This window comes from Hibiscus syriacus, unplaced genomic scaffold, assembly GCF_006381635.1.
Source record: "Hibiscus syriacus cultivar Baekdansim isolate YM2019G1 unplaced genomic scaffold, ASM638163v2 tig00110435_pilon, whole genome shotgun sequence".
Lineage (NCBI taxonomy): Eukaryota > Viridiplantae > Streptophyta > Magnoliopsida > Malvales > Malvaceae > Hibiscus > Hibiscus syriacus.
In genome coordinates this window covers 84,756-156,844 of record NW_024062736.1, presented here as the reverse complement: position 1 = coordinate 156,844, position 72,089 = coordinate 84,756, and the positions used below count along the sequence as shown (strand labels likewise).

The 72,089-nt window shown below is 33.0% G+C and overlaps 3 protein-coding genes and 4 pseudogenes across 4 annotated transcripts in view; 3 read left to right on the top strand and 4 right to left on the bottom strand.

Moving 5' to 3' along the window:
- The window catches only part of LOC120125638 (malate dehydrogenase, glyoxysomal-like), a 3,192-nt gene extending 2,611 nt beyond the window's left edge, over nucleotides 1-581 (top strand). The window contains exons 6-8 of one of the 2 annotated variants that reach the window (XM_039144018.1): nucleotides 1-65; nucleotides 181-275; nucleotides 390-581. The exon at nucleotides 1-65 is cut by the window's left edge and continues 25 nt beyond it. In XM_039144018.1, the coding sequence (XP_038999949.1) occupies nucleotides 1-65; nucleotides 181-275; nucleotides 390-462 (233 nt within the window). In that variant the 3' untranslated portion in view covers nucleotides 463-581. Of the gene's footprint in view, nucleotides 66-180; nucleotides 276-389 lie in introns of those variants that run through there. The other variant, XR_005516380.1, reaches the window with a different exon arrangement.
- A 19,787-nt stretch (nucleotides 582-20,368) lies between these two features.
- Nucleotides 20,369-24,016, bottom strand: LOC120125636 (leucine-rich repeat receptor-like serine/threonine-protein kinase BAM1). Its single transcript, XM_039144017.1, has 2 exons — nucleotides 21,371-24,016; nucleotides 20,369-21,063 (listed from the first exon to the last, which is right to left on the bottom strand). Exons 1-2 carry the CDS (start codon nucleotides 23,964-23,966, stop codon nucleotides 20,615-20,617), a joined length of 3,045 nt encoding a protein of 1,014 aa, XP_038999948.1. The 5' UTR covers nucleotides 23,967-24,016; the 3' UTR covers nucleotides 20,369-20,614.
- A 5,681-nt stretch (nucleotides 24,017-29,697) lies between these two features.
- Nucleotides 29,698-33,655, bottom strand: LOC120125655 (annotated as a pseudogene).
- A 5,060-nt stretch (nucleotides 33,656-38,715) lies between these two features.
- On the top strand, nucleotides 38,716-44,122 carry LOC120125632 (annotated as a pseudogene).
- An 882-nt stretch (nucleotides 44,123-45,004) lies between these two features.
- LOC120125633 lies at nucleotides 45,005-53,402 on the bottom strand (annotated as a pseudogene).
- Nucleotides 53,403-63,216: 9,814 nt separating this feature from the next.
- Nucleotides 63,217-63,969, top strand: LOC120125634 (uncharacterized protein At5g65660-like). The gene is made up of 2 exons (XM_039144014.1): nucleotides 63,217-63,564; nucleotides 63,650-63,969. The coding sequence occupies exons 1-2, from the start codon at nucleotides 63,337-63,339 to the stop codon at nucleotides 63,821-63,823; spliced, it is 402 nt and encodes a 133-aa protein (XP_038999945.1). The 5' UTR covers nucleotides 63,217-63,336; the 3' UTR covers nucleotides 63,824-63,969.
- Nucleotides 63,970-72,023: 8,054 nt separating this feature from the next.
- LOC120125594 overlaps nucleotides 72,024-72,089 on the bottom strand; it is a 1,794-nt pseudogene continuing 1,728 nt past the window's right edge.

Here is a 72,089-nt window from a genome sequence, read left to right as displayed (position 1 = left end):
ATGCATGTCTCAGAGGCTTAAGAGGAGATGCTGGAATTGTGGAATGTGCATATGTGGCATCTCATGTATGTTATACGGGTCATCCTTCACATGAACATCTCTCTCTGTTTCTTCCTCCCCCTCTGTTTTCCCAATTTTCTCTTTCTAGGTTCGTAACAACTAACACATTTCCATTTGTAGGTAACTGAATTACCCTTCTTTGCATCCAAGGTAAGAATTGGTCGTACTGGAGTTGAGGAAATATACCCTCTCGGCCCACTCAACGAGTATGAGAGGTATGTACCAGTAACCATTTTTGCTAGATATAATTTGAATGTAAATCAAAGATCTCATTGCCCCGCGATTTATTTATAAATCTCACCATGGAAGTCCTAATGATTGATCAACAGGGTTGGCTTGGAGAAGGCAAAGAAAGAACTTGCAGCTAGCATTCAAAAGGGGATTTCATTTGTTAACAAGTAAAAATGGGGGTAGCTGATAGCTTGGTTTCCCCTAAGAAACGCTATTTATATGAGTTTGTAGGAATAAGAAAGTAAAACCCCTTTGCTATGGTTTCCTAGATGTGAACCAACATGGAAAAAGTGGGGCATATGTTAAATTAAGAACAATAATTTCATCCATATTTTTTTATTGATATCAATCTATTATTTTGTGCCTCCGCATGATAGGCTATCCATCCGAGTCTATAAGTAGAAAAGTCACTAGAAACTCATCATTTATAGCTGTGAATTCTACAATATCTTGATACGACTAGGGATGGGTAATTGATTCAAACTTACGAGTATGATCTCATTCGATCTTATAGGATCAGATAACCTTTTTTTTTAAAAAACAAATCGGCTTTAAGTTGAGTCGAGTTTTTTTTTGGAGAATGAGATCGAGTCAAGTTTGGATTTAAGATGAAAAATATCTTACTCGATATAGAAATAATGATATAACTAATATTTATATATTAGATATAATTGTTACAATACTTTGTATATATATATTTTTGGATTAATATAAAAATAAGTGTCTAAAATTAACTTTAAATGTTTAAAGAATTTTTCGTTCCAAATAAATGTTTGGCCTTTTTTCTTACACTTTTAGGTGTAAATGCATTAATTCTACTATTAATTGACATGTTTTGCTCTTGCATTTTGTTGAATTTTTTTATTTTAAAAAAAATTAAAATTAAAACTATTATCATCTTTTTTTGAAAAATTAAATATTTTAAAAATATAAAAAAATACCTTAAGATTCTTTAATCCAAATCATCATTGTTGTGGGTTGCATACCTATCGATCGTCTGACTCAATTACTGGCCAATCCTTTGTTGTCACCCTTAAATCGATCGTCAGTCAAAGGTAATTAGAAATCGATCATATTTCTTTTGATAATCTTGAAAGGAAAACGATGGGTGAGTTTCATTGGATTTTGAGTTATGGATGATTGGTAGTAAGTTCCGTCATTGGTGGGTGGGGCTCGTCGAAATTTGAATTAGGAATTTGGAGGTATATAGGGTCTTATGATTTCAGTGTTTTGTGAAAAATAAGAAAATATAGGGATTTTTTTATAATAATAATAATAATTTTTCTACTTTAAAAAAATTCAAAAAGAATGAGGGTGACACATGTCACCTAACGACAGAATTTAACGGTTGTTACGACATAAACATCTAAAAGTGTAACAGAGAAAACGTTAAGACATTTATTTTAAACGAAAAATTCTTTAAGCATCTATTATTAACAAGGGGTGTAGTTTGGGTACTTGTATATCTATTAAACCATATTTCTTTTTCAATTAAGTTTGATCTTATTTAGTAAAAGAAATAATATATATATAATATATATTTATTTATTTATTTAATTGTGTTAGGTTGGATTGGATCGGGTGTAGAATTTTACCTTAAAATTAGATTATACTTTTTTCTAAATTTAAGGTGAAATGACGAAGGAAAAGGTGTTAAAATTTAATTAGATTGAAGTGCGCCAAAAAATTGAGCCATGTCCATCCATAGATACACCTTACCTTATACAGTTGGTTAATTATAGGCACTAAACTATTGTGTTTGGAGTTTGGAGCCGTGTAACGACTGTATGGACTAATGTATAGGATAATTGGAGCATTTTTGGTCTATAGGAGATTAAAAACTTTATAAGCCTGTAACATATTTGGGCAAAAACCAACCCTAACCCATTCGCTGTTTCACATATTGGGCTGACTTTGTTATTTTTGTTAATATTAAAATCATGATAATTTGAAGAGTGATCATGTAAAAGCCTTTTTTTCATTTGGGAAAAAGAAAGACAAATAGAAAATATAATTATGATTGCAAACATGTGTGTGTGCAGAAATTGGTCTGGCGTTTGGGTATAGACTATAAAGATCACATGGTGTCAACTCTGGGCATCTGCTTCCTTATATCCTATCCTTTGACTCTTAGTCCCTACCCTTCTTCTTTATGTTATATGTATTTTAGAACCAAAATGATACCTGTTTTATTAAATTCATGTCCCTACTGGTTTTTCCATAATCATCAGATAACACTATAATGTTATTTTATGTATTGAATTGCCCATTTGCAATTCTTTTCTACTTTTGAAAAGTGCAGACTGCAGAGGGTATTAAGGATAGGACTTTGGTATAAAGGATGCTTTATTGTTGTACATGAATGATGTTGGACCCCCAGCTCTCCCACGTAATTAGTCCCACACTTTCATTACTCGTGTTCAACTTTGTTGCTAAAATTGCTGGGAAAATTTAGAGATGAAATCCAATTTGGTGTAGTCTTTGCTTGTCAGGCTGCAATTTTTTTGTTGTTCAAAATCTCAAAAGTTCTGAAATGAATGGCCTAAATGTCATATCAATATCATTTTCTTTTGCTTTTTCCTAGCTGCATCAATCTCAGATGTCTCCCACACTTCAACTGTATGCAATTTGCATCGAAACAGTTGTATTTTTATTGATTAATCAAAAGCTGCATGCACTGATTTCTGTGGCTTTGACTGTTTTGGAATCAAGCAATCCATGTTTTGAGACCTGAAAAATTCAACTCTTTTGCTATTAGTCATGTACATGATAGTCATCCTAGGTGGACCTAGCTAGTCCTTTGAGTTCTCATGCCTATGAATCAACCCTACAACTCCAATCAATTTGATGCTCTTAAGTTCGTACAATTCATGGGAAAGTGCAATCCTTTTTATAAGTTCCATTCGGCGGTAGGATAATATACCAACAGTGTTAAATCAAGGATCGAATCAAAATAGTAAAACTCAAATTGACCTTTATGTTTATTATTAAAGCTTTTGGTGAATTAAACAGTTGTGTCCCCACTAGTGCCTTTCCAACAACTCCAATGCTTTTTCTCCTGAATTTTGGATCATCAGGTCTCTCGACTTTATTCGCTCTCTTTCTTACCATTGTTTTTGTTTTCCTTTCATTATTTTGTACAATTTTCTTCTTAGTCTAACTATTTCGATGAGATAACGTTGAATTGACCTTTATGTTTATTATTAAAGCTTTTGGTGAATTAAACAGTTGTGTCCCCACTAGTGCCTTTCCAACAACTCCAATGCTTTTTCTCCTGAATTTTGGATCATCAGGTCTCTCGACTTTATTCGCTCTCTTTCTTACCATTGTTTTTGTTTCCTTCTCATTATTTTGTACAATCCTTTTCTTCTTAGTCTAACTATTTCGATGAGATAACGTTGCCCCCTACAACCTAGGCATTTTCCAACATTAAAAAAACAGATGAAGTAAATGCAATCAGTATCTGCCCATTGAAATGCCGGAAGCAATATGACTAGTTGAATCATCACCTGGTTTTCTTTATCCTGACATTATGAATTGCAGTCAATCCTCTAACATTTATTAATTTATCATATCAATGTATATATATTTATTTTATTTGAACAATAGATAAGTATGATGTACTTAATTGGGAAGGTGTCTGAAAACACAATAAATGAAGGCATGTGGTGTGAGAATGGCACCTTACAAAAAAAGAATGAAAATTTGGGGATTGTTCATAAATGAAGTTGACGAGTGGTCCAAAAATTCTAACTCACAAATGAAAGTTCTTCACCTACATAAATTGTGAACTCTGGCCTTTTTCTACCCTACTTTCAACTTTTATAAAAAGACATAGGACTTCTGTTTTGGTCATGTGCTTTGTTTCTCGAGTATGTTAGATTCTGATAAAGTGGTAAAGTGATCATAAAATTTTAATCTTTATGCTTCTTTCTAACATTCGAGTGAATTTCAAGGTTTTATCGTTTATTATTTTCAAAATGGTTAAAAATTAGAAGTTGCAGAGCTAAGACCGAGTGTAAAGAAGATCAATGTAAGAAAATAAAAACATTATTTAAAAAAATGAAATATCAAAGTGAAGTCCCACTCAAAAGAAATATCAAAGTGAAGTCCCACTCAAAAGAAATATGAAACACGTTCTGTTCTCTTTTTTCTCCCACCTTAGTACAGTAATTTACCTCATCTCCTTGCCCTTCATTCTTATTATTTTTTTTTCAAATTGGATGTAGCAATGGTCTTATGAATAAAACTAATCATTAGTCATTACAGTTGCTAATGGTGATAAGCTCTATTATACAGCAAAAAGTAAACAATTGAGTTGGGAAATGCAAGACTTCATTTTTATTCATGACTTCAGGGTGTTAAACCTTGGAGGTAGTGATATGGTATTGGGAGTTGACTGGATGAAAAAATACAGTCCAATTTTGATGGATTTTAACAGTATGACTCTCAGCTTTAAGATGAGTGATCAAGACATTATGTTTAAAGGAGGGTTAAACAATGTTGCAATGAAGATAATTTCAAGCAATAAGATGCAGAAGTTGATGAATAGAAATCCTGATTTGGTAGGGGAAATGTATATGCTAAATGCTGAAGTTGGTGGCAATGTAATTCCTCCTACAATACAAGCTGTAATAGCTGAATATAAGGATGTGTTTGAAGAACCTACTGGAATGCCTCCAATAAGGAAGCATGATCATTCTATTACCCTTAAGTCAGGTACTGAAACAGTCAATGTAAGACCATACAGGATGCCTTATCATCAGAAAATAGAAGTTGAGAAACAAGTGGCTGAGATGTTAGCTGGCCTCAATTATTCAAACTAGCAAAAACCCTTTTGCTTCTCCTTGTTTATTGGTAAAAAAGAAAATGGAAGTTGGAGGATGTGCATTGATTATAGACAGTTAAATGCCCTAACTGTTAAAAATAAGTTTCCTATTCATGTGGTGGATGATCTCTTGGATGAACTAGCTGGAGCTAATTTTTTTAAAGGGAGAGATGGTTATTGGCAGATTCGAATTAAACCTGAAGATATTCCTAAAACAGCATTCAGGACACATCATGGCCATTTTGAATTCAAGGTAATGCCCTTTGGTTTAACTAATGCACAAGCTACTTTCAATCTCTTATGAATGATTTATTTGGACCATACCTTAGGAAATTTGTTTTAGTTTTTTTGATGATATCTTAATCTACAGTCCTGATTTGCATAGTCATGCACAACAATTAAGAATTGTTTTGGAGATTTTAAGGAAAAACCAGCTTTTTGCTAAGATAACTAAATGTTTTTATGGCCAAGCTGAAGTGGAGTATCTTGGTCATACTATTTCACAATATGGAGTAGCTACAGATTCATCAAAAATTAAATCTATTCAGGGGTGGTCTATTCCAAAGAATTTGAAATCTTTGCGAGGGTTTTTGGTCTTACTGGTTATTACAGAAAGTTTATTAAGGGGTATGGTGAAATTAGTAAACCCCTCACTACAATGTTGAAGAAGGATCAGTTTATTTGGACTGATGAGGCTAGGAAGGCATTTATCAACCTTAAGAATACTATGTGTACTGCTCTAGTGCTAGATCTCCAGATTTCACAAAACAGTTTTGTTTGGAAACTGATGCTAGTTTCAAAGGCATAGGGGCAGTCCTATCTCAGGAGGGTAGACCAATTGCTTACCTCAGTAAGGCTTTGGGACCAACACAGGTTGATTTATCGAGTTATGAGAAAGATTATTTAGCTATTTTAATGGCTATTTTTGAATAGAGGCATTATTTTGAAGGCAATCCTTTTATAATTAAAACATATCATAAGTCCTTGAAGCATTTTGCTTGAACAGAAGCTAACTACTACAATTCAAAACAAGGGTCTTATAAAATTGCTATGATTGGATTATTCCATTCAGTTTCGTAAAGGTAAACACAACAGAGATGTTGATGCTTTATTGAGACAATTTGAAGATAATTATGAATTCCAACAACTATCTGCTACAGTAGTTATTCCTACTTGGGTTACTGAGGTGGAAAATAGTTATGAAACTGATTCTTTGGCTAAGGATTTAATTCTTAAATTACTATTTGATCCTAATGGCATGAATGACTTGTCCTACACTAAAGGGATTCTAAGATACAAAGGCAGAGTGTATATTGGTGACACAGGAGGATTAAGGAAAAAACTACTTTCTGTACTTCATGATTCACCACAAGGTGGCCATTATGGCATACAGACTACTTATCATCGACTGAAACTGTATTTTTATTGGAAGGGAATGAAGACACTGGTTAAACAGTATGTTCAACAGTGTGATATTTGTCAAAGAATTAAACAAGAACATGTCTTGCAACTACAACCATTGCCTATTCCACAGCAAGCTTAGGAGTTTATTACCATGGATTTTATTGAGGGTTTGCCTCCTTCTAATAGGTACAATTCTATTCTGGTGGTAATTGACAAGTTCACTAAATATGGTCATTTTCTACCACTGGTTCATCCTTTTACAGCTTTTGATGTTGCTAAAGTCTACTTAGAGTAGGTTTATAAACTTCATGGACAACCTAAAGTTGCTCTTTCTGATCGAGATAAGATTTTTACCAGTGTTTTTTGGAAGGAGTTATTGAAATTATTAGGACTACAACCCTATTTACAACTATTTATCATCCTCAAACGGATGGTCAGATAGAGAGACTTAATCAATGTCTCGAGCAGTACTTAAGAGGACTTTGTTTTTTAAAGCCTAGTTCATGGGCTAAGTGGATTTCTCATGCTGAATGGTGGTATAATACAAGTTTTCATACAACATTGGGTACTACTCCCTTTACTGCTTTATATGGTTATATACCACCAACTATGACTTGGACTACTGACTCACAAGTAGCTGATGTGCAACAGTTTATGAAGGACATAGACAATATCAATAGTATACTCCTTGATCAACTTACTAAAGAACATCATCGAATGAAATATTATGCAGATCAGAAAAGAAGTGATAGACAGTTTATGGAAGGTGATGAGGTTTACCTTAAGCTTCAACCTTATAAACAGACCTCTTTGGCTCTACGAAGAAACTTGAAGTTGTCTGCTCGTTATTATGACCCCTACAAAATCTGTAACATCATCAATACCGGGTTAGTGACCAAATTGTAAAGTTTTAGAAATTGGTGTTAAAGTAGGATAATTGAATAGTTCAATGATTTATTGAAAATATGATGAAGGTTATTTAGTAATTATTGAATGAATTAAAGGGTAAAATGGTAAATTGACAAGTAAGATTTTTTATATTCCTTTTATAAGAAAAGGAACCACGTGGGAAAGAAGAGAATTATCCAGAGTTTTCTTTCTTCTTCTTCCTCATCCCGTATCTCCAAGCTCAAAGGTGAGTTTCTTTGTTTGTGGATTAATTGTTGATTTTAAGGTTGGGTTTTGATTATTAGATGATAACTAAGCTTAAGGAAAGCTTAAGTTATCTTAAAACCAAAGTATGATAGAGTTAGGAGGGATTAAAGATTTGAGGTTCTTGGGTGAAATCTTGAAATAGAGTTCATAACTAGAGTTGAAAGTTAAATTTGACTTGTCAAGGGTCTAATTAAGAAGTTAGAAGCCATAGAATTGGAATTAAAACATATTGCAAAGTTGTTTTAATTCTTGAGTAATATATGAGGAATAAAATTTTGAAGTTAAAGATGATTTATATGGATATAAATTGGTTTAAGCATGTGTATATGAGTTGAGAACATGAAAGGGGATGAAAGATGAAGCATTTGAATTGATTTGAGTAGATTTTCGGGCTTAAAAATGAATTCTGGGCTATGTGCATCGATGCACATTCAATGTGCACCGATGCATCAAGGGTAAATTTACAGAATTGTTCAGTGTGTATCGATGCACAAGAAGTGCATCGATGCACCCATTAAAAATGGAAACATCGAATGCAATTAGTGCATCGATGCACCCATTAAAAATGGAAACATCGAATGCAATTAGTGCATCGATGCATATGAGTGCATCGATGCACCCCCTTAAAATAAAAACATCGAATGTGATTTGTGTATCGATGCATGGGTAGTGCATCGACATGCATCGATGCACTTCAAGGAAATAGAATTATACTTTTCATTTGGTCTAAGAAATGATATATTAGTGTATATCAATTGGATACTAATATGTATCAATGTATGATTATATAGATATCGAGCACGAACAAGTCCCGGAACGATTATCAAGTTATGATTCGATCGCAAGAGAGGAAATTATAAAAATGGATTGGAACTAAGTGAGGCCAAGGTGAGTGCGCATTATTTTATATATGATGTTTAATGGGAAATAAGACTTGCGACAAGTCTATTTTCTATAGTATTGTGCATGAAGCATGAACATGAACATGTGTTTGTTATGAGTGTCTGAGTAATATGTTATGGTATGTGTTGACATGTTATTGTATATGTATTTCATGGTAATGTGAATATATGCTTTGTTATGATGATATAAACTATATGATATGATAAGAAATTATATGAATATAAAAGAGAAGTTATATGATAAGACACAAAAATAAGATATAAGCAATGTGACAAGGAAATGTGAAATAGTATGAAAAGTGGATATGAGCTATGTGATATGTGGAAGTGATTTACGTGTTTATACGTATATGTGATTCAACTTATGTGACATAATCTACGTGTTATGTGAAAGTGAACTACGTGTTTATGTGAAAATGTGAAACGGCATAAATGATGATGCCCATGTTATGTGTCATGAGAGCTAGGGTATAGTTGGCATGCCAAGAGTCGAGGGTCTACGCGGTCCTTCGGGACATATATGTATTCTTTGGAACATGTGTAAGGTCTTTTGAGCTAATACTTGATCCTTGGCATATGTATATGATTCTTAAGGAATTTTCTATGTGGTCCTTAGGGACAACTTTATATGGCATTTTGGTGCATTTCTACGCGGCACTACGGTGCAAATTCTACGTGGCACTTCGGTGCATTTATACGAGCTGTGGTGACAACATTAGTGCACAATCTCTATAGACTAACATATCTATAGTTCTCACATGTGTACATGGGCTAATAAGGAAATAACAATAAATATATTACATGTGACTTGTATGCTTTTGTGCTATGAATGGTATTATATGATTTATATGATGATATGTGAATTGTAGATTAAATGAGTCAAATGTTGGTTAAAATGCTAGGTATAAGAGGATATGTACTAAGTGATATAAACGATAATAATATTGATAATGAAATAAGGCTAATGATGGAAATGATGAGTGATGAATATATGTGTGTATATGTTCTTATATGTAATGATATATTGTATATGTGTTATAGGGATTTGTTACATGAATAAGGGTATGAGTGATAGTAGTAATTGTTCATGCATGATTACAAGCTATAGTTTATATTTTATGTTTATTGCCTCACTAAGTCATAGACTTAGCGTGCGATTGTTTCACACGTAGGTTACCGAAGTGAGAAGAGTAAAGAGTAATGTGGAGCAAGACAGGTCAGTTCTCCTTACCAAAGGTCAGATCAAAAGAAAGGTGAATAATATGTATTTTAATATATAAAGTTCTAGTTGGCATGTATTCAAAATAATATATTGTATAAGCTCTGAATAGTTCGGTAAGGTTTTGAATAAGTTATATGTAATAATAAATTTTAAATTACTCACTATTTTATACAAGTAAAGGTTTTGAAAAGTCAATGTGACACTTCGGACTCGGATCTGGGTAGGATACAGGTTGGGGGTGTTACAAAATCAAACGAAGAATTGGATCAGTCGTATATGAACTGGATTTACCAAATCATTCTTGACTTCATCCTGTTTTTCATATTAGTCTTTTGAAATGAAAAATTGGGGATAACAATGTTGCTACCAGAGACCCACCTGAACTCATTGTTGATGGTCAGCTTCGTGTTTATCCTGTGATTGTTTTGGATAAACGAGTCATTAAGCGAAACAATAAGTCAGTTACACAGTTATTGATTCAATAGTCAAATCTGGGTGTTGAAAATGCTACCTGGGAGGATTTCATCGTGCTGCGCTCTCAGTTCCCTGATTTTGATCCTTGGGGACAAGCATCGATTGCTGCCGGGGGTACTGTCATGATCCATAAAGCGAAATTGGAAGTTAATGAAGGAGAAAAGGGAAACATGGTGAATCTAGGGATTTCAATGGAAGCTAATGTGGAAGAAAGGGGAAACACGGGGAATTTAGGGATTTTAAATGAAAAAAGGAATTATAATTGATGAAGTGAATGGGAAGAAGAATTGGGTGAAGAATAACCTGACGAGCAGATGGACCAGGCATGGGAAATGGGTAAGGAAGCAAAGGATCAGATGGACGATGGGCAAGAGAATGAGATAAGCACAACAGCCTGAAATCACCAAAAGCAATAAACAATTAAGTAATCAAATTTGTTAGAAAAGAATACAGCTGGCAATCTGTTATGAGCCATTTTCTATAAAAAAAAATAGTTGTAACCATATGAAAATTTTATCAATGAAAATGCTATGATTCTGTTTTCTTCAACCTAAATTCTCTATTCCTTAAATCCTTTCTTATTTTCTTGAGCAGTTCATCACAGAATTCCATTATTCATCAATCATTGAGCAAGCATGCATTCATCTCCTATTCATTTTTCTCCTTCTGTTTAGGCCTCTATAATCAATCACACAACCTTGCAAATTTCTTATTATTTTTTATTTTCATCTAACTTTCATAGTTTCTTTAAACAATTGATCAATAAAGATTCAAGAATTTAATTGTCTTCATTCGCTTAGTATATTTTTAGAGATTATAGTTTGAATGTAATTATATTCGATTTATAAGTTTAGAAGAATTATGAGATAGATAATTTACACATCGTATAAAAAATATCTATATTTATTTATTATTCATAAACAAATTTTAATTACTCATGAACATGTTCAGTTATATACTAATAAACATGTTTGTTTAGTATAGGTGTAATTTGAGTAATTACTAGCAAATTAAGAAAATGCATATTTTTTGATGAATTAAGGAAATGCATATATTATCAAGTAAAGGGGTAGATTATGGCCAGATACCACCGAACTTGGAACAATTGATGGGAAGTTTATCAAATGTTAGGCATACTTTATTCATTAATGTGCCAAACCACAAATAATTGAGGAGAGAAACTACGTAGAGATGGAAGATAGACTACATAGAATGCCATATTATATATCTATATATATATATATGAAATAAGATTTATTTATATTATATAAAAAATTAAATTTATATTGATTCAAGATCATTGAACAAAAATGAATAGATGATAAAATCAAAATTTTAGGTATTCACGTTATCTATTTTTTAACGATAATAATCTTTTCATTTCAATTTCTAATCTCATCAATACAATTATATTCCTCCTGTAACTTTCTAAACCCAACCTATACGTTACAACTAGATCTAACAGATTATAACATAAATTTTGAAAATATTTTTTGTTAATTTAAATCCATAATATGAATAGACACCTTTAAAATATAGCTATCAATGATAAGATTAATTCGAGTAATATATAAAACCATAAATGACTGAGTAAAATAAAATCTTCCACAAATTAATATCAATGTAATTCTAACATCAGTAGCAAAAGCAATGTAAGTTGTAAAACAAGTATTTCAAAATATGGGTACATGTCACCGAAAAAGAAGGCAGTTCGAAAGATAAAAACATCACAACAAAATGTATTGTACGAAATTTGTCGATCCTCCAAGTGCCAAGCACGGGGTGCCTATCCAAAATATCTGAAATGGGGGAAAAGTTTGAAAATGTGAGCTAGGGAGCTCAGTGTGTTCCAACAGTGCAGAATAAAAACATACAGTTGAGTTTCAAAATCGATTCATTATCAAAGTTATGAAAACGACAGTGGAGTTGTAGTTTAAAATACATAATAACCCTCTAAACGTACACCATATGCAGTTCCTCAGAACTACATCCATAAGGACTTACCCTAGGCCCAAAAGGCATAGGAGCCAACCTAAGGGAGCACTTTGAGTCCATAAGGTCTTACCCTACCCGAAGCGTAGGTGCCCACTTGAAGGGTGTGTCCTCAGGCCCATAAGGACTTACCCAATGCTCAAAGCAAATGAGATACCCTAAAGGAGTACCTTAGGGTCCATAAGGTCTTACCACTAGGCCCAGGAGCCCACCCAAGGGTCGTCTTAGGTCCATAAAGAGTTACCAGCTTGATCAGAGCTGAACCTGTAGAAACTTCATACCAGAACCTAGAGTACCCTGAAAAAAATAATTTTCAGGCAGTAAACAGTGGTAGCAGAAACACATAGTTCAGACATATATTTATTTATTAGTAAAACAATAATCATAGAATATGCGTCAAGAAAGCATGATTTAAAATACAGTAAATCAGGAATCACTTAAATCAAATAAATCATATGGTAATCAAATCAGAGCAGACAATACAATACAATTCAAATCAAAGAAAATATTCATGTGTACATGATATTTCAATCATATATTTAAAACAAATATATGGCACACAAGGAATACACCTCGCAAAAAGGAATCAACCCAAAAATCTACCGAGCACGGCTTCACTACGTTCCTCGACGGTACGCAAACCTAGGTCATATAAGAACATAATTATTATCGAAGTAGTACACTAAACTGAGTATCTAACAGGTTAAAAAACTATACGAGTAATCACGGGCTCTCGCAGACGAGCGGATCGGGAGGAACCGGGCTGAGCAAACAAACGATCAGGAGAATCGCGGGTACCTTAAATATACAATAACTTAAATTAGTCATTGAACCTTAAATTAAATAAAATGAACTTAATTAAATCAATTAAATAATTTACTTAATTTGCATATGTATATTCAGGTTTACGGGTTAATTCGAAGTCTTTCGGGTTAAAATTTAGTAAAACGACTTCCCGAAAGACTTCGGATTCATACTCAAGACATCAAAAAAATAAAATATGACTTTTCAAAAATTTTGACTTTTTTGTCAAAGTCAACGATCAAACTGGTCAAAGATCAATGGGCAGGTCAACGGTTCGGGTCAAAGTCAAGGGGTCATACAGGTTCTGGTTGACTCGGGTTGTTTGGGTTGACTCGGTTCGATCCAAGTAAACTCAGACTGGTTCGAGTTGACTTGAACCGGTTCTAGGATGTTCCATGATCAAGGGGAGCCCCACGATCACGTGACGGCGATGACGGTGTCGGGGGTAGCAGCCAATTACTCTATGAGCATCCAAACACCATGACAAAGCCACGTTAACTCATAAATCAACAAAAATCCAACCAAAGAATGCAAAATATATGGATTTAGTGATCGAAACTTACCCACATCGGTGATAGAGGAAAACGACGACGATGAGGTGACCCAAGGGTTGGGTCTTGAGTGCACGGTGAAAGGGAGGCTAACGGCGTAAGCGGTACAGTGAACCAACGTATAGATTGGTCGGAATCGGGGAAAAATAGCAGTGGTGCTAGGGTTTCGACGAACTTTGGCAAGCTCCACATGGCGAACGACGACTTAGTACCGATTGGCCATAGAGGTTTTGGTTGGGCTTCGACGACGCTTCTATTGAGGTCGACGGTGACGACAAAAGGTGATCGATGAACGAGATTGATAGTGGGGCAAGTAGAATAGCTTCCTCACTTCGTCATGTTGAACGACGATCGCTTCGGGTAAATTAGGGGTCTAAATCGGGTTACCAAATGACACTGGTTCCAATGGTGGTGTTGGTGAATACCGGACGACCAGAGTGGTGGTGGACGGTCAACATGGTCGATAGTTTAGGATTGAGACGGTTTGGGAGGATTTATGATAAATGGTTTTGGGATTAAAACCGAGGCTGAAACATCAAAAAATATTTTTAATTAAATTACTCATAAATAATGACGTAGACTAAATAGCTGAGGCATGGGCATATCTACCCATAGGATATGGGTTCAAGGAACCACACATTTCATTTTATTTTTTTGTAAGCTGATATATATATTTGTTTAGGTATGAAGGAAATATTACGGGGCTAGTCCCTGAAGCATCCTTGGTTTACAGATTTACCTAAAATCATTAATAAAATGTCAATTAAATCCTCAAAATGTCAATTAATAAAATGTCAATTAAATCATTAACCCACAAATTTTGGGGTGTGCACCTCCAATAATTTTAAATAAGAATAATATATATATATATATTACATATTACATATTTGTAAGATGATGAATGAAGATTTCGGACTGAATTTTGTTTAATAACATATTTTAATTTTCAAGAGTAACTATACAAACTATTTGAACTAAATCAATACAAACTTTCTCTTCAAACTTTTTTATTTTTTCAGTTAAAATATATAAAAACATTATGTGGAAAAGAAGAACAAATATCAAACACAAAAAGGTGAAAGGCTCAAGCAGGCGGTACAAAATAAAGGTGAATTATTTTCTAAAATTAAAGAAATGTAAGAAAATGATAATAAAACGTCAGAATTATTTTCAGAAATTGTCTCTCAGAATGTACCATTCCGATTGGCATGCTCATAAACCTTTCTATTTATAAATTTCTTTTCCAGGTTAAAAGTAATATATAAAATAGCTCTTAACTATTCTATTTGTTAATATTAAACTTTTTTAATTAAAATTATATGATCATATCTCCAATTTTATTATAATAAAGGGGCTGAACTTACAATTTAACTAAAATTTTAACATAATGTATAACATAATAGTTTTTCTTTTCTTTTCCATTTTTTAAATAGAGTATAACACAATAATATTTTTTAATAATATGAGATGGTTACAAGGTATTATATGTTCATAATTTTTTTTAGTTATTGATAATGAGTGCGCACTCTGCAAATGTAACTGCTTAAACTCAAAATTTCAAGAGATAACAACATCATTTTAACTACCTAGGTTATTCAATAGGTTAAATATAGCACGATAGTTAAAAAATCATAAGAAAGTAATAAATTATGAAGAGTAAGCTAATAGTTATAAATTCTATCTTTTGTCAAAATTCGTGTGAGATGTTAAGTAGTTATACATTTACAAATATAATCATCATTGTATAGCACGTGGGTTTAAAATTACATTAATTTTATAAATTACCCTACAAACTTTAGATTATTAGATTGTGTGTCTCTATTATTTCAAATATAAATATTATAAATTATTGATAATGTAGTATTAAATTAACTTTAAAATATGATATACAGTATAGTAAGATAATATTTTTGTAATTAATTAATAAGATAGAGGTAAATATGAAAATATATAATTTATTATGCACTAGTAAAAAATATTTTGGATAAATAATAATAACATAAAAGAAACTGATGATCCAAGATAATAATAAAATTTATAATTATAATATTATCAGCTTTACCATATCTATTAAATAATATTTTATATTCAATTTTGTACCTATAAAAAATAATCTATTGTTAAATATATATATATATATATATATATATATATCAAATTATGTTATAAAATATATAACATGTCAATTTTAAATAATTTATTTACTTAAAATGATGTATTTCTTTCTTCTGATATTTCATTTTATTTTGTTGTTTATATTTATTTGTCTTTTAATTTTAAACTTAAGATTTTATATTAGTATAATCCAATGAGAATTATTTAACTAAATTTTTTTTATATAAAAATGATAAAATAATTAATCATATCATAAATGGATGATATTACGTAGCACATGTCACTAAAATAAGTATGCGTTGCATGTGAAATGAAGTTGCATGGCATGTGGCAGAAGACACAAATTGGGTCCAACTCGATAGGCCACCATTTGCCCCCGAAACCAAAAACGGATGAAACAGTAAAAACCCTAAGGGGGCGTTTGGATCATGGATTAGAAGATTATTGGTAGGAATATTTTTTCCCAGATTGTAATACCCACATTTGGATGGGAAAGATTCCCACTTGAGGGTATTATCTCATTGCCAACAGTAATTTTTTTAACCTCATTACTGGGAATGTCATTCCCACATATTCCATAGGTTTTGTTTACTCCTGGGCGTTTGGGCTAAAATACCCTTTCTCTTCTTTTCCCTGTGACCTCGCTTCTGTCCAGGCAAAAAAATTCAGTTTTTTCCAGTAAAATTTTCCTGGTAAGATTTCTCCTCCACTCCTTTTCTTTTATTTTACCAGTAATGTTACTTGATTTTCATATTTTGTGGTTTTGTTTATGTTAACGAAAACCTCTTGAATATTTTCTTCTGTGAAAATTTCATCCGTTATTTATTTATTTTTTTGTTTTTTATTTTCCTCTGTGAAAATTTCATCCGTTTTTTAAGGTTTTGGAGTTTGTTCAGAGCCGTCGATTGTAAACTGCGGTGATCTAATGCGATCAAGACAAGAAAGACGAGCAAACCGCCACATGATTAAACTGTTATTTTAAATGAAAATAAACAATGTTTGTGAATTTGATTCGTTTGATAAGAGTTAAGCATGTCGGCGTGAATCTTGACTTTTGAAGTATTTTCTGTTTCGAGCTTATTTTTGTTGCAAATGGCCTGAGAGATTGAAGAGCCTTTCAGCTTTAGTTTACTGGTATTTTCTTTTGTATCATCTCTCTCTCAATATATTTTCTACATAAGAAATGTTGTATCTGGTTTTTCATTTGATGATTGAAGTTTAAGCTTCTTAAACCAGTTTTACTTGTTATTTGGAGTTTCTGTTAGTCCATTGGTTGATTTGTTGTAGTTTGGTGATGATCATCATTTCCTTTTTTCAACATTAATTTGATGTATAAAAATGTTCACAAGATTTACTGAACGCCTTCCTCTGTTTTTGAGATCATTTCATTATCTGTTTGGTTCAATAAGTTTCTAGCGTTTTTGTTTTATGATTTGGAGTCAAGGCCGGCTACTACTAGTTTTATTTTACAACTATAAGTTATTGTATGAAATGGTAAATCGCTATAAATTCTTTCCATGTAGCAAATCGTCAATCGATCTGCCTTGGCACCATAGTTGCTATGTTCTAATATGTATAGTTATAAGTGTTCAATATGGATGATTTCAAAAATAAAAATAAAGAATACGAGTAATGTAGGTTGTCTTATGATCAGAATTGTTATTCTACATGGTACTTGAACACTAGGTTGAGTGTTGGATAAGATATGAGTCCAACACAAGTATGTTTCCTTTTTTAAATTAGTTTTTACCTGTATTGACGATTGATCTCTAAATATAGATAGTTTAGATAAAAAAAATGAATAGTTCAAGTAATTAATTTAGGTTGTTTTATGACTAGAATTATTATCTTCTATGTTACCTGGATTCTATGTTGAGTATGGCATACACACAACATATTGGTTTTCTCGTTTATAGGGGTAACATTATTTCATAGTTACCATTTAAACTTATGGGTACTAGACATTAATTTTCAACTCCACGCTCATTAAAAAAAAGAATATTGAGTTTATTGGGAAGTAACCTGGAGGAGCTAAAGGCAGAATGTAGAGAAGATGAAGTTGCCTATTTAGATTATGAACTGCTTGTTATCTTTAAGGCATTGTATATATTTTACCACTAGTTTCAACACTAACAAATAACTTTTTTCTATTATATCTGTTAATTCTGTTTTATATGTCAAATTGGCTATGGCACCAGTTTTGTGCCATTAGAAAGTTCTACTATATTATTTCTGAAATGTTGACAGTCTATAGAAGACTGACATTAACTGTAGTAGCTTACAGTATCCCAAGTTCTTCCCAAGTCCCACTTGCATTTCAAGCCCTGATACTCTTTCATGAGTTTCCTATAAGTGAATTGGCTCTGATAATTCAATTTACTTTATATTTCAGCTGGTGATTTTCATCAATTTAATGTATTTAACTCCATCATTTTTGAACTGGACAGGCAGAATCTGTGCATTGTGGTTATATATCATTTGGTAGATTTGTAAATGAACCCCTTAGTTTCCTCGTTTATGTTATTCTCTTCAGTACAACGGAAGATTGTTCTCGCGGCTGTAGTATCATAGAAAAGGATAATAAGGTAGAAGTTGAATAGATCTAGTTTGTTAGAAAAAGAGTAAATGAATTTCAAGTCTTCCCATTTACGATGCCTCAATATATACATCATGATAGGATTTTCATTTCCATGTATACATTGTCTAAGATAAATTCATCTATGATTATGCTTACATGATTATATGTAAAATTCTCAACTCAGTTTGTTATTGTTTTAGCAGTGCCTTAGACAAAAAAGCCACATTACTTCAATATACATACATACTCACATACAGACACATACATTTTGTGCTTTCTCATCTTATATTGTGGTTGTCTATTGGTACAGAATAGACTGGATGTCCTTCTGCATAGTGATGACAATTGTGCACTAAATATCTCACAACCTTCCAACTCCTACATTATACTTTGCCTTACTGAATTACATGATCATGAATTTTCAACTACCAAAGTTTGTTCATTATGCATGTTAAACTTGTGATACTGTGTATGATCTTACCTCATCCTACACTTGATTCATGCAGAAATTATACTTTCATATGAACCAAATTGTTAATCAAATAAAGTTCGTATACATTATGCATAAAACATAGCAGATTGCAGTTGCAATTCCCTAAGTTTTGGTTGCATTTAGTGTTGATTCATTGTTTCAAAATGTTACATATTCACTTTCATCATTAAGAGGTTTTTCTGTCAGAGTTTTGTCAACTAAATTGTTAATTGCCAATGGGTATACAAATTGTAAGTTGCCAATGGGACAAGTTTGAATGAATTGCTTACTTCAATTGGCATTTTTTGAAATTGAAGGTTTTCACTTTATTAAATATCTGATTTTTGTAAACAGAAGAATGCCCCTTTTGCAGAAGGGTTCGAGAAGCATTGTCAGAGCTGGATCTTTCTATAGAAGTGAGAACCGCAAGATGTCTTTTTAGAAAATTCATTGTCTATCACAATTGACATAAGTTTTATTAGTTTCTGTTCGGTTTGATGAAACATTTTATGTCTGATTCAAAACAGTTGATACAAACAAACAAGATTTTAGTTATAATTAGGGGGAAACAATATTTCACTGCAACCTATTGCAAGGTTGGATTGGATGGGTTCCACCAACTTTGAGATTTGTAATGGATGGTGAAATGCCTCCTTGTATGCTTGCAAAGGTTTTGATTTTGCATGAAAGATCGTAATATAAATTCATGGGATAAATAATAATGATAAAGTATGTAGAATTAAGTATAAATATAAAAGATAAAGAAATAAATTATTGTATATAGAAGATATAATAAATATTATATCTTAGATAACAAAAATAATTTATAACTTTTTATTATTATGAATATATATGATAAATTATTGTATATAGAAGAATGTAAACATTGTCGATTGAAAAATACAAGAAACCTCCTAGTGAATACGTCACGTATGAACCAAAGCTAATTTCCACAATGTAAACATTTAGTAAAATGTTGATGTAAAATTTTAATATATTTTTACATAAAGTATGTAAAATTTAATATTAATTAAAATTAAAATAATACATGATATATTTAAATACTCAAGTAATCAAATAATATATTATCAACAGATAAAATTTTTATATAAATAATTTTTATATAAATAATTTTTATTTAAATATTTAAAATTACACTTGTTAAAAAATATAGAATAATGACAATTTGGTAAAATATACATTTCAATAATCTTTTATTCTTTCAACCAAACAATGTAATCTTACATTCCTGCCAAACCAACCAAACACAGTAATGTAACATTCTTAGTAATCTTATTTTCTGGTAATATTTTATTCCATTAGTAATCTTACATTCTGTGAACCATACACACCCTCAAAGTTATGATCCCTCTAGTAGGCAAAACCCTATTAATGGCGAGATTAGACTCAGAAAACCAACTCAGTTTTTCAGTGACTTTCCTCTCCACCCAGAAAACCAACTCAGAAAGCCTATTGCACACTTCATCTATGTTTACGTGCCCTCTCAAAAATCAATTATGATTACTATTTATGAACCCTAATCATATTTTTCTCTTCATCCCCAAATAACTCTGCAATAATAAAAAGATAAGCAGCCAGTAGTACATCTTGATGAAGACAGTTTTACAAGGAAATAAATACCCCCACCAATCCTACTGTACAATAAAATGAAGAAAATTCATAAAATGAACACCTTAAAGTTAGGGTAACCCCCCCCCCCCCCAAAAAAAAAAAAGATAAAATTAAAACAACACAAAGTAGTAAACTAGCATAATTCATGGACTTTAGAGCACAAGCCAATCAATCCAGAACAATAAAAAGGTGCTTTATATGCTAAGAAGATCAGGTGTTGGTGATTGTGGTGTTGGGTTCTTTGTTGTGACATTATTAGGAGACTCTAAAGTTGAGGCTGGTGAACGCGAGGACTCTGTTATTGTGTAGTCTCCTTGCTTTGAGTTTGGTGGTTTCAGGGCTTCTGTTAGAATCTGAACCACTTCCCTCATTGTTGGCCTCTCTACAGCCTGTTCTTCGACACAGAGCATCGCGACGTAGAATACGTGCATCACCTCATGGAGGGGAACCGATGGGAGTCTCCTGTCGAGGATCTTGAGCACTCCTTCCTTGTTTGAATCTGTTGTTTTTCGAACCCATTGAACAATGTCCACACCGTCTCCGAATTCACCTACAGGTTTTCTTCCACTAACAAGTTCTAAAAGGACTACACCAAAGCTATACACATCACTCTTCTCATCCACCTTCAGCGTGTAAGCATACTCTGCAAAAGGTACAGGATAATGAAATTCTCAGTCAATTTTAGAAACAAGTCAAAATATGAACTTTAATGAATCAAACTTAACTAAGTTGATGCACAATCAAAATTACCTATACTGATTGAAATGAATAAAACATTAACTAAAAAGATTCACCAAGACAGATCAAAGTACACAGGAAACTTGTAGGTAGCTAAATAAATGCATGATATTAGCCGGATCATAACGAGTCAAAGAAGCTTGTTCAAGAAACATCAAATTCTTGCAGGAATAATAAATGATAGTTCATTAAGTACAGAGGTTGATGTATACCTGGAGCAATGTATCCGTATGAACCAGCTATAGCAGACATGCATTCAGATGTGCCCGAATCTTGCAGGAATTTGGCAAGACCAAAATCAGCAACATGTGCTTCAAAATCCGAGTCAAGTAAGATGTTGTTAGATTTCACATCTCGATGAACTATCAAAGGGGAACAATCATGATGAAGGTAGCAAAGTCCCTTAGCAGCCTCAACTGCAATCTTGTATCTCGTATCCCAATGCAAATGACCCCCTTTCTTCCCATGAAGAGCTTCTCCCAAACTTCCATTGGGCATGTACTCATAGACCAAAAGATTTGTCTCATGATTCGAGCAAAAACCCAACAATCTTACGATGTGTCTGTGTCTGATCTTGCCCAGCGTCTGTATTTCAGCATTGAATCCATGATCACGAGAAGACCCTCGGCTCATTGCTGGTAGCCTTTTAACAGCAACCTGATTACCATTAGGCATAACTCCCTTGTAAACAATCCCAGCACCTCCTTTGCCAATAATGTTATCTTCTTCCAGACAGTCCAAAACATCATCACATGTAAAATCCAAGCGTTGGAAAGCAGTTAACTTCCAAGCCCGAGAGTCACTTGCCTTTTTCAAGGATCTTGCTTTAATTATAGCCGCAACTGCAAACAATATCAAGCAGACAAGTAACCCGATGACAAGCAAAAGCTTCAAAGAAGCAGAGAGTCCACCTTTAACATGACCTTGATGGGTTCCTTTAGCAACCCCATCTTTACAAGGCCCCAAATAAGGGCCACAAAGTCCAGTGTTTCCCAAAAATGAAGTGTAGTTGAAGTAGCTAAACTGACCAGTGCTTGGAACCAGACCGGAAAGATTGTTATATGAGAAATCAACTGAAGTTAAACTTTGCATTGTGGATATTGGTGAAGGAATGCTACCAATAAGATGATTTCTTGATAGATTCAGGTAGTTTAATATCCGCATACCTGTAACTTCAGTTGGAATCTCACCGGAAAGCTCGTTTCGGCTAAGATCAACAAACGTTAACAGCTTGCACTTACTAATTTCCGGAGCAACTGGGCCTGAAAACTTATTGTTACTAAAATCCATCTTTGAAAGTTGTTGTATGTTGCCAATCTCAGCTGGGATTCGACCCGAAAACTTGTTTCCATCAAGAAGAAGCTTCTGAACGCCAGAAAAGTTACCGACACTAGCTGGTAACGGCCCCGAAAGCTGATTGTTTGATAAACTAATTTGCCCAAGATTCACCGAAATGGAAGAATCAGTAACTGGAAACTCCCCGGTTAAATAGTTATCTTGCAGCTCAACTTGAGTAAGCTTAGGTAACCCAAATAGGCCTTTTGGGATTGATCCGTTGAGGAAATTTTCTCCCATTCGAATCCGACTGAGCGACTCACATTTTCCCAACGATTCTGGGATTGAACCAAACAAGAAATTCCCCAAAGTGATTAACGTATGTAAAGTGTTGCCAGAACACATATCGGGCGGCAAAGTCCCCGTTAGCTTATTCGAGGAAAGGTCGAGAAGCTGAAGTTTTCTATTACTTCCCAACCTCTGAGGGATACTTCCCGTGAAGTTATTTTCCCATAACTGTAAAACCTCCAACTCGGGCAATTCACCTATGAACTCAGGAATCTGTCCGTGAAGTTTGTTTCTGAAAAGATTAAGAAGAGTCAAGTTCTTGAGGTCTGCGAAACTCTCTGGAATCTCTCCGGCCAGCATATTGTTCGATAAATCCATGGATTTCAAGCTTTTCAAGGTTCCCAGCTCGGGAGTCAAGGAACCAGAGAGTGCGTTGACTTGGAGAAACAACGTATCGAGCTTCTGCAACTTGCCAATTTCCGGTGGTATTTCGCCGGATAACATGCAGTTAGCAGCATCGAAACGAACAAGTTCCAACAAGTTTCCAATCTCTGGCGGCAAACCACCTTCAAAAGTGTTGTAGTAGCCTATGTACAACTGCTGCAACTTTTTTAAGTTACCGATGTCCGGTGGGATTCTACCGCCGAGTTCGTTACCAGAAACAGCTAAATATTCAAGATGCTCCCAACGGCCGTAACTCGACGGGATCTGACCGCTGAAAAAGTTTCCCCCCAAATGCAAGTGGCGCAAATTAGGTAGTTCCGTGACGAAAACCGGCAAGTCTCCCGTCATGTTGTTGTTGTACAAATCGAGGACTTCGAGGCTTTTGAGTTGGGAAAGTTGGGTGGGGAAAGAACCATTGAAAATATTGTTGGAAAGGTTGAGATAACGAAGAGCGGATAGGGCAGACATTTCCGTCGGAATCGGACCGGAAAGTTGGTTGGCGGCGGCAGAAAAGTTTTGGAGGAAACGGAGGCGGGAAAGCGACGGAGAAAGAGTTCCAGACAAGTTTAAGTAACTTAGGTCGATAGCTATAACATGAAGACCGAAGAAGTCGCACGTAACGCCGGTGAATGAGCAAAGCGGAGTAGTTTCATTCCAATTAGAGAGAAAAGATTGAGGGTCGTCGGTAATAGAGGATTTAACAGTCAGGAGCGCCTGAAACTCCGAGACAGCTCGTCCGGCGAAGGAACGGGAAATGTGTCGGAGAAGAAGGGTGAGGAGGATGAGGAGGAGCCACCTCATTGTTGCTTCTTTTCTTTTCCCGAAATGGATTTGGGAGAAAATGGAGGGAAGGGAAAGACGATGAGGAGAAGTGTGATTTTATTTGTTTGGTCGTGGGTAAATTAGTTCTTTTGAAGAAGAAAATAAAGATTTTTCAGAATTACAAAAAGGTTTCATTCATTTTTAAATTTAGATTTTTTTAAAAATATGTTTTTTAATATATTAATTGTATTCATTTTTAATATTTATATCACTGAACACTGGCAAATGTAGGAAAATAATATTGGCGCCAAAAAGGAATTGGGGAAATTAGGATTTTAGAAAATTTAATTTGAGATTTACAATAAACTCTACAGTGTTGTAACCTTAGGATATTTAAGAAATTATTTTTTTTAAATGTATACTGATTATATTTCATTTAAATATTTCTACTACTAAGTTATAATTTTAAAATTAACTGCATATTCTCATATGTAATAGGATAAGGGGGAAGTAGGGTAGTAGGCTACCCTCAACGCCAGGTTGAGAGCAGCTTCCGTGGAAGACCTCCGTTATGAATTAACCTCAGTGGGACTCGATCCCACGACCACAAGATTAAAAGCCTTGCGCTCTACCAACTGAGCTAGATGGGCAATTCTTGAATTATAATTTTAATAATGTGATAACATAAATGATTATTCTATTATTGTGATGACAAATGTCATTATTTTATTAGAAGAATTAAAAAAATATATAAAATGCACATAACAAGTTCAAACTAAAAATATTAAGAACATAGATGATAATTCTATTAGTAGGATAGAATAGTAACATATATCATCATCTTATTAGAGAAAGATATGAAATGTACAGTAAAATCAGCCTAATAATTCAAGCGGGTAAATTTTAGTTCAATAAGACGATTGAAAATTATTTTGGGATCTATAACATTTGTTACAGTGTTTGTGCAACTCATTACATCGGCGTGACCAGTTTTATAAAATATATTAAAAATTATAACTAGTCATATGATATGAAATAAATTTGTATAAAACTTATCACGTCGACGTGACGAGTTTTAATTTTTTAAAATATTTTATAAAACTCGTCACTCCGACGTGACGATTATTTTGTGAACTATAACAAAAGATGTAGATCTCAAAATAATTTTCGATTCACATTATTGGGCTAAATAATTTACCAGCTTAGATTATTGGGTTGATGTTGCCGAAATACACATAAATAGCTCAAATAAAAAAAATAGAAAGGAAAATCGACGTGATAACTTTAGATATTATTCTGATATTAATAAAAATAATAATATAAGGTATTATTTTATACACAAATTATTTTAAACATTATTTTACATAGTAGATTTATCATAATATATAACATTTTAAATATAAATGTCAATCAAAAACATAAAAACAAAATACAATATATGAATTATTGGGACAAACATAAATACAATAATATAAAAGTATTTAGTAATTGAATTGAATATATACATCCAAATTTGGACAAATGAGAAGCTCTTTTGAATGTCTATAATTTATGTTATGAAAATCTAGAGGGAATGAAAGATGGGATTGTTCCATGTGTTGGTTTTGTATGTATTTTTGTTTCATCATAATGGTTCTGTAGTTGTGGCATTAATGTAGAGTATACAAAATTTGGCAGTACTCGTAGACCAGTTTTTGTACTTGTAGTAGATGCAATCGCCCAACATATGAGCTACGGCTGTTGACCTTTTCTAAACCCTACATCGTTTAATTTCATCAACTAGTAATCTTTGGTCTCCTCTATGTTATACGCCAAAATTAAATCATCTTTATTTATTGTTATTTATAGATATACTAATAATTTTAATTTTATAATGTTTCTATTTCTTTTGTCACTATGATCTTCATTTATTTCTAGTTAAACTTTCATCTTCATTCTTGTATTAGATATTTATTAAATAAATAACCTTTTTTATGCATACATTGAAAGAAATTTGGTACTATGTTTTCCTGACATCTAGGGGTGAGCGTTCAATCGAGTCGATTCGTGTCAAAAATTCTCGAGTTATTCGAGTTGACGAGACATATTTTATAACTCAGAGTTTACTTGAAATTTTTTCGATTCGAGTTTATAAAATTCGAGTCTAGTGAAATTTTCGAGTTTTTATTTAAATTCAATTGTAAATTTTTACACTATTATGACATTAATTTATTTTAATATAAATGATATTTTATAATAATATACAATACATATATTTTTTTCGTATTTTTTTCATATGTGATTTACATATACTATACAAAGTCTCAAACTTGAAAATCAATCTACTAATTACTAAAAAATTAGAGTTATTCTAATTGTATTTTACAACTCAATTTGAACTTAATTTTTTTAATCGAGCCGAGTTTATAAAATTACAACTCGAAGTCAATTCGCGACGAGTCAAAAAAATCAATTTTTCGAGTTGAGTCAAGTTTTGCTCACCCCACTAACACCTATGACATAATATATATTATATGAGGCAACTGTTGGAATTAGTTAGAATGAAATTTTAGTATTTTTTAAAAAATAACTATGTAACGTGTTATATATGAATTTTGATCAATTATATATACATTTTGATATTATATTTTCCCGACACTTATAGCATGTTACATGTTACAAGGGGTAACTATTGGTGTCAAGTGAAGAGAATTTAAAAAAATATATGCAATTGTTGAAATCGAGTACATGTGAGGAAAATTAAAATAATCTCACGATGCCTAAAATTAATAATTTTTATTAAAAAATTGTGGTATCTCATTCGAAAAAAATAAAAATTCAAATTTAAAATTAAAATATGGTTCATTTAAATAAATATGCACGTTTCTTTTTACGATAATGAAACCTTAAACAGAAAATATATGTTAACAATAATAATAGCAACAACAACTAATAATAATAATATAATAATAAGTAATCATGTTGATGACTTAATTGAAAGCAACATGAATTGGAAGGGTTAAATTAAAAAATTATCATACAAAATTAGACGAAGTTACTCAATTGAAAACAAGGAAGGACTGCGACTGCAACTTAACAAAAAATGCTATAAAAAAAAAGTTGGATCTCGTGGCCGGGTCAGATCAAGTGCGAATCAGAGCATTTCCCGAAACGGGTCGTGGAACTCTACTTTCAATCTGTGGAGCAAAAAAAAACGTCAGAAATAAAGGACCAAGATGAAACAAAAGCGAACTTGCTTTCAGTGGTGGAAAATGACCAAACAATCCTTACAAGCCAAGGGAAAGGGACATTATAATACGGTGGGGGAAACAAGCGGTGGCCCCTTAGTTGATCTCTCGGTTGTGTCCCTTTCAGGTGACCAAAAGCCACGTGATCGGAAGGGCATTTCAATAATTCAACAGATACAGGTAGCAAATGTTATCCTTGTGGATTAAAGAGATTCAACATATTTGTAAAGTTGGATTTTTTAACTCCTAATTAATTCATATTCCGAAAGTTGGGTCATCATGTTGAAAATAACTTGATGAACCTGTCGATAAGAGAGGTTAAGTCTATTAATTTAACATTTTTTTCAACAACGTGATATGCTTACCCTCTACTAATCCCCCCAAATAACCATCCACAATATCTCTCTTTGTCTAGGGCAAAACCCTACTTCATTTCTTTTTCTTTTCTCGTAATATTTTTTTTCTAGGAATGTGAGTAGTGTAAACGACACGACATTGGATAATGTTAACATTCCAAAAATTATAATTTTTAATTAATTCCGATGCATTCTACAATTTTTTTTCTTTAAAAAACATGCATTTGTAAGTATATGAACAGAGGGAAAAATGGATAATGTTGTTTTGGTAATATAAACTAACAATTGGAATATCCAAGCTTATTACCTGTAGGGTTTGTTATCCAATGAATTCCAACTCAAAAGCTGCATCTCCATTGAGTGGTATTCATAACCTGCATCAAACTATTATTATCAACACAGCCTCTGTATTCAACTTAGGCAAATGTCATTAATGTTGTGGGAAATGGACAATGAAAAAGACAACACTGTTTTCTCGGATTTGTCTTCTAGTATTGCTCGACGTCAAGGTTAACACATACAGCATTTCTGGCCTTGTTTTGTTACCTTTTGCCCCCTCTAGTGAATTAAGTAAAACAATGAAACTTCAATACCACTTTGTCTGGTTTCTTCCTAGATTTGCATGCTGGACTAGTTTTTGACAGCTTCTCTTTTCAACAGATAATGATATATCAAAACATGCCTCTGTAACAGAAAGGCATGCTTGTCCTTTCTGTATGATGAGCCAAAAATCACTCACGAATTCATCTTTTAGCATCCAATACTTGGATTTCCCCAGATCTTTCAAGGTTACTGCCACACGTTTTATGTATTTCATTTCATTTTTAGCTTAAATCAGCCGAGAATCTCTGTTCGTCAACCAACACCTTATTACGCAGATGTCACTTCATAGGTAAACAGTTGTAGTTTGTACCCTGTGGAAGTGACAAGAGCCAAGAAAAACAACCTGCAGAAGATGCAAAAAAGAGCATTAAAGACACCAGGTGGATCTCTTCTTTTTCGCACGCTCGAGGACAGATGGTATAGAAAGCCCAATGATATGCAACTCACGAAGCTTTAAAACGCTCAATATGGGCCTTTCATTGGGCTTGGATAAATCTTGGTGCCATAGACGATGAAACTACATATTTCCAATTAATTTTAGGATTATTATTTAAATTTGTTAATGATTACTGATTGAGTGATATTATTATTGTTATAATAATTCGAATAATGTAAACTTTAGCATCTCTCAAACATGGAGAAACGAAAACCTTCTCTTCTTTCTTTGCTTCCCACGAATAAGAAGGATGGCAAAAATATCATTTTAATGCTTAATGGATAATTTCCCCCTCTTTCAATACAAAAGAAGAGAAAGCAAGAAATTAGATCAAGTGGCCATCAACCACGATCACCACCGCAATCATGGGTATTATCATACAACAGCAACCTAATCTCAACAAGTGGGTGTTAAAACGTTTGAGCATTAAACGATAAATTCCACAATATTTGAACCATGTCATTCATTATCATATTTCTTTCTAAAGACACATAATTGAACTTCAATTGGCAATCACATTTAAATAACTTAATAATATATAGAATCAACAATGATACACTCTATTTTTCTCATTCTGTTCGAGTGAAGATCAAGCCTCCTTACTATTATTCTCTATGATAATAGTTTTTATCTCTATCTCTCGTGTAACACTAACCTCTCATACACATCTCATAATTTCACATCTAAAATCAAGCAACATCCAATAATTTTTTTGATAAAACCCAATCGGTTATTCAATTAATTATTTAATGGATCATATTTAATCTAATTTTGATAAAATTTTAATCTACACTTTAAATTTTATATTAATCACCAATCAATCCGTATTAATTCAACACCTCTATTTTAACATTCATGTTTTCAAACTTTACAATTTAATCCAAATCTTAAATTTAACTTTTCTTCACCAGAAATATAGAATATCATACTTCATTTTTATAATATTATTATTTGAATTAATAACGCTTGGTGTTAGTTTGTTAGATATTAAAATAATATTTAATATAAAAATAAACTGAAATTTAATATTAGAATTTTGGGGACGTTGCACGTTGGTACAATAGGAATGTAGGCATTAAACGGTCCAAAAACTCAGTACGTACTTGGAGTACCAAAAGGTAATTTAACAATGAACTTTTTCAGTATCAAGTATCAACTATCAAAGGAGTTGCATAATAAGTAACAATTTTACATATGAATTTAAATCACTACATCTTTTCAAGTTACAAACAGAACCCATATTTCTCTCACGTTCCGTCGTTTTATTCTCACAGCCACTGGTTACTTAAAGTTTGGACCGGCTGCTAGGATCTCTTCGGTCAGCTTGTTGTCTTTGCCAATCTTGTAATTAGTGAAGGTCTCAAAGTTGTTCTTAAACAGACCAGCCAGTTTCAACAATGTGTTATTGTACGCCTGCTTGTCACCCCACTGCAATCCAAGAGTCTAATACATTAAAATCGAGCGATAATTCGAGAAACCCTGATAAAGAATCAGGTTGGACAACGTTAAGCTCTGCAATGTTGAAGAATGGATAGCTTACAGTGTTCTCTGGATGCAAGATTTCTGAAGGCACTCCCTCGATCGCGGTGGGGATCTCTAGCCCAAACACCTCAGTTCTCTCGTAGGTTGCACTCAAGAGGCTACCAGAGTGAATGGCATCGATGATTTTTCGGGTGTATGATAATTTGATACGCTCTCCATTGCCATAGCTGCCGAAAACTCGATAGTAATTGATTCAATATTTACAGGAAAAGTGTTGAATGTTATTCCGAACAAGGGGGCTTGTAATAACAATCAGTTACCTTCCACCAGACCAGCCAGTGTTGACAAGCCATCCCGTTGCCCCGTGCTTCTGCATTTTCTCAGCAAGCATGGCTGCATACTTTGTAGGATGCAACATGATAAATGCTGCGCCAAAGCAAGCTGAGAATGTTGCTGTTGGATCCTTAATACCATCTTCTGTGCCAGCCACCTACATGCAAGAATCCCAAACCAAACCTTGTATGGGCAATTAAATTAAGTAAAAAAAAGGCCTTGGATACCATTTTTAGTTGGACATGGAAACATACTAGGGCAGTGTAGCCACTAATGAAATGGTACATGGTTTGTGCCAGGCTCAGCTTGCTCACAGGCGGAAGGACACCAAAGGCATCGCATGCCAAGAGAATGACATTCTTAGGGTGCGGTCCAACGCATGGTATCTTGGCATTGGGAATGTATTCGATAGGGTAGGCTGCTCGTGTATTCTCTGCAAGCCAAGAAAATCATAGGATAGATCATGTTAGAAACAAATGCATATTGTTCTATCTTCCTCTACCACACTGTTGACATCATCGAATTTGGCACTGAAACCTTATTTATTCTCTACTTTTCTTCTAATGTATATATTGATAATATGTACCTGTAACTGATTTGTCCCATAATCAACCTCTCTTGTATATTCATCAAACACTATGTTTTCCAAAACTGCAGAAACAGAAATTTATAAAGATGAAACCGAGCACTATGATTGTATGGAGGTTAAAAATTGTTTAGAGGACAGAGAGAATATAGAATTTTCACCAGTGCCAAACTTAATTGCATTCCAGATATCAGGCTCCTTCTCCCTTGAAAGGTCAATGCACTTGGCATAGCAACCACCTTCAATGTTTGACACACCATTGTCACTCCAACAGTGCTCATCATCTCCAATCAGATACCGGTTGTGATCAGTAGACAGAGTAGTCTTGCCGGTACCTATTAACAATGATATTGAAGTAAACACATCAGAAAAAATGTAAAACCAAGGAAATACAAAGGACATAAATCCTTTCCCAAACAATTTTTTCAAGGCTCCAAGAACAAAAAAAGGGGACACGACTCATTTTGGGGACTAACACCACACCGACAACCTCGATCCGATGATACTATACCTGACAGTCCAAAGAAGAGGGCAACATCTCCATCTTTTCCCATATTACAGCCAGAATGCAAAGAGAGAATTTGACGCTTAGGCATGAGATAATGCATAACACCGAAAAGACCCTTCTTCATTTCCCCAGCGTATTGAGTGCCGAGGATGACCATTTCCCTCCTAGCAAGATTAAGGTCTATGCTAGTGGAGGATGTCATGTAGTGTGTATAACGATTACAAGGGAACTGTCCCGCATTGTATATAGTGAAGTCCGGAGTACCGAAATTCTCCAGCTCTTCAAGAGTGGGTCGGATACACCTGCCACCCACCCACAATTTATCCATTTGTACACTAAAGCTTTTTTACCGGTCTTTTTATTCTTAGTTCCTCCATGGAATTATATTGGGATGATAAAGCTCAACAAAACAAATGATACATATAATTATTAACATCATGCGTCGATAAAGAAACTTATCTGGGCTAGGCTAAGACCTGTGGAAACACAAACAAAACCAGCAGATAAAAGATAATTTTAAAATGGCTTAGCTTTTACTTACATGTTGTGCATGAACAGTGAATGATAAGCTCTAGCAGAGACAATCCGTACTTTAATTCTGTTCTGTGGATCCCAGTTCAAGAATTGATCGTTCACAAAAATCTGGAAAATCATTAGCAACCAATTACGAGGAACCCGATTTCATCTAAGATGTTGATCAATAAATACTGCATAGAGCATAGGTTGGTGGTTATTTAAGGGCCAAGTGAAATTCACCTTGTCTAGAGAATTCAAGTAATCAACAGCTCTTTCCCTGTTCACCATGAAGGTATGCTCGTCCATTTCAATGTTGGGTGATCCCCTACCAAGCCATTCCCCCAATTGTTAATTTAGCTTCCTACAATTGTACATAAAATGAATTTTACTATTAACTATTATTCACGCTTACTTTCCCCACCAAAGCTCATCTTTGGTGGTGTCATCGATGACGACCCTCTTATCTCTGGGAGAACGCCCGGTCTTGGCTCCTGACAGGGTGGCTAATGCACCAGACGAAGTTATAAAAGACCCTTTCTCATACTTTATAGCCTGTTCGTACAACTCTGCAATACAATACCCAGATATTCATATAAATTTTATGTTACTTGATCAGTTGATGTTAAAGGCTATACCTGCAGGGGAGAGGTTGTAGAGGACATGGGTGAATTTCAAAGAACTGTCACTGATGCTAATGGTAGGCGCCTCCACATGGTGGTGGTGCACCGCATTAGCAGCCGATTGAGTACTCTTCGCTGCTGGATCTCCTCTTACCAGCTTTGGCCCCGTCCCTCTCGTCAGCGACGCCAAAGATGCACTGTGTAAAATTTAATTAAAAAAACATCATTAATCACTATCTGCCAGATAAAAAATCTCAACTATGTTTTTTTTGTCATGCGAACTGACGTATATACCCTTGTTGAGACTATATAATTTTACAAACTACAAGGATAGTGTTGGATCATAGGATTCTGGAGGCAAAGCAACGGAGGAAGGAAGCACGTAAAAGGCTTCTGCATATCGCATTCGTTTCATGACACCGAACAGTGCGTCCCACATCAAAACGCAAAAAGATTGAGAAATTTTATTTGGAAATTGGAATTCCACTGTATGATCATCCCACAGCAAGTGTTCGTGAGTGATGAGTCCAGTTCTAACAACTATTATTATTATGATAGTCGTCATGTAATTCTTTTTGGACGATGATAATTCTTGTTTATTGTTTAATAATCTGAGCTGCACTTGCATGTGTACCTGATGGACTGTAGCTGCTGCCTCTGGCGTTCTTCCTCGGACAAGGTAGCGAAGGCACCTTGGGTCCCTTCCAGAGGCGTAGTTGGCGCAGATCTCTTCTTCTGCAAAGAGTGAAGCTCGTCGATTGTCTGGGCCTTAACGGATTTCCCACTGCCATCGTGACAGATCCCGTCTCCCTTCTTGTCCGTCAGAATCCTCGCCAACGGACTCCTCGGCATCGGCACTCCGGTTCCGTTTGCCGTCATATCTTCTCTCTAAGAAAACGACAATAAAGAAACAGAGTAAGCCACTGAGCATTCTATAACCAAATTTAATGTCGTGCAAAAAAATAAAATAATACCAGAGATATAGAGAGCTGGTAATTATAGAGAGCTGGTAATTAAAGAAAATAAAAAAAGGGGCTAATGGGAAGTGAATTGGAGCATTCAAAGTTGATGAGAAACGAAGCAGGGGAGGAGTCCAATTTAAAGGGTTCAGTGGTGGTAGGGTTAACTAGAGAATAGAGTTAAGAGTTAACCGTAGTTAAATCCCATCTCTCTTTCAAGTTTTAAGCATGAATTTAAATTGTATTTATGATAATTGTGAAAATCATAGTTACGTAATAACAACTTCAGATAGATCGTTATAATTATATAGAAAACTCAATTATATAGCAAGCTTTTTTTTAATTAATCATTGATATCCGTGATCTGTTGATCGATTAATTCAGATTGGATATATAATACAGAGACGAGAGTGATTCTTTCAATCCAGTTTGTTTATTTGTAAGCGTCAAGATTCGAACTCTTGACTTTACTTAAGATATCTTATCCCAATAGATCAATTGGTTGTTAGTATTATACAATAAGGTTTATTATAGTAGCATACTGATATTTAAATCTATGGTTTCAAGGCAAGGCTTTAAAAGTTGAACTTATCCAAAACTCCATTTCAAACGGGTTGAAAGTTACCGTAAAAGCAGGGAATTCAGCTGGTTCCTTTTCACACAAAGAGAAAGACCAGGTCACTGTGTTTGATAATATATATATATACATATAAATGCTTAATGCGTTACAAAACTGAGAAAAATCTTTATGAATAAATATTGAAAGATTAATTCCCAGTATATTAATGATCCTTATGTTGTTTCTTTGTTTGATTTTTTTAATATGAAATTCCATTCTTAATTTTATGGGACTGCTATTCAAGGTAATAAGTTGATTCAATGCATTCAAATTTAAGTCCCGTCAAACCTATTTGATGGTGTCAATAATATTATTTATATTTATTTCTGACTAATTAAAAAAAGTCAATAATAAAAAATTTAAAAATAATTGATATTTTTATAATTATCCAAAAATATTAAAAAAAAAGTCATGCAAAGAATTAATATTGAAATGAGAAAAAATCATCAAATACATCTATATAACTATTTATATATTATAATAATATATAAAAAAAGACTAAATTTGTTATCATGTCAATTTTATTAGTTGACATATCATCTACGGTCACCTCTTTTAATGAAAAATTGATTGATTTATTATTTTTAAGTCAAGTAATAAATTTATAATTTTTCACAATCAGAGAGCATTACAAAAAATATTTTTAGTTGAGAGATTTTCTACATATTTTACCTTTGAAAGTAAATTTTATATTATAAACATCAGGTAAAAAATAAACCCTTAGGGTGCGTTTGGTTCACGGAATGTAAGATTACCAGTGGGAATAAAAGATTACCAGGAATAGGATTACTGGAAATGTTGTATTTTGTGTTTGGTTGGTTTAGCAGGAATGTAAGATTACCGTGTTTGGTTAAAGGAATAAAAGATTATTGGAATGTATATTTGACCAAATTGTCCTTATTATATATTTGTATAATATTACAAATTGTAAAATATTTATATATTTTCTTTAAAAAATCAAATTCATAATATTTATATAAATTTTTTTACAAAATTAAAAATATAAAAAAGGTTTAATGAAAGGGTAAAAAAAATTTAACCCCTGAACTTTATATAAAATTTTAATTATAGATTTTTTTTTGTAAAGCTAAAATAATTTAAGGATAAATTTGTAATTTAACCTTCGTAGAATTTTTATTATTCAATGACAGAAGAATGATATTTTTGAAAAAAAATAAAAAAATTAAGGGCATTTTAGTCCAAAACGCCGGTAATATTACAATACCTAAGGGAATGGAGGTAATGACATTCCCGGTAATATACCCCAAAAAATCTACTATTGGTAATAAAATATTATCAGGAATGAGATTCCCGACCAACCAAACATGGGAATATGATATTCCCATCCCACAATCCTTGAACCAAATTGGTTTAAGGATTGTGGGATTTCCATGAGATGTGAATCCCACATTCCCATGTTTGGTTGGTCGGGAATCTTATTCCCGGTAATGTTTTATTACCAATAGTAGATTTTTTGTGGTATATTATCGGGAATGTCATTACCTCCATTCCCTTAGGTATTGTAACATTACCAGCGTTTTGGACTAAAATGTCCTTAAATTATTATTATTTTTTTCAAAAATATCCTTATTCTGTCATTGAATAATAAAAATTTTACGAAGGTTAAATTACAAATTTATCCTTAAATTATTTTATATTTACAAAAAAATCTATAATTAAAATTTTATATGAAGTTCAGGGGTTAATTTTTTTTACCCTTTTATTAAACCTTTTTTATATTTTTAATTTTGTAAAAAAAATTATATAAATATTATGAATTTAATTTTTTAAAGAAAATATATAAATATTTTACGATTTGTAATATTATACAAATATATAATAAGGACAATTTGGTCAAATATACATTCCAATAATATTTTATTCCTTTAACTAAACACGGTAATCTTACATTCCTGTTAAACCAACCAAACACAAAATACAACATTCCCAGTAATCCTATTCCCTGGTAATCTTTTATTCCCACTGGTAATCTTACATTCCGTGAACCAATTAGGGGTCGTTTGTTTCATGACATAAGATATTACCGGGGGAATAGAATCCTCATTCCCCGTTTAGTTGGCCAATAATCCTATTATCGGTAATCTTTTATTACCAACAGTTGATTTTTAGAGTATATTATCGGGAATGTGATTACCTCCATTTCCTTAGGTATTGTTGGATTACCGGTGTTTTGAATTAAAATGCCCTTAATTTTTTTTTCTTTAAAAATATCATTCTTCTGTCGTTGAATAATAAAAATTCTACGAAGTTTATCCAACAAATTTATCCTTAAACTATTATAGATTTACAAAAAAAAATCTATAATTAAAATTTTATATGAAGTTTAGGGGTTAAAATAAAATTTTATATTTTTGTTAAACCTATTTATCTTTTTAATTTTATAAAAAAATTATATAATTTTTATAAATTTAAAATTTTTAAAGAAAATATATAAATTAATTATAGTAGAATTCAACTTAATAAAAATTAAATATATAATAAGGACAATTTGATAAAATATACATTATAATAATCTTTTATTTCTTTAACCAAATACTGTAATCTTACATTTCTATTAAATTAACCAAACACAAAATACAACATTCTTAGTTATCCTATTCTCAGATAATTTTTTATTCATACTTATAATCTTACATTTCTTGAACTAATTTCACATTTGACCTGTACAAAGAAAGATCGCCCCACCAAGATTCAAAGCAGCTTTTGGTCATCATGTCCATGTCAGCTGTTATCCTTCAGATATTAATCCAAGTACAGCCACCCAATTACAACCACGTCATCAGTTTTTGATCGGAAACCATCCGAAGTTTAGTCTTCTGACGTCAATTTAATATTTTAGTGTTATTTTTCCTTTTTTCCAAGGAAAAAAAGAGAAAAATTTTATTCGACCTTTTTGGGCGATAAATTATTTTTTTAAGTGATTAATTAAGACGATCCAATTCAGTGCGTCTAAAAGAAGGCAATTGGGAGTTTGGGACCGGTTGGCAATTCATAAAATTTTGATATATTTTAATTATATATTTAAGTATTTGTAAAATTGATATATTCATAATTATTAAAAAATCAAATGAGAATTTAATAAAATAAATTAATTCATTAAGCTAAAGAAAACTAACGATTTAGAAAATATATTCTAGTTATTATTAATAAAAATGACGTGGAACCTTGTGGTCACAGTTTTTTTAGGATTTTTACAAAAATATTGACAAATAAAATTAGATATAAAAATTTACTGCTTCACACAACTTAAAATAAATTTTACAAAATATTGATTTTTTTACAAATTGTGAAAACAAATATTCTTTATATCATATTTTATTTGTCAATATTTATTTAAAATTCCTAAAAAAATGTGGCCACAAAGCTCCAAGTCATTTTCAATTAATAACGGCTGAAATATACATGTGAACACAGGGAAAATATAAGCTGGAGTATATATATACGACAAAACAGGGAAAATATAACATTAGTTTTATTTGTCTTAATGATTATTTTTCTTTAAATTAAATTTATTTATTGAATTATGTGTCTTAATAAGCTTAGGCAACCTCAATACCACTGACTTTCGGGTTCTTTATTCAAAACTGGATTTAATTGGTTTTTTCTTATTAGTGCAATTTTTTTAAAATATTCCAATTGGAAAGGGAAAAACAAATTCCAAGGCCAAAGTCTTGAAATGCTACAACTTCGTAAATTGACACGATATGCAAATTTATATTTAGTAAATTTTAATATAATAAATATCGCATGAAGTGTTAAATAGACACAATATATATACGAGTCTATGACATGATGAATATAAAAAATGCAAAAACAATACACGAGGCGGATATGACTTAACAAATGGGAATGAGAGAGAATGGATTCATCATTCATTAAGATGAGATTGAAACCAGGGAAATGGGTATGTGGTAGAGACTCAAAAGCACGCATTTCCATTCCTTTTATATGGGTGATTGTGATGGGTCATTTGTGAAACATTTCATTTTTTGATTTTATCAGATTTATAACTTTAAATTTACTGGTTTTTAATACTAATTAAATGGAAATAAAAATTATTTTCATAATTTTTTTTGTTTTTTAAACTGTAAAATATTAATCGAATATAAACTGCTTCCTACACCGGTTGATTTATTGAAAAGAAATAAAAGAGTGTGCTGCTATGGGTACGGTCAAGGTTGGTTTGTTTCTGTAACTTGTGGGACAATTGTTCCAAACTTGGAGGAAGATATACATACACATACAAACATATATGTTAACTTTTTGCCTTGAAAATTCCAGAAACTGACCCACTTTAGGTTTAAAACTCATGTGGTTCTAGACATGCAAAAAATTAAATTGTTATTGTCTTGTTTTTGATCGAGTAAGGATGGTGAAGTCGTGGTTTTTTGGCCGCCAAATTGCAGTGAATTATATCGTAATCTAATGTCCAAAAACCACGGGAAATCGTGTCGTGCTAAAGGAAGCTTCATAAGTAAAACCAAAAGAAATAAGTGGAAGCTTCATAAAAGCATAGCAATGGTTGTAAATCAAGGTATAGAACAAGTTGTAAAACGAGTGGATCTCTTTTATAGGTGGTAAAGTGTAATTGATTAATATAAATGTAATTTATTAATATTTTAATTTATTTCTGGTTTAGTTAACGTCACTGCCACTGCACCCAAAAAAAGTGTTAACAATAATTAATTTCATGAACTATTTTTTGAAAGTAAACTTGTAATAATTGTAAAATTAGGTTTAAGTAATCTTCTATCGACTAAACTCATTACAAATAAATATCATCTCAGTTGACAACTTGACAATAGATTTTTTATGGAAGACAACTTAAATTGCAATCTCAAGTTGATTACATTTATTTGGGAGCATTTAAAAATGATAAGGGGTGTAAAAAACTCTAAATTCAAGGATATTTATCAGTTTTTTTTATATAATAGATGGATGATATTGGGGTTTCAAAAAATTTAATTAATTGAAATACATTGTTCTTATTAGGAATTTAAATTTAGTTAGTTTTTAATCTTTCCCGTGATAAATTCCGATTGATTCTTATATCTAAAACAAAGAGTTGCCTATACAGCTCAGTTGGTAGAGCACAAGGTTCTTAACATTGAGGTCGTGGATCGAGTCACGGTGGCAATTCATAATTTGAGGTCTCTCACGGAAGTTGCTCTAACCTGGCGTTGGGGGCAACCTACTATCCTACCTCCCCCTTACCCATTACATATGGGAATAAGGGTCAGCTAATTTATAAGTTTAAGGATTAAAGTGGAAAAAATCAAAGATTAAATTAAAAAATTTACCAAATTCAGGACCAAAAGTAACTTATCCCTTTTCTTAACTTATCCAGTCTTGAAATTAAATAATTCAAAATTTAAGATAAACAAGAGTCGAGTTCTATTATGGGATAAGAAATGACTAGCTCATGCAATTTTTTCTCAATATCTTATTTTATTGTCTAATATAATATGATATAATATATTATAGTTAAATGTTTTAATAGATTTAGCTCAAAATCCAAAAACATCACATACTCATATTATGTTTGTGTATTTTATGGCACCATAAACATGATTAAAGTATTTTATATTTCATAAAAATGTTCTAATATATTAATGATGAAACATCATTTCAATTGATAGAATTATTATTATAACATTCATTAAAGTGAGAGTTCGAGCATATTTAAATGCAAATATAACATTCCCATTATTTTTAATTTATATAAAATAATTAGTATATATAAATTTTGATAAATCGGTGTCTTCTTGTCATATTTTTATAACATTTTCTTCATTATAGTATGGCGCAAAGATTATGTTTGAATGGGCCTATTGTTTTTTTGAGTCGTGTTAGTCCGATTCTTCAGGTGTTATGATATAACAGGCTTTCAAAGTGAGCCAATTTTCTACCCATAGGTATAAAGGGGCCATTTTTCTAACTGCTCAACCGTTGCCAAGTTTGAAACTTCGCCGACTTTTTCCTTTTTCGTTTCCCCAATTAAAAATGTTTCACAGCATTTTGCCCAGCGTTTGGGGTTTTTTCCTTGGCGTCGAACTTTGAAGCGGTAACAATGGAGTAGGAGAAAAAACTCGTCATCGCTCCCATGCGTTGAGCCGTAAGTATATTGAACTCTCAATCGCAAATCATACATATCTTACTCGCTCTCTCTTTTTTTTTTATATATGTAAATTTATCTTTTATAATTGTACTCTCTTGGGGTTGATTCAGGGAGCGATTCCGTTTAGATTACTAGCTTCTGATTAAGGTGCAATTTATAACTGTACCTAAATATATGTTGCTACGACTCTTTTAATTTTTCTTCAAGTCATTGTGTGCTACATATAATTCTTGCTCCGATTGTTCAGTAAAATCTACAGAGAGGAAGAGTATTACCGGTGGGTAGGCTCATTTTTAAGCTGGTGCATGACCAGTGTAAATGGCCCGTGAATCTGATGCATGGAGACTCGCCATCTACGGTGTGACTCAGTATACGTCATTCGGACTATACGGCATCTCTAATAATCACTCTAGCGATCACTATATCCCACGAATTAATATGTCCAATACATTGTTTAAGCCATTTTCTTTTTCCAACGTATTATTCAAAAAAATTGCCAAATAAATAAATAAATGATAAACGAAAGAAAATTAGGTTGAAATGAAAATAAATAAAAATATACGAACCTTATTAGAAAAAACACACACTTAACACGTATTAATATAATACAAACATAATCATAAATTAAACCAACAAATATAAACCTTCTCAATAAAAAAATATCATACATAAAATTCAACATTTATTTTCTTCTAGATTTTGATCTTTGGTTAAATGAAAGAATGAAAGCTGACATGGGCCCACCACAAAGGGAACCGACTACCGCCAACGGCCAGAATTCCTATACCCAACCGGACACTAGAAATCTCCAATTCTCTAGACTCTAAATACCCCTTTACCCTCAAACGGGTACAGAAAAGAAATAATATCAAACCGCTAAGACCTTTATTGTCATTTTCTTCCTACCAATCATCCCCTACTTCTTCCTCCTCCCTCACGCAGCGTTTGCTTATCACCATGGTTTCCCCCTCACTGACTCCCTCCTCCGCAAATTCGTACGTTTTCCCTTTCATTTTTTTCCTTTATTCAAATTTCATTTATCACTTTATCATCTAATAAAAATATTTTATTTCTCCTTACTTTTTGTCTCTTCCTTTTTTCCCTTTCATTTTTATTCAATCTCGCATATGTATACGAAATCATTATGAAATTTTTGTTCTTTATTTTTCTGTAAATGATTTGATATTTTTTTATTTTATTCATCGTTTCGATTAAATTGTTGATTTAGTTCTTTGATCTCATACTCTAAAGTTGAAATTTTCTCTGTGAATTTTGCATTGAATCTATGTTGTAGTTTTTAGATTGATTTGAACACTGAATTTGATTATTCATTTTGTGTGCAGGAATCGTTTCCAAGTCTTACTTTACGAGCCGAAACTTAAGATTTGTAATTTGAGGTTCATACTTCTTACTGTTCTTCATTTTTTTTTTCTTTTTCCTGTTTATTATGTTTCATTTATTTCATAGTTTTCGCAGCCATTATTGTTTAGTTGCTTCTTAGAGAGTTTTCATTTCGTGAGTGACTAATACTGTAATGTCACTTTGAAACCGATTGCCGATATTTACTTAAAATTTTTATTTTTATTATGAGATTAGGTTCATTAGGAGTTCTATATACAGAAAAACGCTTTGAACTCATTGGAAAAAGATAATTTTGTTAATTGGATATTAATTTGTTTATCTGAGGCTCAGATTAATATGCATCATCTTTTTCCTTCAACAACTTCTTTCATTTCTAACCATAGATGCTGATTCAGCTCAGGCCGATATCAGTTTCTAACCATAGATGCATCCTCGTTGTATTGGCAGTGAAATATCTATCTCCGGCTGTGCTGAATTTTTAGTATCTGTTTATAAGCACCTCAAACAATACGGTATGGAGGAAATTGAGTGGGCAAGGACAAATTTGACTGTTTGAAATGCAAAAAATAAAATAAGAGTATTTGAAATAAATTTTGAATACTTCAAAATGCTGCGTTTCATTAGGTGGTAGCACAGCCTACAAGGCTCAATAAATGGATCCTAGATGTAGTGTACTGAAATATAGGTTGTTGATTTTGGATGTATGGTTTATGTCGTAACTTTGACACTTCTGCTACTTTAAATTTATTCAATCATTTTCAGTCATTTACTAATTAGGTTATGGGCATTTATTTGTAACTTCAAAATTGATGGACAATGGGTCAGCAGCATCCAGGTTATATAGAAGGCAATTTTATACAATAACCGGTGACTCTATCCCAAACCCCTCCCCCAAAAGAAATGCTTCTTCTAAACCTAATGAAAAACTATACTTTTCATCAACTCAGATTCTAATCCAAATGGAAAAATCTACATTTGTGGACTGATCTTTCATTCCAAAGATCATCTAGTTTCTTCCTTCTGCTGAGTTTTGGAACACATGCTTTACCTCTTTCACACGGTCGACGTGCTTATTGCTTTGGTATTGATGATATTTGTGAATTTATTAGCTTTGGATTTGATCTTGGTTTTATTTATTTATTTATTCTGCGTACGCACATAGATGTTTGTTGGAATTAGAATACTGACTGAAGTTCGTGTCACTTTATTTGCTGGTGCTGTTGTAGCAATATTCTTATACAATTGAAACAGTGAATGGAACTGAAAATGGAGTTGTATAGCCTGAAAGATGCAGTTAATCGTGTTGTAAAGAAGCAAAAACTGTCTTGCTCTAAAACCCAGGAAGTTACAGACCAGTTTGTCCGAGAAATTGAGAAGGCAATAGGGATGATGCAGTCAACTACCGTTGATTATAAATCTGTACTTGCTCAACTGAAGACAAAATTGCATGAAATTGCTCCACTCAGTCAGCTAGAAGGCACACAGAAAGAGCTCAACATAGCACTGAACAAGTATCAAAAGCAGTTGACAAAGCCTTTAATCCTGATATATCCAAGGCATATCGAAATATCGAGTTTGATTCTCATACAGTTAACCAAATAATTGCCAGCCATTTCTATCGGCAAGGGCTGTTTGATGTTGGTGATTGTTTCATAACTGATGCTGGGGGTGCAGAAGCCACTGCTTCTATGAGACCAGTTTTCCAAGAAATGTATCAAATACTTGAAGCTATGGAGAATAGGAATCTAGAGCCTGCCCTGAAATGGGCAACTAAAAACACCAATAAACTCAAAGAAAATGGTACTGACCTTCTGCTAAGACTCCACCATTTGCAGTTTGTGAAAATACTACAAATGGGGAGCAAAGACGAAGCACTCAAGTATGCAAGAATGAACTTTGCTTCGTTTGCTGGAATCCATATGGCTGAAATTCAGAAACTCATGGGTTGTCTCTTGTATTCTGGTAGACTTCAGCAGTCCCCGTATGCTCATTTATTATCACCAACCAATTGGGATATAGTAGCTGAGGAGCTCACCAGGCAGTTCTGCAATCATTTGGGGCAATCTTATGAGAGTCCATTGAGTGTTACCATAGATGCAGGTGTGCAAGCGCTACCTCCTCTTCTGAAGTTTATGACTGTCATGGCTGGGAAGAAGCAAGAATGGCAATCGATGAAGCAGCTTCCGGTACCGGTGGAACTGGATAAAGAGTTCCAATTTCATTCCATATTTGTGTGCCCTGTGTCGAAGGAGCAATCAGCCGATGATAACCCACCGATGCTGATGTTGTGCGGTCATGTCCTCTGCAAACAGTCTATCAACAAGATGTCGAAGAATGGCTCAAAAACTTTCAAGTGCCCGTACTGTCCTTCTGACATCGACGCCACACAGTGCAGGCAATTGAATTTCTGATATAAAAACCCCTAATTTGTACCATGTGGTTGTATTAAGAAAATGTTTCCTTTCAGACTGAATCAAAAATATTGGTGGTGTGGTGTGTTGCAGCCATGTGGAGTTGGGGGCAATGGTGGTCAGTGATGGTGTAGTGTTTGTTGATGAACTCTGTTGTAAATATGCATTCTTTCCACATTCATATTGATATTGGAAACCAGCGAATCCGATAATACATCGACAAAAAAAAGATAATAGAGAACGAAGTTATTAAAGATGGGATAAAAATCCAAAAGAGCCCAAATAATACATTCGTAATACGATTAAAATGATTGAAAGGAAGAAATCTAAGTCTCTAATTTCACATAATATAAAGATTATAACTATAAATTAATGAAAATTTGCATCATTTATAAGGGCTTCCAGCAACAAATTGGACTCTATAGGCGTAGCTGACCGGAGCCCAGCCTAGGCGACGCGACCCTTTAAATCTGTGTAGCGTTAGCTTTCCTGCAAACTTCTTTAAATGCCCTTTTGTTTCTCACCTAAAACAGAGGAACATTTACGAAGAGCCAATGGTCTTCTCCTGCAAATAATATATCTTGTTTTACCAGTTCAAAGCAACCTGTCCGAAATGAACTTGCTGACACATCAATGCTATTATCATTACCATTCATGCATTTCTTGGATTGGTTGAACTCCTGTCTCTTCTAGCAACGACAAGCATTATAAATTAGGTTCCTTGTACGCCTTTGAAATGTCGTTTTCTCAACTTGGTCGTTCAGTATTTGTTGATTTAATTACAAAGTTGTCATTTGTGTCTTCAAGATGGTGTTGTTTTGGTAGGGTTTGGTGCTCTCTATGTACCTCGATTTTACCATTTTCATTTTTCCCCATGCAAATGAAATGAGATTAAAAACAAAAAACTGGTTTATTTAAGATCAGGCACGCATTCGATGGAATACAATATCGCTAATCACTAATGTTCTTAACACTTCAAACAATCATCGTAGACTTGTGATAGAAACATAAACGTAACACTGATTCCTGGTGAATCACTATATACATAAGATGGTTTATATCATATGATCTTTGATTCTGCACATGTTACCCTCTAGTTCTGATCAATCTTGGATTTCTCTGTTGCTCTTGGGGCTGTAGGCATAGAAAATAGAGTTAACGTTAGCCTTAAGACTTTGTCAATCTACATGAAAACACCCTATAATAAAACCTAAGAATCCGAAGAAGCTGCCGTGAAATTGAACTCCATGTCAAAGCATATTCCTTACCTAATCCGATTGTATCAGTACTCTTCATGATTTTCAACCTCCTGCACGTTTCAATAAACATCCTGGGACAAAACAAAATTATAGTTCAGGGTGGTGAAGTAACCTCGGTGAGGAATCTCAATCTATCATCACTACAGAGTTATCATAGAATAATTCAATCCAGAAGAAATAAGTACGGTCGAAATTAAGACCTTTGAAGCAACAATCTATGCTCATGTTCAACCCTTTTCATTCAAGGAAAGGCTCAAAGCTAGTAGCTACAAAATTATTCTCATTGTACCATTTTTTTTTTTGAAAAAGGAGAAAGAATTTGTCTCAAGTCTCAACCAGACTCTTTAAATACATATTATGACTTAACCAAGCTGTTATTCAACCTCTATTCATTTATGTCTCACATTGACAAGAAACAGAAGAGCCGAAGTGCTTGCCTAAACAAGCAATCATAATATATACACATGAATCCAATGTAACCACATGTTTATTGTCATTTGTATCAACATTAACTATTACTGAAATTAAAAAGATTCAATCTATAAAAGATAGACCAAAAACTTCTGCAATGTGAATTAGGCTTTTAAAAGGAACATATCAAGGCAAACAGTAATTTTCAGCGAATAAAGCTTACTCCCATGGAACATCCCCGACAAGCATCCAATCACCATCTTTATCTTTGTATGTTAGTACGTATTCTGATCCATGCGAAAGATCCTTCCACTCGCTCTCACTGAAGATTTCCTTCCCAGAAGTGATGTGATCCAATTCAGCATAAAAAATGGACTTGCATCTCCAAACTTTCTCAAAAATCAAAGGGAGATTTTCTTTAACTTAATCTTTCTTTATACCATAATTATGATAATAACTTACATACATTATATTTATAGTTATGATGATGATATTATGAATGTATGAAGTTATTACTATGAACCACATATTTACATGATTATATCTTATATTATTTAGCTTATTATATGCTTTCTTTTGTAGGTACATGTTCGGCCACATCATTGGAGCTGATTTAAAGCTAGCATTGGAGTCATTGAGCTAAGGAAACTTGACTAGGACAACTCTGGGACAGCTCAAGGACATTTTGAGACAAAGTTGTCAGCTGACCTCTGAGCTCATAGCTCACTTGAGCTGGACTTTTGAGCTAGCTAGAGACCTCTTTTCAGCTGGAGAGTTGCCCCATCATCTTCACCACACAGAGCACTACAAATATGGTCTATATCAAATTTTGTGAATTCGTACCTTTTAGCGAAGAGTTGCCAATCCGAGAAGTGACCTTTCACAAGGAGCTGTCCTAAGACTCATCTTCATGTATTTCATCTATGGCCAGCTCATCTTTAGCTCAAACATATGGGAAGTAGCTCAAAATGATGAAAGGATGCTTCACACAAATATGTCATTTCATAATTAGTTGATGCCCCGTTGATGCCATGTCACCAAGATATAAGATGGAAGCCAAGTCACACCTAGTTGTTGCTCAACTTCACGCCAAGGAGAAGCCACACCATAAGCATCCTATGCCGCCCATGTGAGTGTCTCATGACCAGCCCACATGTGCTATGCATGTGCATGAAATAGGTGCCAAAATGAAGAGGGTTCTCTCTATTCTGCCAAATCATCATCTTGCTTCAAGTCGGCGCCAAGATGAAGAGAAAAGGGAACCATTCGACCAAAGACATCTCCCCTGATCCAAGCATCATCTATTTTCGTTTTAAGACATGTATCTAGTTGAATAGACACCTAATTATTCGGCCAAACCTATGTAAGCCTATAAATAGGCTTTGACATTTCATTTGTAACTCAACCCTTGGATAATAAAAAAAAACTGTTTGTGAGATTATTCTCTCTTCAAGTTCTTTTTAGAACTATATCAATTAAGCAAGCTTTCATAGTTTGTGGCGTCAAACCCCTTTCATTGATACTTCTGATTCCTAGTTTCTATAACTAGTGGGTCAAAGTCCTTTCATACCATCCCTTATAAGACTTATAAGAAACGGGTCTTTGCTCCTTTATAGTATTGGTTCCTTCTTAGTTTTATAAGATACTACCTAAACATCACCATCTTCCATCTCCATTTTCACGCCTATAACATCACCATCTTCCATTACCATTGCACGCCTATATCTTTACCATCTTCTATCACCATTTCACGCCTAAATAACCACCAATCCCTTACCATATATTCATCATTCAATCATCCTTCAATCATCATCAAGGCATTCGTCCATCAACATTATTTGGAGGCTAAATTCATCAATTCTTGAAGGATTCTTCTACAATACTTCTGCAGCCATCTTTGATAACATTTCTTTCCATTTCAATTCTTTTCATTTCTATTTCATTTCTTAATTAGCCATTTATTTAACAACTTCTTATTCTTTGTGCAGATTACTTCCAATTCAACGAGTAGCATTTGGTGTCTCTCCTAGATCGGGAAACAACAAGGTTGCCAACTTCTCAATTATTGAAGAAGCCTGGTTAGCCATATATCAAGTGGTAATCAGAGCTTTGGTGGATTGACAATCAAGTGCTGCAACAAAAGCAACAAAAAGAGAAAAAGAAAAAGAAAAGAAAAAGACTTCTACATCAAATTTGGAGTGCAAAAGAAAGAAAAGAAAATAAGAAAATTCAAAGCAAAAGAAAAAAAAAGGTGAATCAAAGTTGCAAAGTACACTCAAAGAGAAGCATATTACAATCTGCTCAACATCAAACTTGAAGGAGGTATCCTTGTTGTTTCTTGTGAAGGAAGATAGTAAGTGTTGCAACTTGAGTTGTAAGTTATCTTCATTTTTCTTACTATTTCATTTCCTTATTCTTTCATCTTTTCTTATTTTTATTACTTTATCCTTTTTCTTAACCTTTTCTATCCTGCCCCTATATCATAACCATTTCAATACTCTAACCATTTTTAAGTCAACACACAAACTAAAGAAACTTGATCAATCTTGAGTTAGTTCTTAAAAAGGACCCACAAGAGAGAATCGAGTGGAAGAAGGCATACGAGAGGTGAGATCAGAAGGGGGATCAGAAAAAAGCCAAGGACATATATCCCCGAGTGCAAACACGAGTGTGAGTGGAGTGCAACCTGAAATTTCTTTGGAGTGATCAAGTGAGGTTTTATGAGTGTGTTGGTAAGGTTTTTATTTACTTTTATTATACTAACCATGTCTCAAAGCCCTAGAGAAAATACAGGAACACCAAACTTATAAATACATGCACTCATTGGTAAAATGATGAGAATGTTTCGTGAAGAGTTTGACGCTCTTCATGAAAAGATAGATCAACGGCATGATCTACCACCAGGACATAATAATGGAGCCCATAGAAGACAACAACAACCACCACCTCCAGAAGAAGATGTTCAAGAAAATTTAGACGATGGAGAACAAACAGCATTCCAAGGTCCTAGACGTGCCATTGTTGATGACAATTTGAGCAATATCAAGATCAAAATTCCTCAATTCCAAGGAAAGACTGATCCTGAAGCCTACCTTGAATGGGAAAGCAAAGTGGAACACATTTTTAGTTGCCACAACTATTCCGAAATGAAGAAAGTAAGATTGGCAGCCATGGAGTTCATAGACTATGCTTTAATATGGTGGGATCAACTTACCCTTAATCGAAGAAGGAATGGAGAAAGACTGGTCTCAACTTGGCTTGAAATGAAAGGTATTATGCGGAAATGATTCATTCATGTTCACTATCACCGTGACTTGTTTCAAAAGTTACAGAATCTTAAACAAGGCCATAGGAGTGTGGAGGACTATTACAAAGAGATGGAAGTGGCAATGATCCGAGTCAACATTGAGGAGGATCGTGAAGCAACTATGGCGAGATTCCTTGCTGGACTTAATCCCAAAATTGCCAATACCTTGGAATTGTATCATTACATCGAAATTGATGAGATGGTGCAAATGGCAATGAAAATTGAAAGGCAACTAAAGAGGAGACATACATCTCGCAATATTGCACCCACATCATCCAAATAGAGTCCAAACAACATCAAGAAGCCAACTCTTCCTCCTGTCAAAGAACAAGCCGAATCTTCAAAGAATCAACAAGTAAACAAAGACTTCAACCGAGGAAAGCAAACTACTGAACGTTCAAGAGACATTAGATGCTTTAAATGTCTTGGGAGGGGCCACGTATCTACACAATACCCTAACCGGAACACCATGCTTCTACTTGGAAATGGTGAAATAGAATCTGAATCAGAGGAAGAACAAGAGGCACCTATTGAAGTCAATGAAGAAATCACTCTTGCAGATCCCGTTGATCAAGGAGAAGCTTTGGTAATTAAAAGAAGTTTGAATGTTCAAGTCTCGAAAGATAATGCACAGCGAGAGAACATTTTTCATACCTGATGCCATGTGAATGAAAAGATATGTTTTGTTATTATAGATGGTGGAAGTTGTACTAACATGGCCAGTACAATAATGGTGGAAAAGCTTGGTTTAAAAACAATGAAGCACCCGAAGGCATATAAGTTGCAGTGGCTAAATGAACGAGGAGAACTCAATGTTAGCAAACAAGTGTTAGTTCCTTTTTCCATTGGCAATGTGTGATGTTGTCCCTATGCACATTAGCCATCTACTTCTTGGAAGGCCATGTCAATTCGACAAAAGAACTATTCATGATTGTTTTACCAATCAATACTCGTTCAACCATAAAGGGAAGAAGATTATCCTTACTCCTTTAACGCCTAAACAAGTCCAGAATGATCAAGCCAAAATGAAGCAAAGTGTTGAGGCTATAAGGAAAGGCAACAACCATGGAGGAAACTGATCCGAGAACTAGTGTTTATTCTTCAAAGTGCTTGATTCAAGAATGTTTATTGACCGAATGCAAGGGTAAAGATGATTATTCTAACTTTGAACATGTAGATTTTTTCTTTGACTTGCAGGATGTATCAAGAGACGCCATTTGCCAAAAGGAAGGTTTAGAAGACGTGACATTTGGAAATCCAAAAGACATATCCATTGAGCAGCAAAATGACACAATTTTTCATTCAAAGGACGTGTCTTTGGAAGAACCAATGGACGTGAACCATGAGGATTCAATGATCATGCCTATTGGAGTATTAAGAGACACCACTTTTGGGAAATCAAGGGACCTAAACATTCAAAGAAAAATTACATGGACATATCTCACTCAAGAACCTATTGAAGGGATCCCAATTTCTGAAAAAACAACAACTATGGAATAGAGGAACATTGAAAAGAAACCACCCTTCGATTTGAGGACAAATCACTTTAAAGAAGGGGGGATGATGTAATCCAATTCAACATAAAAAATGGACTTGCATCTCCAAACTTTCTCAAAAATCAAAGGGAGATTTTCTTTAACTTAATCTTTCTTTATACCATAATTATGATAATAACTTACATACATTATATTTATAGTTATGATGATGATATTATGAATGTATGAAGTTATTACTATGAACCATATATATTTACATGATTATATCTTATATTATTTAGCTTATTATATGTTTTCTTTTGTAGGTACATGTTCGGCCACATCATTGGAGCTGATTTAAAGCTAGCATTGGAGTCATTGAGCTAAGGAAACTTGACTAGGACAACTCTGGGACAACTCAAGGACATTTTGAGACAAAGTTGTCAGCTGACCTCTGAGCTCATAGCTCACTTGAGCTGGACTTTTGAGCTAGCTAGAGACCTCTTTTCAGCTGGATAGTTGCACCATCACCTTCACCACACAGAGCACTACAAATATGGTCTATGTTGAATTTTGTGAATTCGTACCTTTTCGCGAAGAGTTGCCAATCCGAGAAGTGACCTTTCACAAGGAGCTGTCCTAATACTCATCTTCATGTATTTCATCTATGGCCAGCTCATCTTCATCTCAAACATATGGGAAGTAGCTCAAAATGATGAAAGGATGCTTCACACAAATGTGCCCTTTCATAATTAGTTGTTGCCCCGTTGATGCCATGTCACCAAGATACAAGATGGAAACCAAGTCACACCTAGTTGCTGCTCAACTTTACGCCAAGGAGAAGCCACACCATAAGCATCCTATGCCGCCCATGTGAGTGTCTCATGACCATCTCACATGTGCTATGCATGTGGATGAAATAGGTGCCAAAATGAAGAGGGTTCTCTCCATTCAGCCAAATCATCATCTTGCTTCAAGTTGGCGCCAAGATGAAGAGACAAGGGAACCATTCGGCCAAAGACATCTCCCTCATCCAAGCTTCATCTATTTTCGTTTTAAGACATGTATCTAGCCGAATAGACACCTAACTATTCGACCAAACCTATGCAAGCCTATAAATAGGCTTTGGCATTTCATTTGTAACTCAACCCTTGGATAATATAAAAAGAACTCTTTGTGAGATTATTCTCTCTTAAAGTTCTTTTTAGAACTATATCGATTAAGAAAGCTTTCATAGTTTGTGGCTTTAAACCCCTTTCATTGATACTTCTGGTTCCTAGTTTCTATAACTATTGGGTCAAAGTCCTTTCATACCATCCCTTATAAGACTTATAAGAAACGGGTCTTTGCTCCTTTATAGCATTGGCTCCTTCTTAGTTTTATAAGATACTACCTAAACATCACCATCTTCCATCTCCATTTTCACGCCTATAACATCACCATCTTTCATTAGCATTGCACGCCTATATCATTACCATCTTCTATCACCATTTCACGCCTAAATAACCACCAATCCCTTACCATCTATTCATCATTCAATCATCCTTCAATCATCATTCATTAATTCTTGAAGGATTCTTCTACAATACTTCCGCAGCCATCTTTGATAACATTTCTTTCCATTTCTATTTCCTTTCTTAATTATCCATTTATTTAACAACTTCTTATTCTTTGTGCAGATTACTTCCAATTCAACGAGTAGCATTTGGTGTCTCTCCTAGATCGGGAACAACAAGGTTGCCAACTTCTCCATTATTGAAGAAGCTTGGTTAGCCATATATCAAGAAGCACCATGAGACTCACATGGACCTAAAATTATAATAAAATGAGGTCATCATATCCATGCCAAACATTAACAAGACGGACAAGGCAAAGAGTGCAGCAGTAGCTTACTAAGTGTAAAGCAGCTTAACATCTTCTCAAGAGCAGAAGACAGCTCCCTATAAGTAGAATAAGTTCTCAAATCTACCTTCCTCAAATAAAGAGCTCCATTCATACTGGCCTTCACAAAAAGAGCACCTAGACCAGGTTTTCCATCAATTTCATCACTATTCTTTGAAGAAGTGGTCAATGTTTTGGTCCTAAATGATCTTATTGGTGTCCAACCAACAATCTGTGCCCTGTCAAGGATTGCATATCATAGTAACAACCGAATAAAATGGGTTATTACATAAGTCCATTTATCCCCAACCAAAGATTAAGAGTCCTTCAAGTATTTTTACTTGACAACATGTGCATTGCTGTTGTGGTTAGAATTGCCAGTTTGCTTAAGGTTGGTTACATTGATGGATAACACATTTGCAGACCCTTTTTTTACAGATGCTTGAACTCCAGAAGACCTTGCTGACATCACATTAACCCAAGAATTACCGTGTCCCACAGGCTGAGATTCAGAACCAGCTCTACAAAACATCCAATCTTTTTCAATGTAAAGAGAGCCTTTCACCGGGGAGAACCCATCCATGGTATCACAAAACCCCCTTTTATATCCAGTGACAACAATTTTCTGTGACGATGAGCAGATTCCATCTTTAGAAGGAAGTAGAGGAAAAAGTGGTTTCTCATCAAGTTTACTTGAGTTCAGCAAGCAAAGATCAGCATCTCTCTCAGGGGATTGAGATCCAGGAAGACCAAGCCTAAGCTCTGCCGCCTTCAAATTAAGATTATTACTATTACACTACACCAGAGATGTTAACTGAAGAGCAATCCGATAATCTCAGATAATTTCTTTCCTTTAAACCTTGGTTATTCTGGGAGATGCACTCAACAGGGGGAGAAGAAACATTAATTTGCCCTTCCTCCTCCACGCCTAGCAGCGGTGGAGACATCACAACTAAAAACTTCTCAAGAAGCCTCTTTTACTGCAGGTGAAAAATTACAGATCATGTTTTCTGCTCATTCAAGAACACCACCTTTAAGCTGAACTATATAAACAAGCCACTACGAATTACAAAAGATCAGAATCTATTTACAAAGATATATAAACTAAACCATCAAGTAGACTAGTATGGTGAAAAATCACCATGCATCAGCAGTTTCTAAACTAATAACATTATCTATGAAACCTTCATAAACCCATTTTCTTAACCAATTTCAGCTGCCAGAATTGGTTAATTTGTGTCAAATTTAAATCTTCTAACGATCAAAACTAATTAAGGTTTTCACTTGCCCAAGTTCAAAAAATGGCGCAAACCAGCTAATCTGCATTCCACCAATCTACAAACTAAATTACATGTCAGTGGAAAGAAGAAAAAAACAAGTAGATTGCCAACTTCAACAAATACCTCTTAAAATGTGGAAACTAATTACAACTCCATGATTTAAGAAAAACAGTATAGAAAAATCCTGAGTACAAATTTTACAAAAAAACATATAATATAATGTATCCACATGTTAGAGTAGACAATGACGTGATAGTATGATGTTTGGACATTTGATTTTGCTTGGAAAATAATAAGAACGGGAATATGAGAAGGATAAAAACAAATGTGGGCATTTATTGATTGAATAACAACAGAGAGAATAAAATGATTTTTTTAAAAACATTTTCCTGAAAACATTATAGAAAATAAAATGAAATGTTACCTTTTTATTTCTTTTGATTTTAGTTTTATCTTTAGTGTATTTAAGGATTAAATTGATAATATTTTTAAATATTGAGAATTAAATTTATTAAATTATTTTAAATATAGTTAATTAAAAAATTATATAATATTTATGATTTAAAATTATTATTATATCAGGTTAAGTTATAAACTCAATTAATTTAATGATTAAAATTAACTATAAATAATTAAAATAGAATATTAGTTATCAAAATAAAAATATAATGTTATTGGACCTACGTGAGGTGAATGAAAGTTTGAGGCCCATCAAATTCAAATAGATACAATAACTTAGGCCCGAAGCTGCATTTGTTGCATGGTTGAATTGGTGAAATCATAGAATGGAGCATCCAGTTTCACAGGCCTTTCTCGAGATCGTAAGTAAACAATTCAGCTCATAAACAGTTAAAGACTCATTTAATTAATTAATCTGATAATAACTCCTTTTTTAATTAAAATATAACTGTAACCCCCTCAGACCGATGCGGGTAACCCGATCCGATCTGGGTTGTCACATTAGAGCCACCGGAGCAACCCATTGTAAAAATAACGGAAAATTTAAAACTTTTTATCATAACATGTTAACTCATAAAATCATTTATCAATATTCATAAATAAAATAGATTTTCAGACTCGTATATATAAAACAAAATACAATTACATGCCCTCTAATCACATGTACCATACTCTGCAAACAACGCCAGAAGAACTCCCTTACTGAAGTCGATAGTTGCATTGGTTCAATTCTTTTAACCTGCAATGGTGAGTAATAGAGTGAGCTTCGGAAAGCTCAGTAATACATAACTACCAAATGATGTTGAAGAACATGCAGATACAAATAAACATATATTCCTTTATTGGTTCAGATATCTACAAATTTTTAGGCTGAGCTGAGGTCCCATTGATATCTCAGGTAGTAACAGATAGTATTCAGTTCAGATGGAAATATTTCGGATGTCTAGGTTCAGGAGATCAGAATAGGTTATCTAGTGTGTTCTCGTAAAACCATCCCTTAAAATCAGTAAAAAGATACAGATCTTTTAAAACATTTATATATTTTTAAAACATGAACACTGCCCCCATCATTTCACAATTTGTTTGTGTAGGTTCCTCAGAACCATACACCCTGCACAACCAGTAAAGCCCTGAGCACACAACCGAGAAGCCTGCAGATATACTTCCTCCAACAATACACCCCCTATATAAAATATTTCTCCGTCAGTAAACAGAGATATCAGAAATTAAAACAGAATTCAGATCAGATATCAGAACAGAATCCAGATCAGAAATCAGAACATAATTCAGGTCATGTAGCAGAACATAATTCAAGTCGAAAATCAGATAAAATATTTATGTGATTAGGGAACACACCAGAGTTTACATATATTATACAGAGGTACTGGATAATCTTAATAGACAGAGAAACACGGATCTTCAGTATACCGATATAATGTCGGAATTTAGAATCATTATAGGAAGAGTTCAATAACTGACGGAATCATCAGTTATTCAAAATGTGATTTGAGATGATAATGAAGAAATGAAGGTTCAGGACATTTACAGTTTGTGTCAATTTATCGGATTTTCGAACAACTAGAGATGAACAGCTCACAGAACTGTTGCTTGTTAATTTGTCAATTCATTGACCTTCGAGTGTATTTACTCTTTAATACCAAAAATTCTTGTCCATATATCATCTTCTGAGTCATCACTGAACAGATCTTAAGGAGACGAACATATATTCTAATGTTCTTTATTTTATTTCCATGTTTCAACTATACCAGGAAATGCCAACGTAATTGATTTGTAGTTCATAATCCATAGGGATGATGTATGTAAGTTCATCCGAGTTTCCAGGCTTATCCCAATCACTTACTTAATCCTCAGTCCTTGAGGTTACTTAGTTCATTTAGCATTCAAGTACATTTAAGTTACTTCGGGATTTTTCAGAGTAATTCAAACATTCCTGAATTTCATATACATATTGTACCTCCGTTCTATTCAATTTGGTCTTCGTGGTTGATTTGTCGAACAAACATCCAATTCATAGTATTGCATACGATCTAGAGTTGAGCTGAGTTGAATACTTCCAAAATTATCATCGAGCCAAACTTGAGTAGACGAACACACATTAAGTAATATCTATGCAGTTCAGGTACTGACATATCATTAAGATTGTTCAACTCACTTAAGTTGTGTTCCATAACTTTTAAGGGTTGGGTTGTACAACACTCATATTTACTTGAATTCCTTAATTAATACAAAACATTTACTTAGTCTATGCAATAAGGGTCTTTTGGTCATTTTGATGTTCAGTTTTATTCCATTCATTTCAGAGCTCGAGGATATCAAATTATTCCTGAGCTTGTTGATATTTTTGGGTCATTTCCATTCTAGGGGTATTCTAGTCATTTTACATATCCAGTGTATTACAATTATTTCATTCCGTCTGATCTTATTATCGAATTTAAACTTATCATTTATTTCATTCATTTCGTACAATTTTGTCAAAAGAGCACTATCGATAAATTATTCTTAACTCAGATATTTTCAAGTCCATTGCCTTCTCAGATATCAGGAATTTTCTGTACAAAGACATAATCTTAACAATTAAATCTGTAATTTATCGAGTTAAGTACGAATCCTCAAAGTACTTTCTCATTCAGGGTTAACTCGGACTATTTTTACCTCTCAAGGGTATTTTCATAATTTCTTAACCAGATAACTTCGGTGTTAACTCTTAACGAAAATAATTATAATTTAGAGATCCTATGGTTAATTGCTTTCCCGAACATTCTCTGACCTTGAAATGATTCCCTTAACAGACTTCTAGCATCTTGCACAAACCTTCATGGGGTTAAAAACTAGTTATCCAAATCTTCTAAGCAAAACTAGCATTTCTTATACACATCTGTAATTTTACTGAATCAATATGTCTTTTCAGAGTTATTAACCAACTTCCAGGGACAATTATTGTAATCTTACAACATAAGGGTATTTTCAAAATTTTATCCTACCGGAGTATTCTCATAATTTCCCATCCAAGTACCTTTGATGAAATAAATTATATGATACCGATCCAAGCTTATTCATTTATCATTAATCACAGAACTCGTAATTTAATTCTAACAATCTCTTAATTTTTTATATTAGTATCCGAGCCGTATTCATTTACCAAATTTTTACCGCATCCATATCGAGTGTATGAAATAATTAAATACCCAAATGAGACCAAACATATTCATTCATGCATTTATCAATACCAACATGTTTCATAAAGTATGAAAAGATAGTAATGTATTATCTCGATTTCCGTGTCATACTGATCGACCAAATAAATTCCATTCGAATGCCCTCGATCCTTAATTCAACTTCCAATAATTCCTCAAATACATAAGAATATAAATTTCATCAAAAACGAAGCTTAATTCTGACAAACGGATCAAATCGGATGATAAATCAGTCAAAAACAGCTTACCGAATTTGAATTTGATGAAACGGTCTTCGAATTCGAATTCAGAACATCGAAAAACATAAAATATGACTTTTCGAAAAATTTGACTTTACAGTCAAAGTCAACGATCGTTCAATTGTTTTACACAAATATCACCCTAACAAAAATTAATTACAAATCAGACACCATTCTGAAAATATTTACAAAACTAGCACCCGAGTTTTTATATGCTGCCAGGACTTCCCCTCGCGCAAGAGGCGACGCGCAGGGCGCGTGCGGCGTCGTGGGTTGTCCAAAAATTCCTGGAAAAAATTATAAAAATTATTTTAAGGCATTTTGAGACACTTACTAAGCTCGGTCCACAATTTTGAATGGAGGAGAGCTCAATTCCGGAACATCGAAAACTTTGACTTCCTCAGCCCTCCACGCGTCGGCGACGACGGAGAAACGGAGAACATCGGTGGACTCGGAACGATGCAAGGAACACGATGGTACGGGATGTGTCGAAAACGAATGGCCGGATCGACGTGAATCGACGGAAAACTAACGAAAATTGAGTTAATACCGACGACACTTCCGACTGAAATTAACGACAAACGAAGACGATTCACGACGAGAGGTTTGAGGGGTTTTGTTCATCGGTCGACAACGAACACGATGGTGGTTTCAGTTCATCGAACGGATGTCGAACGGTAAGTATATCAGAGTTGAAAGGAGAGTCAAAGGGGAGGAAAACTGGAAATTTTTTTTGCAGAAATATACGGGGAATGGGGTTTATAATTCTCTCCGAAATAAAATTGGATAAACTATGAATTTAATCACTAAATTTCTTGCACTTTATAAAACGGTCTGCTAACTTTGAAAATTTTCAATTTAATCCTCAATTTTCTTCCCAAAATACCAATTAAATCCACTACTTTATAATTTTAAAATTTAACCCCTAAATTGGGGTGTTACAATAACAACTACGAAGTGTATATTTTTAAAACACTACATTTTTTTTAGTATTGGTAATTGAATTTCATTAATTAAAAATAATGAATGAATCAAAATTACAATACATCCGAACATAGAGAGAAAAATGACTATAATAATAACCAAAAGTCTCATACATAAAATAAAAATATTAAACTCAAAGATACAAAGAAAAATAATCTTCTATTGAGAATGACGTCTAACATTAAAAGAACTTAGTAACATTCATAAAATTCATTGGTTTTGTCAAACAAGATGTTTTATAAAGTGATAAAGGAGTGGTGAGTGAACCAACTAATTTGACAGCTTCCTAATTACACAATTCTAATTATATCGACAAACAACATTTTACTAAAATGGAAATATGACTATAGGTGACTATCAACAAACTAATTAGAGGTATCTTTGTATGAGCACCCACAAGATCATAAGGTTATGCGAAAAACATACCAAAAACCAAAAGAAATATACCACAAGAGCATATAAAAAGCATGCCGCAAAACAGAGAAAAATGTGTCACACAAACATATATTCTTATTTAAAATTAAAATATTCAAAAATTCAAAAATAAAAATAAAAATAAGAAAAATAATAATCACCGGCGATCGATAATCAATATTAACAGTGCCACCATCGATTAAATAAAAAGTTAAAGGAAAAAAAAGATATGTAAAAGACTTTTTTTAATGAATATATCATCTTTGATTTTTTTTTTAAAATTTAAAAATCGTAGATGTTATAAATTTTATATAACCCTTTCAATCATTATATAAAATCGATCAATATATTGAAACATTAAAGAAAGGCATAGAACCATTTATATCTTTTCGTTCCGTTAAGTTTTAGGGTTTTGTAGATTATTGTAATTTATAATCAATATTATTAATATTAAGATGTATCTTTCAAAAGTAAAAAATTAATATTTTATTAACAAATGAAATATTTTTTTATTAAGTTAAAGGTGATTACAAAATAATATATATTCTAAGTACTCAACTATTTGATAATGAACATTCAATCACCCTTGCAGTCGTTGGTGTTCGAACCTGTGACCTCAAAGTATCATGTGCAGGTTTGATTAATAGTAGGTTTGAAATATGAAAACTTTAAGAGTTTTAAGTTGAAGTTTACTGCATGTAAATATCATGTGCAAATTTTATTAATCTATTTAGATAAGATGTTAGGTGACTTAAATAATGTCTAAAATTCAAATTCAAATTGTGATTTGATATCTATTTAATTTATTTGTTTAATAAATCATTAGTTTATTTTCAATGCCTAATTTATATTATTAAAAAAATTAAAAGTTAAATATATTTAATATTATTATTTTATATGTTAAATCAATAATAATGCTAATAAATTAAATTCAATAAAAAAATTCTACTAAAGTTATCGCTATCTTAAAACCAAGTGGGCAATCTCTTTGACACTTCACTAGGCCGCCATCTCGCCTTGTCAATTTATAATTATTTATATTAATTTAAATATTTTATCCACAGAAAGGGGGAAATTATTTTGCTTGTTATGGTGCACTTGTGCTTTGTCCTGTTTTAGGTGGGTTCACTTCTCAACTCACTTGAACCAGCTAACGTGGGTCTATTAAAACATTAAAAATAAAAATAGATAAATTTGACATCATAATAGTATGAAGATATAATGTTTACATTCAAACATATGAGGTTTTTTTAATTAAATAATTAAAAAGTATTATGAGAAAAAAATCTTAATCACTTTTTATATATTTGAATTTGATGTCAATTCTTTATATCTTATGATTTTCTTCGTACTTTGAATTATCAGATTGGTTTTATTTTTTTATTAATAGGTACACACAATCACTAAAGATAAGTCGCGATTGAGTTGTGATAAAATCAACTTATTAATGTGTCGTCTTTGTTATATATATATATATATATATATATATATATTTCATGTTAGTGTTAATGATTTTATTTCTCACCATTGATACTTGATAGTGATATTTATTTGTATCTATTATTTTTTCTAAATTGTTTGATTGAATATTTAATCTTTTCTTGTAAGGTCATATTTTTATTTTGTTTTGTGCACTTTAATAGTTTTAAGAAAAATAATCGATTTAATGTGATTTAACCTATTTTAATTATATAAAGTATTTCTTATAATTTTATTGTATTTTTAATAAATTATTATTAATTTAAAAAAAGAACACGAGACAAAAAAGCATGCACGCATTATGAAACCTAATTAAAATCCATTATACCAAAAATGAGCAATAGTTTCCCCTTTGAACATTATATCTTCCAATTTCCAATCAACAGTCATGTCTCCCACAAATTAATAAACAGTGTATAAGAGATGCAATGGCAAATTGAATTGCCACCTTAACCAAATCCTATTATCGGACAAATAGATGTCTGGATCTACACAAAATGGATTTATGCAAATATTAATATTATATATTTGGTGTCCATTTCATATTTTATCCGACTGAAAAGTGAAAACCCTATAAGGAAAATGATATTTTCTGGGAAGTTTTTAAAGAGACTTATGAGAGTCTCTTTACAGTGGGAGTATAATTTTCATCTCTAAAGCTGTAAAAAAAAAGTGATGGTCCCATGTTCATAACAGGTACCAAATAGACTGTAGTAGCATGGTTTCGAGCAGTAACCATCCAGGCTGAAAAATCAAAGCAATCAAGCCTAAATGGTAAAATGGAGACCAGAAAGGTATGAAAATGACCGTCAACTGGACAGTGAACTTTTTTCCACCTACAAATTATCTGTTTCTTGCCGTACCAAACGACACTTGAATCATTCAAACATTCCAAGTTTTGAGAATAACAAAATCAAATTCCCTAATTGCAACTAAACTTTCATGTATAGATTCTGGAATGATGCATACAAGTCAGTTTCAAACTATTAAATAAACTTCAAATAAAAGAGGGTTCCCATTATGAAGAAAAACGATGGGGAAAAGGATTTGGTTACTGTGATATTTTAGTATGTAGGGAAGTCAAAAGACAGCGGAAAAATCTCTCTTAAGGATTCGAATTTGGATTCTACACGACATCTCTTCTCCATAAAGAATTCATAGCCACCAAGATGTTGCTATCAATCATAAACCATAGGAAAAAAATATGCACGCATCTTGTCTTAAACAATCGGTTACTGCTATTATTTTATACCCGGATCTTTCCTTGCTTTCTTGTTTGCAGAAACATTCTGCAATTTCTCCAAAGTTTCGCTTTTTACTGTAAAACCACGAAAAAAGGGGGATTTTTGTGTGTGTGTGATATGATATGATATGATATGATATGAAGTCACCCAATCAATTGCTTCTTTTTGGGTTTGGTTTATGATTTTGCCCTTTAACAACATCAAAAGGTCAAATATGAAATAACAAATCACGGTTGTTGTATGACCCCAAGCAAATTCCACATTCTTGTGTGAAGTATAAGCTGCTTTCAAATGAAGTACTAGAGAATTAGCTGGGAGTTAAGACATATTGGTAGTTGCAAAGGTTTAATTTTTTGGTGATTTTGAAAGTACAAACAGTTGGAGCCAACATATGCTTGAGACACAAGTAGGAGGCTGCTGCCGTCCATAGAATATGATCACTTGTAAGCTGTTTTCGTTGCCAAAAAGCTAAAGAGGGAGACCAAGACCTGACCCCCGCATTACACCAAACTCAACTTGCCAGCTAATGCAGCCAATTCCTTTATCGTTAGAAATTTCCTGGTTTTTGCTTTCACACCATGTTTCCTTCATCTTACAATATATGTGTTTTCTCGATTTAAATTCCATTATTAAAAATAATATTCTAACAAATAAAAATATATTTAGTGCGTAAATTTTAATTGATATTATATAAATTTGTACATTTTAAGGTTACACGATTTATTTAAAGTTTGGTAATTTAGAATTAAGAGTTTAAATTTAGAATTTAAAGATTTTTGATTTAAAATTTAAGGTTTATAGGTTAAAACATTTTTTTCATGTTGTACCACCCTTTACATGTATCATTTTTTCGTCTCACATTATTTGGAGGACGCTAAGTACTTTCGACTTTTCAAAAGGAGAACCTCAAATATATAACATCTCTCAAGAAGTTACTAGTTGATGTGATCTCTTACAAATCCATGTGATCTCTAAAAGCTAAATCCGCCATCACTTGGTCCTGCCTGCTTAGTCTGCTAACATAAGGGCAGTCATTATGACCATACAACTGACACATGCACTAAAAATCGTCATAAAACCTTTCGAGCATGTTCGAAAGACGAGAAACAACTGCTATAAAACTATCTCACCTAAATTCAATTCTCTAATTTTTCACGGAGATATGGAATATTAACACCGACCTATAACTGTAGTAACCAATTTCATCTATTGATAACTTTAAATATTATAATTTAAATAGATAATATGATATAAAGTTAAAGTTAAATGTGTATTAAAAAATATAAAAATAAACTCTAAATATGAAACAACTTGTTACTCGAGCAGTAAAACATTGGAGTGTTTAAGCTTTTGCTTTTGGGTCATGTCCAGCACGCAACACTTTGGACACACTAAAATTCGTACTATGGCCCGGACAGTAAGGATATTTGGCGCTGCACCTTTGTTTATAAAATCCACCTCTCCCTCCTCCATTTACCTGCAACTGACCATAATTTTGGAGGCTGATTTCTTTCTCTGTTTTCTTTTTATACATATGAGAGAAGGAACAACGGCAGCAGCAGAAAGACCAAGTCATTCATCATCGGAGAAGAGGAGTCTTATGCGATGGAGAATCACGTTGTTTCACCGGCCCAAGTGGATGCATCTCGACCGTCCCTCGGCTTCCCCCTCGGCACAGCTCTCCTCTTAATCATCATTTTCAGCTTGAGTGGCATCTTCTCCTGCTGCTACCATTGGGACAAGCTCAGATCACTTCGCCGAGATTTCGCCGACGGCACCCACCCCGACGCCGACATCGAAGCTTCTCCCTCCAAACCCGACCCTGATTTCATGGTAAATTTTCTCTCTGTCTCACACCCTTTCATAAAGAAGGAGATTAGAATTGAAGCTTACCTTAGTTTCTGTTACCGTATTTCAGGATATGAAGAAAAACCAAAGCCAGAGCTTGCCTGTATTAATGCCGGGAGACGATATCCCAAAGTTCATAGCATTACCATGTCCATGTCAACCTCCACGGCAAGACAAGGTGGAAGTAAAAGTTGAGAAGCCGCCCAAGCCGCCGCTTTTTCCAGTTCCTTTATTGGCAAATTGACGATTTATTGTACAAATTGGACCATTTAGATTAGTTCTCCCTTGGTGGAGTTATTTTCACCAGTAAAGGAAAAAGAAAATGATGGGTAGGAAATTAAATTTACCATCTTTGGATTATTCCCCAGGTTTAAAAAAACTACAGGTAAATTTGTAAAGCCTTTTCACTGCTTACAGCGGTTTCATGCCATTATTCCTCACAAGGACGAAGAATCCAATTATTGTCAGTTGGAAAATGAGATGGCTCAATGAAGTTCTTATCCATAAAAGCAAAGATCCAAAACCCAATTCCCGGGTTGAGATCTTTCTGCTTAATTTTAAAGATTACGTCCTTCATTCATTTATATTGCAGATCCTACCTTAATTCCTAATGTAATGTGATCTTTTGCTTGTAATTGTTCCAATATATATTCTTTTCTCTTTACTTAAACTTGCAATTCCAATATATTTAGCAGTTCGCGAATTTAACTCTTTGGGGATTAGCCATGTGAAGGGAGAGGAGAGGGGTAACCCTGTTTTCTGAGAAAACAAAGGTAAGCCCTGGGTGGTCATGCCTGTGTCAAAAATTAGGCAAAGCTGTAGGATTTTTCATTCAACTTGGGAGAACTTTAAAGTCGAGTAAAAGTTGAAGATGATCTGCATCTTTTGTTTTACAACCATGGTTTTTAGAACCGGACCGGTTAACGAATCGATCATGCTATCGGTTTACTGGTTCAATCGATTGAATCGGTCCGACCGGTTGGAAGAACCGGACGACGTTATAATTATTTAAAAAATTAAATAAAAATACTAAAAATATTTAATAAAAAATAAATTTGTATATCACAAGTCATATTTAAGCAAGTCATAACATATATGAGTTAAAAACCATAAAATCAAGTGAAACAAAATGATTCAAATTAACTACAACATAATATTTAAGATATAATATATTAAATAATAAATATAATTATATAACTATAATTAAAAAATAAATTTGGGGCTAAAAAAAGCATAACAAAATAATATTGTTTGGTTTAATTTTTTTAAAAAAACAATCTCACATGACTATGAAACATAGAAGAACATCCCAAAAGTCTAAAGAGTAAAAATATGATAACAAAACAATCCACACGGCTAAGAAACATAGAAGAGCATCCCAACTAACTTCTATAAATAATAGAGGTAATTTGACATTCAAAATCATGGAGCCTTTTGGTGAGCATAGAGTGTACTTTTCTTTCACTTCAATCAAGCTCGAATTTTAGGCTTTAATCGAGCTTCTAAATTTTTTTTTGAGTTCAAGCCTTTTCGAGTTCAAGTTTCAATATTATATTTCGAGTTCGAGTTGAACTTGATAATTTTTAGTTCGTGAGTTTGAGACGAGTTGAGCTTTCTTTTAAAGTTTGAGTCGAGCTCAGCAATACTCGAGTTCGACTTGGCTCGTTTAACAAACGACGTCGTTTGGTTTAATTTTTGTTAAAAAAAACAAAATTGGCGGTTTTTTTCCGGTTTTCAGCCGGTCTGGTTCGAACGGTTTAACGATTCCGGCCGGTTCACTAATAGCAGTTCAACCGGTTTAGTTTGAATCAGACTAGGTAACGGTTTTCGATTAAACCGATTGAACCGACCGATCCGATCCAGTTTTCAAAACAATGTTTACAATGACTTGGTATAGCATTATCCCAATTTCCATATTTGGTAGGAAATGTTGTAGCCACATATAACTAAGATATTGAATTTTTATAGCATGAATGTGAGTTTGGTTCACGAAAGGTAAGATTACCAGTGAGAATGTAAGATTACCAGTGGGAATGTAAGATTACCAGGGAATATGATTACTGAGAATATTGTATTTTATGTTTGGTTGGCTTAGCAGGAATGTAATATTACTGTCTTTAAAAAATTTAAATTCATAAAATTTATATAATTATTTTTACAAAATTGAAAATATAAAAAGGTTTAATGAAAGGGTAAAATTTTATAAATTTTATTTTAACCTCTGAACTTTATATAAAATTTTAATTATAGATTTTTTTTTGTAAATATAAAATAGTTTAAGGATAAATTTGTAATTTAACATTCGTAGAATTTTTATTATTCAATGACAAAAGAATGATATTTTTGAAAAAAAATGTAAGGGCATTTTAGTCCAAAACGCCGTTAATCCACAAATACCTAAGGAAAGCGAGATAATGACATTCATGGTAATATACCCCAAAAAAATCCACTATTAGTAATCTTACATTACCGGGAATGAGATTCCCAGTTTAACCAAACGGGGGAATGTGGATTCTATTTACATGGGAATCCCACATTTCCCCATCCAAACACCCCTAAGTACTCAAAATTGTATGATGTGATTATAATATAGTATTGTTTAAAATCTTTCTTAGCTGTTAGTATGTTATCTTTTTTCTTTTGATAATTTTGAACGAATATAAGACAATATACACTTGAAGACTCAATCATTTGATAATAAACGTTTATATCACTTAATTTTCCTTGATAAATTAATTGATCTTTAAAATCCAAAATGCAAAATTGAAATTTTCTCAATGAGCTCTTTCGAATTCATTTCATTTTCTAATTGTCTTCAACTATCTAAAAAATGGAGTACTGAAAACCCTCAAATAAAAAAAAACAACAACAATCTATTAAGATTTCCCAGAAATGCTATTTTTAGGTTCACTATAACTTAATAAAATTTTAAGTTCTTAGTAATTTTCAAGATTTTCTTTAAAAAAATACATATTCCATATAACATAATCACAATGTATCGCGTAAGAATGATGTCTAAATTATGTAAACATTCTATAGTCAAAATTAATCAAAAGATAATCAATTCAATAAATTAATTATTTAATTTTTAACCTTAACATTAAATTAAGGGTAAAGTATACTAATGGTCATTGAACTTTTCTAAAGCTTTCATTTAGGTCCCCCAACTTTTAAAACTTACAATATGGTCCCCCAAGATTTAGTCCATTTGTAATATGGTCCCTCAACATTTATTCAGTTTGCAATATAGTCCCTGATGTAACTGTTAGGGGACCATATTGCAAATGGACTAAATATAGGGGGATTATATTGCAAGTTTTAAAAGTTGGGAGACCAAAATGAAAGCTTTAGAAAAGTTCAATGACATTACTATACTTTACTCTAAAAATAAATTTCTTTTAGTGTGTCTAAATAAAATCCACGTGTTATTGATGGTCTTGTCTTGTCCCTTCGATTCTCATTTGCATTTTCTGTTTTTTAACGAATAAATAATTTTTCAATCACTTAAACCACATTTATAATGAGATTTAAATATTTTATTATGAGACAATAAATCAATAAACAAATATTCATATGCTAGAAAAAACAATTTTTAGTAATTATATATTTTCTGAAAATAAAAATATTAAAAATATGATATTATATTGGATTGAATAAATTTTTTTAATATTTCTTAAATAAGACATCAAATTTAAAATTTACCTTCTTTTTATTTTAAAAATTCATTCCTATTTAATTTTAGATATAATTAAAATCTAATTTAACCCCGCTAAGAGACTAACCCACCAAAACTAGATGTGTGACCCAGTCGGTCCAAATTAATCAGGAATAAAACTTGGAATTGGATGAGAAAAATTAAATAAAGAAATCTTGAGAGGATTAAATAATAATTTTTACTTTATTATATAGTATTCCAGTATATGAAATTAAGGCAATACTATTTAAATTTTAAAAAAGGGAAAATGTAATAATTAAACAATAATTAAAAAAGAAAAGAAAATTGCAAAGCATATGAAAAATTTATAGTAATTAAACGACACTAGAGTCTAAATAATTTCTTCCATGCTTTAAGGATCTTGTCTCTTGTGTTCTTCTTCTTCACAGATCTTTTCAGTTCCACTGATGCCCGGTACTTGATCTTCATCCAAGGGAGATGTTAAATTCACACGCTGGTCATGGATCCTACAATAACTTTCCGATACCGAGCAAGATCTTCGCATCGAGAACGCTCTCTTCACGGCGGTCTGGAGCTGGAGCGCATAAGCCGAAGAAACCGAGCTGTTTCGTCTCAGTGTGGGATCGACAGACATCATCTTCTCCTCACCACCACCGCCGTCATTGTTGCCCTCGGCTCGATCACCACCGTCACCGACGTCGTCTTCTTGCTCCGATGAACATTGGGTGTCGGGGTTCGAGTTTTTGGTCGGTTTTGGGGTTGGTTTCGAAGTGGATTTGGGGTTTCGGGTTCAGGGATGGGCTGAAGATCTGAGGGAGAAGAAGACAACATGGATATGGAACTTTCATTGCCTGCAACTTCAACTTTGATCTTGGAATATGAGTATCCGTTCATTGTTTCTTGGTTTTGTGGAACTGGAAACGGTAGGTGGGACTCGTGGGGTTTTGCTAGATTGGTTTGAGCTAGGTGATAGAAGAGCCTAGCAATGGTGACAAAATATATATGGGTAAAGTATAGTAATGGTCACTGAATTTTTCTAAAGCTTTCATTTAGGTCTTTCAACTTTTAAAACATTCAATACGGTACCCAACATTTAGTCCATTTGCAATAAGGTCCCCCAACATTTAGTCAGTTTGCAATATGGTCCCCGACGTAACTGTTGGGGATCATATTACAAACGGACTAAATGTTGGGGGACTGTATTGCAATTTTTAAAAGTTAAGGGACCTAAATGAAAGTTTAAGAAAAGTTCAGTGACCATTACTATACTTTACCCTTAAATTAAATGTAAAATTTCAAAATTTTGATTGATTACCTTTTAAAAAATTGAGGATGCTATACACCTTTAAACCTAATAATAAAAAGGAATAAATTGAGAAAGAGAGATGGTTCTTGGCAGCCATGAAAGCAGCAGCATGGGCCATCATGTTCCTTGAACGTAACAAGAGTGGAAGTTAGGATTTGTAAAAACGTACGGATAATAAACAAGGCGAAGCCTATGAAATGAGACCCCATTGGCCACCAAAATTATTTTCACATCTACAGACAATCCTTGGTGGATTTTAAGTGCTCTTATCCATGACGTGACCTTCATTTCATTTATTATTAGCTGCAATAAAATAAGTTTAAGTTTGGTTATTAAAATTAAAAATTTATATGAATATTGGTTCTTTTTAATTATATCTATAGTACACGGGCCGATCAATTTGAAGGAATTTGGATTTGTGAAATATCTTTCAAGTGCACTTTTTGATCAAGTATAAAAGGGAAAATCTCAAGTCTTGAACTAATCACTGAACTAAAGAAACCACCTTTATTCTCTTCACCTTTTTGTATCATTTTTTATATTGCAAGCCATCTCTCCCAACTTTTGTCTATTAGTCTAATTTCATGAAAAAAATTAAAAGCACTCTTTTCCCACCAAATAAAAACCTTATCCCTTAACTTTAAAGCTAACCTCCTTTGTTTGCTAAATATATACATTCATTCATCCATCGCTCAAAAGCTATGTTTGTGATGTTCATGTGAAAATGGTTCATTGAATTTACATAAACATTTTTGAAACTAGTAACAAATATTTTAACCATACTTCGTATTAGTTTATCTTTTACCAAGAAGATGTATAAAAAATAATAATGAATAATTTATGTAACTAGTCTTGTCTTTTCTCTGTCTTTATTTTTTTTTATATTTGATTCTCAAAAAATGAAGAAAAAAATATAAATAGTACTACCAAATGGAAAAGGGACAAGACAGTGCCTCCAAATCAAGAAATGAAAGATTAGGTTTAGACTGCACACAGCTGAAGGTGATGTTAATTGTGGGGTTGAAAAACCACCCACAGATATATCAGCTTACATCAACACTAGTTGTTATAGTGGAATTCCTCCATGAAAAGTTAGGTATATACATATACATATGATATTTTAAAGGGTGAACTACATAGTTTAATAGTTAAATTTATTATTTTTATTCCGTTTTAATATTTAAATTTTATTATTATTTTTAATTATACTTAACGCTTAGTTTATATTTTTATTTTGGTGCCTAACGGTTTAACGTTAAAAATTTAACAATGATGTTGACGTGTTATCATAAGATAATACAATGTCATCATTGAAGTTTCTTTTTAAAATGACACGCTAGTAATTCTTTTAATATTTTAATAATGGATATCAAATTAAATTTAAACTAAACGTTAGATATAATTTTTTTAAATTGCTTATGTTTTTTCTTCTTCTTTGGGTTGCCATGGTCTAAACAGATGGATTAGCTAAAACAAAGATGTTGGTGCCCCTAAAATTTTACTCACAACTGCTTTTGCATGTCATCATGGAGGATAAAGTAAGTATATATTGTAGTAACCATTAGGTTGATGATATTAGTTAATATAACGCGTGATGTAAGGGTAAGTGGTCAGCCACTCACAATTTGTTTTTTCTAATATATTGATGTCGTTGTAAGCTAAATTTATCATTATTGTTTCAAGTCGCATTGTCCACGAGCCATCGTCAGTTGGTTCAATTAAATATTTACATATTGATTAGGACCTACAAAGGAAAATAAAAGAAAAAGAATAGACAAAGAGAAAGGCGAAGGCGGTGACAGGCGAGGCGAGGCGAGGGTCAAACACCGTAGAAAACGAAATACGAATGTAAGTGGGGTGGGTTTCATGAACATCCATTCCATTCTACTTATATAATTAGGTGAAGATGGATATAAATTTTATGATTGGTAAGGATAAAAATTAGATTTATTATAGGAAACGGAATTGATGTGAATATAATTTTGTATTTGCTCTGTCCTCATCCGCTTCATTTTATTTTTTCCTGCACTATATCATCTCCACCCCCCAATATATATAATAAAAATATTTAAAAATGATTTTGACAATACATATTTACTTGTATTAATTGATTTCTGAATTTTTTATTTAAATCAAATTATGAATGATGGTTCGTATTTGAATATTATATAATAGCTTTGTTTATAAGGTTTTGAACTCCAATTAAAGTTGTATTTTAATTATCAACGGGTTTGTTTAAATGGTAAACAGTTTGATATTATTTAAGTATGTTTCAAGTTTGATGTCTTGTGTATGTAAAAAATTTCGGCTACGAGACTCACCTACTAAGACTAGATGTATAATACAAATCAGTCTAGATTAGTCAGAGAAAAATCCAGACAACAAAAACAAAAACATTTTAATTTACTACTTAAATGATTGTAATAATCTATTATTTTTAAATTATATCAGTTAAAATGTTATCAAAATTTTGATATAAGTATTTCATATTTTTTTTAATAAAAAATAATTTATATTAATTTAACTCATACTTAAAAAATTATTATATAAAATCAGAAGCAAACAGATATAATAGTCAAGACTCACGTGTAGATGGTGAAACAGAAATAATTACGAATTGCTGGATAAAAATAACTACAGATTTTGTACCCATGACGAGTCACAAAATGAAAATAGAGATGAAATTTTTTAAGAAGATAAATATATATATATAACACCCCTCTCGTCCAATCGACTTCCCTAATAAGAAATCGCCTGTAAAAGTTTAAAAACATAGAGATAAGGAAGCATTGAGAAAAGTTGACCAACGGTGGACAACCCAACTTAGGGCTGGTGCCTCCGACACTGCTGAGAGAGGGTTGGAGGTACTATAGCGAAAAATTAGGATTTAACCACCTTTTCTATACTTTATGAATCAAAAGAAAATGTTTTTGATAACACATTAATTTGTTTACTATGGCCACAATTTACATTACTCCTAAAATTTTAATTGAACTTCTAATATTAAAAATCCCAAAAGCAACAAATGATTTAAATTAATAATTTTTATAAAAAGTTTCTATGCAAACGAGATTGCAAATTGTCATACCCAACAAAGGCTCAAAAAGTGGTCTAAACCCGCATGAGTTCAAACTCATCAAGCTTAAAAGCTAGTGATCATGCATATGTGCTGATTTGTGGCATAGAACGGTACCGTAAGGAGAAAGCGTGCATAAGTGCTGATTTTGTTCTTATTGTATTTGTATCGTATGATCAACTTACGGGAACAAATTCAGCTTTCTGCTGTTTGGGTTTGAAGGGGAGGAAAATTAAAGGAGAGATGACAATCCCAAACGAATCAAATCAACACCATAAAACAAGGCTACTCTTTAACAATTGCAATCGCTAAAAGTAATAGCATCCTTATACTTGGTAACTGCCATTTCCAAAATCGTGATAAAAGCAACAATTGTAAGAATATGATGTGTTATGCGTACTTGATTCGTGCTTTTATTTCCTGGCCTCTTGATATTCTGCTTCTGGGGTCTG

Bases quoted from the DNA above. Each gene is read 5' to 3' on its own strand.
- LOC120125634 (XM_039144014.1), top strand. From the start codon at position 63,337: ATGGAGAATCACGTTGTTTCACCGGCCCAAGTGGATGCATCTCGACCG. The intron at 63,565-63,649 runs GTAAATTTTCTC...ACCGTATTTCAG, and splicing joins AACCCGACCCTGATTTCATG to GATATGAAGAAAAACCAAAG.
- LOC120125636 (XM_039144017.1), bottom strand. From the start codon at position 23,966: ATGAGGTGGCTCCTCCTCATCCTCCTCACCCTTCTTCTCCGACACATT. The intron at 21,064-21,370 runs GTATACATCAAC...TACCTTTTGCAG, and splicing joins ATACGGATACATTGCTCCAG to AGTATGCTTACACGCTGAAG.